We start from the raw sequence: 70,850 nt of genomic DNA on the forward strand, positions 1-70,850 counted from the left end.
GACGACTCAGCTCGCCCTCCCGCCAAGCAAGCACGTCCTCCTGTTGGGTCACCGAGTCCTCCCGGGCACCAAGATCCGCCGCTGTAATCTCATTGTCCACCTCCCGAAGGGAGATGTCCTCCTCCCAGCGGCGGATGTCTTGTCTGATCTTCCGGAGGTCATCTTCCCAGTGTTGGAGGTCAGCGCGCGTCTGCTCGGCCACACCCTCCCGGCGGGTCAGCTCGGCCCGCAGCTCCTCCGCTGCCTTCTCGCGGACTGCGACCGCCGCCTCCCTCTCCTGTGCCTGCCCCATCCTGGCAAGGGCCTCGGCAGCCTGCTGCCTCGACGCCTCAGCCAAGCGGGCGGCGTCTTCTCGCTCCCGCGCGGCTTCCGCCCGCGCGGCCTTCAAAATTTCTTGTTCCCGCGCGACCTCCGCGCGGGTATCTTCCACGAGCTTCTGCTCCCGCGCGGCCGCCGCGCGGGCCTCCTCCTGGGCGCTCGCGAGCTGCGCCCTCTCCGAAGCCAGGCGGGCGCGCTCAGCTTCGAGCTGCTCCTCCTTTGCGCCCGCTGCTGCGCCCAGCTGCCCGACCGCCACTTGGACGCCTTCGATCGCGGCCAGGAGGGGGTCGGCGGGCTGGCCGAGCGCCGGTGGGGCGTCGACCACCCCGCAGATTGCCTCCGGGGGGTCCGAGGTATCCATGGGATACCACACCACCATCCGCCCCGGGCTCTGCCTGCCCGGGGTAGGTTCCGCAAGTGCCGAAGACTCAGACGGCGGCCACATTCCCGCGTCGGCCGCCGCGTCGGCCGGCCCCGGCAAGGCCGCTGCCTCTACCGTCATCCGCCCCGGGCTCTGCATGCCCAGGGTAGGTTCCGCCGGCGCCGAGGACTCGGACGACTGCTCTGTCCTCCTCTCGGTCGTCGCCTCCGCCGCCCTCCCGGTGGCCGCCACGACTGTTGGCGCCCCCGCCGTCCCTACATCCGCCTGCGTCGACGATGCCGGCGGGCTCGGCTCTGGCCTCGGCGCCCGCGCCCCTTCAGTCGCGGTGGCGCCTGCGGTCGGCCTGCGGGAGATAGGTGAATATCAAAATCAAAGCTCAGTTCGGGCAAAAAGCGCCCAAGAAAGAGCAAAGAAGGAAACTTACCCGGTCGTCGTCCCCCAGTACTGCCATTTGGCCGCCGGGAGCCTGAAGTCCGGGTCCGGCGGCGCCGGCCCGGAGTCTTCCCGTCGCCTCTTCCACTGGGGGCTCGGCGGGGCCGCCGCGGGGCTCTCAGGCGCCGGCCCAGGCCCCATCCGCACGAGCCACGGCTCCAGGACCGGGAATGCCGCCGCTGCCGACGGCGACGGCGGAGAATCCGACACCGAGATGATGACTCAGGGACGCTTTCCCCGATCCCCTGGCGCCACCACCACCGCAGTGTCGGAGGCGTCCTCCTCTCTGGCGCGGCGGCTGCTGCCCGCAGCGGCCCCGTCGCCAGCCCGCGCCGAGCTGTTCGTAGCCTCCTCGCCGAGCATCTCGTCCAAACCAGGGAGCTCGGAGGCCTCGGGGCTCCGGCTCCTCGGCCGGTCCACGGGCCCCTGGGCGTCGAACTCCGGCAGCTGCGCCATGATCGCCACCCGGTCGGGATTGGCGCAGAGCGCCATCTCCGGCCACGGGAGTTCCGCCCGGCCCATGTCTTCTACTCCGGTGATCACCCGCGTCATGCCCCTCAGCTCCGCCGGGCCCAGGTCCCAGCTTGCGCCGATTTGGGTCCGGGTGATGTCCTCCAGCCCGGTGTAGAACCAACACGGCCGGGCCCGCTCCCTCAGAGGCGCCAGACGACGGCGCAGGAAGTCCACCACCACCATGATGAAAGTCAGCCCGGAGTCGCGCAGGAGCCGGATGCGCTCCAACACCGGCTCCAACCTCGCGTCTTCTGGCGGTGGCACCTCCCACGTCGACCTCCGAGGTTCCGCCGCCGCTTCTGGTAGTTCAAGGCGCTCGTGGGGGTCGACGTCGATGAAGAACCAGTCTCGTCGCCACTCCTCCCACTTACTGCGCAGTACCTGGAGGATGTAGTGCTCCCCCAGGCCGTCCCGTAGCCGAAGATTGCAGCACCCCGCGACATCCGCCGTGGAGTGCCCTCTCTTCTTCCCCACCGGCCGAAGGACGAAGAAGTGTCGAAGCAGCGTCGCCGAAGGCGCCACCCCCACGAACATCTCGCAGAGGTGCGCGAAGACCGCCAACACCACGACGGAGTTGGGGCTCAGGTGCACCAGTTGGATGCCGTAGGTCTCGAGCACTTGAAGGAAGAAAGTGGAGAACGGCGGCACCAACCCCGCCGCCACGAAAGAGGTGAAGAGAACGATCCGCCCGGGAACAGTCGTCGCCGGCGTCAGGCTCGCCGGCGTCACCACCACAGCTCCCTCTTGCCCCTCGGGCACCAGCAACTTCCTGATCTTGGCCGCCGCCTCTTCGTTCCTCAGACGAGACTCCGGCAGAATGCTGTCCGAAGCCTTGTCCCGACGGCCTCCTCCGACCCTCGGCATCTCGGCAAGAGTGGAGGTGTTTTGGTGACGGAGAAAGGGAAGGAAAAGTGCTTCGGTCGCCTGAAAATTTCCTAAGGGCTTCGGAGCACGAAGAAGGCAAGAGCAGGAGTGCAAGAAGGCGTAAAGAGGGGGACGGACCGATCCCCTCCCCCTTTTATATCTCAAAGTTCAAATATTGCCACCCAATGGTTCGCTCGGCGAAGCGCCGCCTCGATCGACGCAACCGCCAGGCTAATCTCCCGCCGATCGTGCGGCGTCAGCGGCTGCCAGGCGTATTTTCCTTGATCTGCGCGACGACTGCGCGTACCGCCCGTACGGTCGTCATACCCTTCGGGAGTTGTGAGGACACGCGTCTACTCGTTTCCCCGCTGGGTCGTACCCGAGGCCCGGGTCTAGAAAGGCCACCTCTCGAAAGCCCGCCATGTGGCGTCCGCGCCAGCCTCGGCCTCGGCCGCGACGAAGGGCCCATCTGCAGTCTCCGTGCCATCGCCTGCCAATGGGCCCGGGGGCTACTGTCGGTGTATCGGGAACCAGGGGTCCCTGAGTCCCGAGACCAGGCCGGCCGTCCGCCACGTGTCACCATCCCGTGAGGTCCCCCCTGCAGGATGAGGAAAATCTAAGTTCCGGGAGAAGGTGCTCGGGGCCACAGCCTCTGGTTCCCGAGCACCCCAGTTCCCCGATGACCCGCAGAGTCCAAGTACCGGGAAGAAAGTGCTCGGAAGGGTTCCCACTCGCCCCCGAGTACCATGGTCCCCCGATGGGCCGAACAGCCAAGTGCTCGGGAGAGAGTGCTCGGGGCTGCACGTGGTAGCCTCCGAGGACTCGGTTCCCCGAAGGATCTGCTCAAGTGCTCGGGAGAGAGTGCTCGGGGCTGCACGTGGCAGCCCCCGAGGACTCGGTTCCCCGAAGGGTCTACAGGAGTGCTCGGGAGAGAGTACTCGGGGCTGCACGTGGCAGCCCCCAAGGACTCGGTTCCCCGAAGGTCCTACAGGAGTGCCCAGGAGAGAGTGATCGGGGCTGCACGTGGCAGCCCCCGAGCACTCGGTTCCCCGAAGGTTCGCGCAAGATCGCCCGACGCCCCGACGACCCAGAGGGACCCGTCGGCGGGGTGTCGGCCAGTCAAAGGTCCAATGCCGCATTTAATGGGCACGCGCGGCCTGACATCCTGACATTCTCAACTGCTCACGCCATGGTGTCAGTCTCTGCCATGCTTTGGCAGGGGGGCGTGGGTCCATTAATTGCACGGGTCCCGTCCCGTATCATCCGGGGTACCTCGGGATAACGTTGTCAGGATCAAAGCGTTCCGCCTGCCACCCTGCCCTGACAGAAGAACAAGACAGGGTGGGCGCGCCGGGTGCCTCTGTGGCCGCCCGGTGGGCCCTCTCAACGGCGTCGGAGGACGTCCACAGTGGGAGGTGGTCGGATGCGCGTCGTATTTTTCCACCGCCCCTGTCACTTTGCCCGGACGGAATGATGACGCCTTTCTCCGTGGCGTCTTGGCACTCGCGCCCTCTCTTTCCCATTTGGGGTAAGTCGAGGTCGGCATGTGTATAAAAGGAAAGGATGGATAACACAGGAAGGGAGAACAAAAAACGGAGACTTAGACAGAGCTAACTTGAAACTGAGACCCACAAAACCCCCGACACCCCCGAGGTAGACAGAGAAAAAGACACCCAGCTAGAGCTAGCTCGATCCAAGATCAAGTAACCTGAGACGAAGAACATCACAAGCAAGCTCGAGTAGAGCTAGAGCACGGGAGCCTCAAGCTCTCTGTTAGACAATACACCCTTGTAACCAGACACATCCTTGAAGAATTCCCTTCAAGGAATGATATTGTATCCACACAGGAGTAGGGTATTACGCCCCCGTGCGGCCCGAACCTGTCTAAACCCCGGTGCATTTATCTCTTTTTTGCACTAGGTCGATCATCCCCCACCACCGGCCGTTGCATTTATTTCAGTTTCCATTTGTTTCCCCGACGAGCTCGTTCAGGATCATCCCCCCCGACCGAATCTTTAAAAAGGGGTCTCTCGGGAACTCTGCGACAGGAGTTCATCCTCCGACAGCCTCCTATGTTGCTTATGCAATGAAAGAATAAAGAGATAATTGGGGAGATATAGGATGAAGCATACGCGGAGGAGGAGGTGATGAGGAAGAGTATGATGAAGATATCGATCCGGATGATGCATATTCATCGGATTATCCGACTGAATCTTCTCTAATTGAACAGATGAGCGAAATGATATTTAGGATGATGAAACTCCTGAGTATGACAACTCGGATGATGAGGATGATGTTCCAGTTTTTGCGGATTGAAACAATCTAAACTTTAACAACCTTGTAGTAAATGAGGGGAATCAAGTGGCCTGAGAGTATATGCAGAATGAGGTGCCCCAATGTGCTATATATTCTACCAGTCGGGCTATGAAGGATGCTGTGACTCAATGAGCGGCCTCGCTTCAATGGCAGTTTTATGTTGTCAAGTCAAGCAAGGTTGAATATGATGTGAAGTGCGCGAATGAGGGTTGCGCGTGGCGGTGCAGGACTTTAGGAGGAAATAGATTGACTATTGGGAGATGTCGATTGTGGTCGAACACACTTGCATGATGGACGGACTTAAGCGCGGCTACAAGAATATCACCTCGATTTTTGTCGCCAATGTGATTTACGCCCAGATTGTGGATAACCTGAACTACGAACCAGGGTCTATAATTAGGTAAATTGAGTAGGAGTATAAGTAAACTATCAGCTACAACAAGGCATTAAGAGTGAAGAGGAAATCAATTGAGATGAGGTTCGGGACCTATGAAGTGTCGTAAGAGAATCTATCACATTTGTTAGAGACTATTGCTCGAAGGAACCCGGAAACGTATTACGATATTGATAATTATCCATTGTTATCTAAACCCGGAAAGTACGTCCTGAAGTAATATTTCTTGACAATAGGGGCTTGTATTAAAGCTTCAAGCATTGTCGGTCTATCCTGTGCATCGACGACACTTTTCTTACCGGTAAGTTTATGGGACAGATCCTGATTACTATTAGGGTTGACGAGAAGAATCAAGTTATACTGTTGACCTTTGTATTTATGGAGAGTAGGAACAGTAAGAATATAACATTTCGCGTATAAAAAATATTATTTAAAAAGAATAGAACCTATGACTGTCAAACCACGCCATCTATCCCTTCTCATCGCACAAGGGTTTTAGAAAAATATTGTTTAAACAGATAGAACCTTGCGTTTTTTTATATGAAAAATTTATAAATACTTAAATATATTAAATACTAATGAAATATATTTTCTAACGAATCTAATAATACAAAAATTTTAAATATCTATAAAGTTTTAATAAAAAACATAAAATTAAAATTGCTATAATAAAAAACTAATGACAAGTATAACTAACCATGGTACATGTTCACGTGTCACTTCCGAAAGCAAAGAGAGTAATAAAAGTACGGGCAAATATCTAACAGCATAGGCCCATATTACGTACAGGCCCATAGCCCATCTATCCCTTGTCATCGCACGAGCGTTTTAGGGTTTAGCGGCCCGCCCCCAATATAAAGTCACCTCTTCCTTGCTGCTCACAATTCTAGGGTTTCCACTCTGCCGCGCCGCCTCTCCCTACCTCGTCGCGGTAAGTCGCCTCCTCTCTCCTCCCTCTACTCCACCACTCCATCGCGGTTGTTCCTTCCATCTCATCTTGTCCTCTTCCCCGTCTCTGCGCAGGAAGGCTGCTCGCACCACCGGCGCGATGAGGTATGGATGCGCTTCCCTTCTGTTTCAGAAGTATGCGTGTTGCTTTCTGTGCGAGAACAATCGAATGTGTCGACAGCGCGATGCAACATTGTTACTGATCTGGCTCGCAGCGTTTAGGAGTTACCTCTTCTCCACGTGCAATGAGCCTTTTTTATATCCTGTTGTTTGCCTGACTTAACTGATGCGGTCGATGTTTGATCAGGTAGAGCGTTTGGTTTTATCATTCATTAGGCCAGAATGTAGCATCTGAATCTGATTTGTTCTGGATTTCCGTAGATCCTAAATGGTAGATTTGCCATCCCTATTTATTGTTATTAGCTGCTAGTTGCGTTACCTTGCTGCAAGATTTTCACAATGGGAAGCGAACCAGTTTCCGTTTCTGTTGTTCTGCTGTGGAATTTGGTGTGTCAAATTAGATCTGCCGGGTCTTTTGATGGCTTACTGACGTTCTCTATTTGATAATCTTGGTGCCTGAAGTTGATTTTGGGAAAAGAGCATTCGAGCAATATTCTTTACTGATAGATATATACTGCTTCCATTAAGTGTAACTGAAGGCAAATTTTTAATATGTGGACCTCCTCATTTGAAGTGTTTGATTCAGCATACTCTGATGAGCCCTTGATGCTTTAGATTAAATGTTTAATTGCTGCGGATTTGATTTTTTAGCCTAGTTTCTGTGTGTAATAGCTAGTTTTTGCCCTTCCTTTGTTATAGCTAGACAATGAAACAGTCGTGTACGATTGTGTTCCCTGGATTGTCTGTGAAGTGTACTGCCAAAGATTTTGTTGTCTCAAGCAAATCTTTGCAACAGTTTTCATGCACCTTATTCTGTGTAACAAGCTTCAAAAACTTATTCCATCATGCAATTAACTGTTTATTCTTGCCTTATTTCAGTAAGTTGCAGAGTGAAGCTCTGAGGGAGGCAATTGTATCAATTACCAATGACGCTCGTGAGAAGCAGCGCAAGTTTGTTGAAACTATCGAGCTGCAGATTGGACTGAAGAACTATGACCCTCAAAAGGACAAGCGTTTCAGTGGTTCTGTTAAGCTCCCTCACATCCCTCGTCCTAAGATGAAGGTGTGCATGCTTGGTGATGCTCAGCATGTTGAAGAGGTATGATATTCTTGCAGAATTTTGCTTGTGCTCTGATCATACACTGTTTGTTTTTTGCATCAATATTAATTTTAGGGGGGTTTGTAATGAGGGCTGTTGTATTTAATTCTAAGTATTTGGTGACTATATCTACATCTTGTGGCTTGTGTTATGATGCCTGTGCCGTTTTACCTTGTTCTGTCAAAACCCCTGAATACATAGGCTACCTTTTTCTGCCAAAAATCTACATATATACACCATTAGTTTAACCCTACACGATGTGTGATGAATTGTACTCTTAATTCTTAAATACCAGTATATTCTATAAAATTCCATTGGTATTGCCTTTTTTATGCTTTGTTCAGAGGAAGCATGTTTAGATTGTATTCTACTTTGCTATTTGTCCTGGATATAAAATCATGGTTGCTGATATTCTTGATTTGCTCTCTTGTTACTATGTTGTATGCAGGCGGAGAGAATAGGTCTAGACAATATGGATGTGGAAGCCCTCAAGAAGATGAACAAAAACAAGAAGCTAGTCAAGAAGCTGGCAAAGAAATATCATGCTTTCCTTGCATCTGAGGCCATCATTAAGCAAATTCCTCGACTTCTGGGACCTGGTCTTAACAAGGCAGGCAAGGACCTCTTCCTTTTCCCTCTATTGAATTGATATAAGCATTTGTGCTGGTAGTTCATAACCATTTATCTTTATTATCAGCACTAACAAACTGTTGGATAAAATGTTGTATGATTTTGAGACGAACCGCATGATCTATATCTGTATATTTACTGGTATCTTTGTGGAGATGGTAGAGAAAATGTTCCTAAAATCCTATTTTGCTTTTGTGCTTTTGTAAATTAACAATGTAATTCACTTTTGGTAACTTAACTCTGCTGGCATTTGTTTTGCGGATTAGAAAGGCATTTGGGGGTGCCTATTGTTTTCGTGGACCATAGAAGGTTATTTTTTCAAAGAATGTTGGGTTAAGGGTTTTTAGTCTTATAGGTTTTGCTGGTCTGGTATAAATCATGAGGAAAAACATTGGATTTTTAAGTGGATGTTTTACTAGTCTGGAATAGACGATTGTGATCATAACTGTATTTTGTAGATGTTCTAAACTTAGCCCAATTGATTTTTGGCATTTTCCTGGAAGCCCCAAGCAGTTCTGATGAGTGATGATTTCTTTTAGGTTTTTTGTTCTTGGCTTGAGAATAATCTTATCCCTAGTGGCCACCATTTTAACATAAGAACATGTTTTCTTGGACATGAAGCTTTTGACGACATCAACGTGCATGTTTGCTTTCTTCTGCCCTAATACTATCTGTTACTATTCTTACATATTGTAATTTACTGCAGGAAAGTTCCCTACATTGGTGAGTCATCAGGAATCCCTTGAGTCCAAGGTTAATGAGACTAAGGCTACGGTGAAGTTCCAGCTGAAAAAGGTGCTTTGCATGGGTGTTGCCGTTGGCAACTGTGGTATGGAGGATAAGCAAATCTTCCAGAATGTGCAAATGAGCGTGAACTTCCTTGTGTCACTCTTGAAGAAGAATTGGCAGAACGTATGCAATTCAATGTTTCTTACACCATATAAATTTCAATCTTGTGACATGCACTATTGATTACTAAGAGTGCTCACTGCGGCCTTGTATGTGTGTTTGCAGGTGAGATGCTTGTATCTGAAGAGCACTATGGGAAAGGTGTACCGGGTGTTCTAATTCTTTCTATCAGGCTTGTAGAATTTCCAGGAGAGTTGTCTACTTGAGCACTATTGAGGATTGAGGAGTTAAATCACTACTGCCTTGTACGGGATAGTTTCGTTCTCTATGATCAAACTTGTTGCATTTTCGTGTTTCAACACCAATTTGTCGCTGTCTTCATGCACTGGGATTGACCAGTGATGCTCGTAAGACTCTTGCCGAATCTTTTGTTTTCCTTTTTTTTCCTCAGCCATATCAAGTCGTATTAAAATTTTGGATGCATTGGATTGTTTCCACGTTCAATGGAATTGGTGGATCTTGTCATTGTTGTTCGACCGTTGTTGGAGACCATGTAATGAAAGCACGTCAATAGGCTGTCGCCCTATTGTAGTTGTGGTACGGTGGTAATTTTCATTTCGTCCCCATGGGAGCGGAAGAATCTCGGTGAATCCGTGTAAGAAACCTTGCAACAACCTATAGTGGAGCAAACACAAAGGGCTGGAGCATACAGGAAGGAAGCAAATTTTGTCGCGTGTGCAGTTGTAGTTCAGTTGATTACGTTGGAGCATTCTTCTCTGCCGTAGTAGGCTAGCCCCCTCTCCTTTTCTTGGCCAGGCTGGTCCAGCCCAAGGCTCAGCTCCCCTACCTCCTTTCCTTGCCTCTTTACATCACAAGCCCAGTCGGTCTATGCCCCCCTTATCTCCTCCTACCTCTGGTCGAGCTGCACACACGAGCAGGGCTGCCTCCATCTTCTTCCCAGGCCGTCACCCCCTTCTTCTCAGGCGCCGCCACCTCCTCTCTCCCTCCTCTTTCTCCAAGGGAATCCCTCATCTCTATGAATCCGCAATCTTTGGGATGACTATCTCTTCCGTATTTTGAGTTTTGAGTCTGATTGGATTTGGCTTGGATTCTCTTAGATTTTCAGTTGAGGCCAGACCTATATATATTTGGGAGGACCTCGGTCAAAAGAGGAGGCTGTGAAGAGCACGCGGAAGCTCTGCTCTAGCACCAGCTCGCCGTCGCTTTTAGATCATCGTCGCCCTTGCTTCGGCTGTGCGCTGTTGTCTTGGTTGCACTGCCTGTGGCCGAACAATCCTGCACCTCCGCTCCCGGGGACGCGTCGCGAATTTATCGTCGTCATCGCCATGTCTCAAACCCAAGGTGTGCCCCGTCCGTGACTCTCCCTGCTGCTCTGTGATGCCCGGCCGTCGCGCCATAGGGATCATCTCTGTGTCAGTTATTGCGCTGTTGTGTCTTACCTTGGCCCAACTGCTGTCTTGCTTACACCTGTCCCTAGCCATCGAGCTGTGGTGCTCCTGCCATGTTCGAAATCTTATCGTGGTTTAGTGATGATAAAACTGAGGCCCCGGTACGCGTTAGCGATACGCTGTCCACTCTTGCGATCGCCTGTGGGAGAAGAGCGAAGCTGTTGTTGTGCTTATCATCCTACTGTTGTTTTCCGCGATGGCCAATGATGGTAAAACTGAGGACCGGTGCGTTCTCTTTGTCTATGTGGTGCCGTTGCGCTTTGCTTGTAGCCCAGGCCTGTCCCTGTTAGCTGGTCGTCGTCATGCTTGTGTCCCGGCTGTCATATCTCTAGTTGCTGTTGTGCTTTGACGAAGCCCGGTTGCCAGAGTGCTTGTCTGCCTTTGGTCACGGTACCTGCTTGGACTCGACGGACGACCACTCGGCTACAAAATTGGCCAGCGTCTGGGATTTGATAGAAGTTCGGGGGTGAATTGGAGGTCAAATCCCTCGAGCTCTATTGCCCATTTTGTCGTTCTTCCTGTCGCATCTCTATTATGGAGAATTTCTCTAATTGGGAACAAGAAAATCACCTTAATTTTGTGAGTCTGAAAGTAGTGTCTGAGCCTGCGGGAGGCTATTAGGATGACGTAGAGTAGTTTCTGAGCCTGCGGGTACCGAGCCTTTGCGTCTTGCAGGAACTCGCTGACATAATATACTAGGCGCTGGAGGCTGTCCCGCTCGACGACCAGGACCGTGTTTGAGACCTATGGTGTTGAGGCAACATAGAGCAAGAGCTCCTCGTCGGGCTGAGGCGCGGTTAGTATGGAAGGGGAGGAGGGGTACCTTTTGAGTTCTTGGAATGTTGTTTCTGCCTCTGGCGTCCACTGGAAGAGGTTGTTTTTCTTCAGGAGCTTGAAGAGCGGCAATCCCCTTTTTCCTAGCCTTGAGATGAACCTGTTCAGAGCATCAATGCATCCTGTTAGCTTCTGAACCTCTTTTAACCTGGTCGGGGATCGCATCTGGTCAATTTCCCTGATCTTGTCAGGGTTTGCCTCTATCCCCCGCTGGGATACGAGGAATCCAAGCAACTTCCCTAACGGAACTCTGAACATACACTTCTCGTGGTTCAGCTTTATGCGGTACTTTCAGAGATTGTCAAATGTTTCTTGGAGATCTGCGATCAGGTCTGTCTTGTTTTTGCTTTTGATGACCACAATATCTATGTATGCCTCGATGTTTCTTCCGAGCTGTGGTCAGAGAACAAGTTGAATACACCGCTGGTAAGTAGCATTGGTGCTTTTTAAGCTGAAAGGCATTTTTACATAGCAAAAGACCCCAAATAGCGTAACAAAAGCTGTTTTTTCCTCATCTTCCCTATACATACTAATTTGATGGTACCCCAATCATTATCTAAGAAACATAATATATCACTGCCAGCAGTTGAGTCAACCAGTTGATCGATTCGGGGAAGTGGGAAAAGATCGTTTGGGCGTGCCTTGTTAAGGTCGGTGAAGTTGACGCACATTCTCCACCCACCATTGTGCTTCGGGACCATGACTGGGTTAGCCAGCCATCCTAGGTACTGCACCTCCCGTATGAAGTCTGCTTCGAGGAGCTTGTCGATCTCCTGACGAAGTGCTTCCTTTCGGTCGGCTGCGAATTGACGCGCTTTCTGCTTTACCGGTTGTGCGTCTAGTCGCATAGACAGCTTGTGCTCGATCACACCCCTGGGGACTTCAGGCATATCAGACGGACTCCATGAAAAGACGTCCGCGTTCGCCCAGAGAAAAATGATGAGCGCGAGTTTCTATTTGACGTCCAAGGTAGCCCCTATCTAGACCGACCTAGTTAGGTTGGTGTCGTCCAGACTCACTACTTTGAGCCGATCATCAGGGCTGGCTATGATATGGACTTTTTCCAGTCGCATGCTAGGTTCCGTGGTCAAGGGATGCGACCTGGGAGTCAGTTCGACCTTATCAAGGCTCCTATTGATGCAGTGCAGGGCTGTCTTGGCACTGCCAGCAATGGTGATGGCCCCTGTTGGCCTAGGGATTTTGATCGCCTGGTATGTGTAGTGGGTAATTGCCATAAACTGGGCCATCGCTGGTCGGCCTAGGATCGCGTTATACGTGATCCCGAAGTCAACTACATCGAAAAGGACTCTTTCGGTCCTGAAGTTGTCCGACGAGCTGAAGGTGACGGGCAACTCAATTTGCCCTAGTGGCTTGGCTGAAGAACCCGGAGTGATCCCGAAGAAAGGTGGGGACGTCCTCAACGAGCTTCTCAAAATCTGTAGGGCGTCTAGTGCGTCAGGGAAGAGGAGGTTGATCGAGCTTCCGCCGTCGACGAGCACGCGGCCTAAGCGCATGTTCTGCATCGTGGGTTCGACCACGATGGGGTAGTGACCGGGGCGTCGGACACACGCGGGGTGCTCGACTTGGCTGAGAGTGAGCGGGGTCTCCGACCACTTCAGGCGCGGTTTTGGGTCTGATGTGGTTGCCCACACCTCCTGGACCACCGACTTGTATTCCCTATTAGATGAATATGCCGCGGTGCCTCCGAAGATGTGATGGACCATATGATCGGCCTGCTGGTCCCCCAGTGCTGACTGGTAAGGGGCGGCCCCGTCCTTATCGTCATCACTGTGCTTGTACTTGCGCTCTGCGAGCTCATGGTCGATGATGCCTCGCACGACCTTGCATTCGGTCAAGTCATGGGTGTCCGTACGGTGGATAAGGTAGTAGCGCGAGCCTTTTTCCCGCCTTTCTTTCCGAAGCGCCGGTGTGTTAGGCCGGTTTGCTCGACCGCCAAGACTTCAGAAGGTCCGGCCTTTCGCTTGCACTTCTTATCCTTCCGGGTGACCCCTTTGGCAAGGGTGGGCCGTTCGAACACATGTCGCGGTCTAGTGTCGATATGTCGCTCCCGGGCCTCGACGGCTTGCGCGCACTTATCTGCAAGCTTGAAGAGCTCAGTTGTGCTTTGGATTACCCAGGTGCCCAGCTTCTCGACCATTTTCTGGTCTGTGACCTCCCGTTTAAACGCTATGATCACGGATTCTTCTGTGATCCTTGGAATGGTATTTTGGCATTCAGTGAAACGCCAAATGAAGTCTCGCAACGACTGTCCTTGTCACTGTCGGATCTGATATAGGTCGTCCTTGACCCCTGATCGGGCGTAGGTCCCCTGGAAGTTAACGACGAACTGGCCGCATAGATCCTCCCAGTAGTGAATCGAACCGTTAGGGAGATTCATCAGCTAAGACTGAGCGGAACTGATCAGGATAGTAGGGAAATAGTTGGCCATGACCTTCCCATGGCCTCCCGCAGCTTGCACCATGGTGGTGTAGATCTGCAAGAATTCTTTCGGGTTGGTGGAGCTATCATACTTCTCGGCTAGGACCGGTCGAAACTTGTTCGGCTAGCGTATTTCAGGTAACCTGATGGACAGGGCATTACACCCTGTCCCGTAACGGGGAGCCACTCGTTGTTGGGTGGCAACGCGCGCCTGGGGAGAGAAACGACGGTCTAGGGGTCCCAGCGAAGGGGTGTGTCACATCCCAATTCCTAATCATGTCATAACGCATAATTAAGCTTCATAAGTATCATAAGCATCATGTTTATTTGTTAAGCATTTGGATTGCTTGATTGAATCAATTGATGGTTTGTTTGTTTATATGTATTTGAAAAAATACTTGATGGTAGATTTTTCGCTAGTTAAAACCTCCGCTTATGCATGTAAATGAATCCTTTTAGAAAGGTTTCATCTCGTTTTGAAATCGGATAACAAATTTCCTAGTTTTTTGAAACACTAGAGTTCTAATCTTTGGGCTATTAGATTGGGGAGAGAAAGATTTGATTTTCAGCTCAACTTTTGTTCTCTCTTATGCGTGGAACCCATTTTGGCCAGCCCCATACCCTCTCCCTCACTTGGGCAGTAACACCAGCCCTCCACCTCTGCTCCTTCACTCTCCTCTCCTCTCCCCCACGCCCAAACAACAGCAGGAGTTGATGCTCCCTCCCTCCCCCACCCAAACTCTCTCACTCTCCTCCCAAATCCCACCCCAAGCCCTTGGATTTGAGGTATGCATGTATTATCACTGAAATCCCCTCCTCTCTAGCTCTCCATCCCTCTAATTCTTGCCCACATGCATGAAGGTTTGCTAATCAAAATTCGTCACCCCATCTTATCTGAAATTTCAGCAGCCCTTTGGTCTTCCTCTCTCCAAGCTTTCCTTTGATTCTTCTCCAAATGGATGGCCACAAACCTTGGCTAAACACCTTGGGTAAGTCTCGTGGGTTTTCTTGCTGGAAATGCATGTTTTGGAATGGTGGATTTCGAATTTGGAGGTGGAGTAGAAGAATGGTAACACAACCATGTATTCTTGAGACATTAAAGTTAGAAGAAATGTTTAGATAGAGTTAAGCTAACGATTCGAGTTTGTAGAGAGAGTAAATTAGGTTTAGAACCAATGCTTTAATGCCTTTACATGTTTAGGTGGCTTGGATTTCGACATGTATGTCGAATCGTCCGAAGAATCGTCAAAAAACTCGCGTTTTGCTGTTAGAACCCGGACTATCCTGGTAAACCCGGAGGTTCCGGGTGATTTTAACCAAAAATACTAGAGGACCCCCTCTCGGAGGGTCATCCGAGACTCCGGATTTTACTGTTCATCAGACATTTTCTTTTTGTTCTGATAGCCTGTATATTTCGTTGTTAATTCATACGAGCTCCGAAAACCATGAAACTAGTTGTGTTAGCTTCGTATGAGTATGAACTACATGTTAAAAATGTTGGAAATCAAAAAATATTTTCTGATATTTAATTAATTATTTAAATACTTTTCATCTTAATTAAATCACAGTTAACTAATGCTATGTCCTAAAATTATGAAACCACTTGGATAATTCATATAATGATCAGTGCTATTTAGAAAAAAATATAATTTGGTACGAAAGTACTGTTTAAATTGTTGAAGCTTATTTAGTCTTGATAGTTAGGTTAATTAAGATCCTTTTTGGACAGAACTTAAATAAATATTTTTTACCCTGAGCTTATGTATTTAAATTTGAGTGTTTATTGCTGCATTATTTTCATACGCAATACCACATCCTCATCAAAATTTTCTAGTATTTTCTTTGCATCTCTTTCATGCTCATCATTGCATGCGATCTTCATTAGTGAATGAAGGATCAGAGGGTAACACAGGCGTGATCAAGGGCGATCCAGAGTTGTTTCCCTTGCTTGTGAAGCTGATCAACAAGGCAAGCATCTAAACATTTTCATCACATTACTTTAGATCATATATTGTGTCAATTGATAATTTATGTTTTATGTATATTTGCATGTCAGTGAGTCTTATGTCGGGTTTTGGGTTAGATCGTATTTGTTACATTACCCTCCCTTGACATTGTTTATCACTTGATCCTTTGTAACCTGGGTTGTCATGTCACATAATGATCTAAATTAAAAGAATGTGTTATGCTTAGCATTGCTTAAGTCCTTGGTAGAAGTCGAGCGGTGGTTCGACCATCATTCGCGAGCTTAGGGCTTACCTTATATCACAAAGATAATGACGATAGAGGATGGTGTAAGTTAGTGAGGATGAGCTGAGATTCGGGCGGGCAATAGGGATGGCTCGAGAAGGGAGTCTTGGATGCTATATGTCCGCTTGAATCGACTAAGCACCGTCCGTTGTTGCAGTTGGCTTTAGCACTTGTCCGTACTTACCATATATCCGTATATGGACGAATGAGCCGAATACCTTATGTAGATGTGATCTTTTGGCGTGTTAGTCTCGGGTTTTGTCGGCATAATAGTCTTGTAAGGTGTAGATAGTTTGCTCTGAGAGTAGTTCTAGATAACCCCCGCTTGCCAAGGCGCATGTTCAAACGATTAGGGCTTATTTGGAAATGGTTGATATGAGTAACCTCTTGTGTGGACCTGTGTGGTCACGCAAGTCATATGGTCCTCAAGTCGTGTGGGTAATGGAGTATTCACTGCAGGGTGTAAAATAATTCGAATTGCCGCTCTCTCGGTTATGAGCACGCTTCTGTCCATTTGCATCAATCGTAGAATTCTGGTTATGGTTGTGATGGTATGTTGGCAAATGTATGGTGATGTTGTTGAAGTTTTGATACGGTTCAAGTTATAATTATGGTATGGTAATGATCTCGGGATAGAAAGTTGTTTATAGTTAGATGTAGATACTTACACTTGAGTTAAAATTACTCTTGCATATGAAATTCACTTAACCATGTGGCTGAGTCCTTACGGGTACCTTCGTACTCACGTGCTTGGTTTGCTTTTCAGGTGAGAAAGGTTTAGTATTTGGCTATTTTATGCCCACCGATATTAGCAACGAGCATGAGTAGTGACGTCTACTCAGTTGATGTTATTTTGGAGTAGCGCCTTAGGGCAAATAGCGCTACTCATCTTTTGTTGTCATGCTTTTTATTCTGCTGCGTAGCTACTCTAACAATATTCGGTTTATACTTTTGTTGTAAAGTTAATCTACTTAAAGACTTGTAACTTAATTTAATTACTTACTCTTTATTATGTCTTGTGATGATGTGCTTGTTGTAAAGGTGTGTATTCCGATCCTGGAGGAAACACATGCCGGGACTACCAGGGTGATGTTCTAGTTAATTGTTGTAGTCATGGTTATGTAAATAACCTATTGATAATTAATTAGAATATTATCTGGACGGTTCCTCAAAGGGTGGAGCCGTCCGATGCCTCCCTGTAGGGGAATGGCATGCGGCAGGGCTGCTTGCCCTTTTCCTGCTCGCGCTGAGCCCTGTCCTGCTGCTCTCTTGCGGTCACCTGGCCCTGGATCTCGCCCCAGAGGTCATGTTGGCGCAAACAGTTACGCAGGTCGGAGGGTTGATTGTCCTGACGTGGCAGTGTTCAGAGAGTACTCCCCGTGGTTGGGGGAGCACGTGACCTATTCTGCTGTGGGCCCTGTTGTGACCCCTGGCGACCGAGACTGTCACCGGTCCTTGCGATAGGCGCGGTGCATGTTGATGTGGTCTGGCGCCGAACGGTCTCAACCAAGAGGGCAAGATCATGCATCCATGGTGCCATAGGCGAGCCCTCCGGTACAGATACTAGTGGGTGGCTGAGGAGGATCCGCATGGTCTGCAGGTTCTGCGCTGGCGTCATAGTCTCATAATCAAGATGCTGGGCGCGGAGCGATGATAAGTCGCGAGGTGGGGAGCCCCCGACATTTAGGCGGTACGATGGCCTAGGCGATGACACCATCGTGGACTGTGCTCTATGTAGGGGCTCCTCAGAACGATGCTGGGGGTGTGAGGGTTGTCTTGAAGCACCCGTCTGTCCAGCACCAGGCTTGTTTCCCTCTGGGCGTAAAGCCAGGGGTTCGCCATCGGTGTTTAAGGCATTTGGGCCTTCTGTTCCTCCCATTGTATGATTCGCCATGTAGACCTCGCGTTGGGTCTCACAGCTCTCGGAGTCTGGCTCGGTGTCCCATGCCTGGAGCACTCCAGGTTTATCCGGGTGATACCCCATGACGAACACCTCGCGGCGGTCGGGGTCCTCGGAACGGGACTTAGCGGTTGCCGTTGATTCGACCATGGGTGGCCTGGTCAAGGTTTTTTTTTTCAAACTTGCTGAAACGATGACGCGCCTCCCTACCTGGCGTGTCAAATGTCGAGGGTAAATCCCTGACAGTGACTCCGGGGTATGCTGGACAATGGACGCGTGGACGACGTTTCAGGAAACGGGTGCATGTGTTCGGTGGACTAGGGGACACAAGGAGTTATACATGTTTCGGTCTCTTGGAAGATAATAGCCCTATGTCCTGTGTGTTATAAAGGATCTCAGTTGATTACAGATGATGTTTTTTGCTAGTTCCCGCCCCCTTCCTTAGGACCGAGGCCCTCGTTCCTTTATATAGTAGGGAGGAGGAGCACTTACATGTAGGTCCAAACAGAAAGGCCTCTGCTCATCCCAATATCTAATTCAAACCATCATTACGGAGTATCAGGCATGCCCACTTTCTCTGAGAGCACCATGCGTTTAATTGTCGTGCGTTTAATGCCACGGGACGGGACAATGTCCTTTTGTGCCGACTCCATCCACTTGCTTGGTCAGGCTGTTGATGACGTCCTATCCGTCGCGCGCCACTGTGCCGGTCTGCAAAGTTTTATCTCGCAGCTTTTAATGCTACAGGACGGGAAAGTGCCTTTCTGCGCCGACCCCATCCACTTGCATGGTCTGGCTACTCACAACGTCCTATTCATCATGCACCGCCGTGTCGGCTTGCAAAGTTCTATCCTGCAACATTTAATGCTAAGGGATCGGACAGTGCACTTCAGCGCAGACCCCATCCACTTGCCTGGTTGGGCTGCTGACAACGTTCCATCTACCGCATTTAATGCTATGGCATGGGACAATGCCCAACTGCGTCGTCCATTACTTCATTCTCTGGTGCTAGCGCCTGGGGAAAGAAAACATTTAAGTGGATATTAGCAACTGCACTCTGGAGGGGTTGTGTCAAATCTGGCCCTGCGACCAGTGGGCCTAGTCGCGGGTGTAAGCGATGGTATAGTGAGATTGGTCAGGCGGGCGTTAGGCTGGTCGCTCTGGTCGCACGATCAACCAAACTTCGGGGAGTATGCTGCTCTAGTTGTTAGGTCCCTTGCGGAGCCCGTTAGCCAGGGTACCACTTTACTTAATACACCGACAGTAGCCCCCCAGCCTCTCTATGACCGTGGTTCGACCTAGTTGTGTCACTTGGGTCACGGGTAGACGTAGTCCGCCCAAGGAGTGGTCGTTTGATGTCGTCAGTTCTTAAATCTTGACTCTGAATTTCGTGTCATGTGGGGAGGCTTAAGTATCGTGAGAGAGAGAAAAAACAAGTGGGACGAGAGGAGAGACATTAATTACTGCTGGACATGAAGTACTCTTGGCTCCATCAACGCGCCCCCTCGGGTTTCGAGCGTTTTGAATGCCGCGTCGGTGTGGGTGCCACTGTAGGTTTTTAAAGACGAGTGTTTGATGGTCTTCCAATCCACCCCCTTGCCTCACCTCCTCCCTTCAGGTCTTCCAGTGCCTAGAGCCCATCCGTTTTTATCCCAGATCGACTTCACCCAGCAACCCCTGTCCAAATCGTCGCGTTTTGCTGCTCCTCTCCGGTTGCCACCCGAGGCGCCACCGTCTTCATCTAAGGACCCATGCAGTGGAAGCGCCTGGGTGAAGGCCGGGCAGAGGCGATGGTAGCAGCGCAGGTCGTGAGGACGAGAGACGCGACGGGTGCGACATTGACTCTCAAGTCTTGAGGTCGAGACATCGGACACGGCACTGAATCGCGACCACTACGGCGTCACGGTGAGAGAAGAGAGAGGCGATGCACCCGCCGCACACCCGGGTAAAAGAAAAATGGATTTACTATGCTTCAATCGACTGAAATCAGGATCTTGTTTCACTTAACGTGTCGTCCGTCCGATCATGTGTTTGTCTTTTGATCTGTACTCAGTTAGAGATATTGATATGGCACACACAAGAAAATTATATATATTCCTACTATAGAAAAATATTACTCACTTGTGAATCAGTTTTTTTTATCAACCGTTAGATCTTCATCCATGGTTGCTGTTGTTGAGTGAAACATATTCTTGTTTTCACTCGATTGAAAATTAGTAACTCATGGAAAAAAAATCAAGGGACGGGGCATGGGCTAGGGAGTAGATTGGGCCGAGAAGTTTCATCGTTTAAGCTCAGCCTTTCGAGTTTTTTTTTATATATTTTCTAATGTTAATATTTAAATAAATGGATCCTCGATGAAAAGAATTGTAAAAATAGATACCTACCGGCTTCTCATATGACGGTTAGACCCTTACCACCCTCAAGGTAAGCAGTCCGACACGCCTTGCGGGGGCTGATAGCCTCTGGTCGGGCGGTTACAGTCCGTGTGAAGTGTTTCATCGAAACCACTATTCATAATGATATTTTCCATCCCATCTTCTTTGTATAAAATTATGGTCTTCTGTTGCTCCAAAAATCCTAATTTTTTTTTACCTATTTCATAATTCATGTGCAATCCATTTTATTTGGATTCACCCAGAAATCTTTTGTATAATTGAAACTAAAATTCTCCAAAAAAGACTATTTTTATAAATTCTAACAATTTTTAGGGCCTCAAATAAATTCTCAAAAATCTTGAAAAATTCAATAATATTCATCTTATAAGATGCACTTATTTCTAAAATTATTTTCAGCCTTAGGATATATGGTGAAAAAGTGAGTTTGTTTGTGATGCTCTATTCACATAAAATGATAAAAATGCATATAAGTGAATTAGTCCATCATATAATATGAATATTAGTGAAATTAGTCCATCATAAAATATGAATATTAGTAATTTTTTTCCATTTTATGAAATTCATTTGAGTCCCTAACAATTGTTAAAAGTTATAAAATAATCTTTTTTTGGAGAATTTTAGTTTAAATTCTACACATGTTTTTTAGTTGAGTCCAATTAAAATAGGTTGCACATGAATTATGAAACACTTACAAAAAGTTTAGGATTTTTGGAGCAACAGAAGACCACAATTTTGCATAGAGAAGATGAATATTATCATGAACAGTGATTTCAACGAGACACTGTTCTGATCAGAGGGCTGGTAGAGTCTATTCTCACATTTATTTCTATCAGGGGGTCTATTTATTAAAATATTAATATTAAAAAATAAAAAAAATAAAAAAAACTCGAGCCAAACGCGTGTCCGAGACGTGCCTGGACCGTCTTTCTAGCGGGGGAATTTGAGTTTTTTTATATATTTTTTTGAGTTAAAGTTTAAATAAATAGATTCCCGGCGTAGGTATTTGCAAATCTAGCCGCCTGCAGCTAGAGGGTGGCAAAGGGCGGTTAGGGGCATTTTTTGCTCTAAAAATATTTTTTTCCATTTTGTCCTCTAAAAATGTATTTTTTGTGTAATTAAAGAAATAAAAAGGAAGGGGTGTAAGGAAATTAAGAATTTAAATTTGGAGTAGGTTATGTAATAGCGGGAGAAAAAAATCAGTAATTAGTAGTCGCAGCATTTTACGTGGGTATGGGGTGCGAACGAGGACAAACATAGTATTAAACATAGGGTGAAAATATTACAATACACTGTAACCATGACGACACGATGAGGAAACAAAGGTGGCATGTACGGTTCGCACTAAGACCTACTTATTAGTGCGCCGATCCTAATCATAACATGCCTTAGGGAGGGAAAGTATGTCGGGTTACATTAGGTAGTCTCTACTGCGTGCATCTAGGATACTTTCCCTTTCGGAGGGCATCGAGACCTGCCGCCTTAGCACGGCGGGCTCTCTCCTGCTTCCTTTCCCTTTCAGCCTCTTGAGCCTGAGCCACGGTACGGTCGTGCTCCGCCTTCCTCATGCGCTCTTCTTCCTCCCGCTTGAGGCGAAGTTCCTCTTGTTGTTGCTCGTACTCCCGACGTGCGTATGCTTCCCTTATCCACCTCATGTTCATGTCGACCCACAGCTTCTGTGAGTCATTTTGCTCATTGTCGAGCCACTGAATAAAATCACAGAGCGGTGGAGGGGAAATCGGAAGAGATGAGGCGGATATCTGTTACCGTACCGGTCAATAACCAGTTGTTGCATGGCGAGACTTGTCATACTCGTAGTTGGCACACATGAAGAAGCGCAGCCCATAGGTGTATGAGATGTCCTGCGACTCGCGGAGCTTACAAAGGTCACCACAGAAGCACATTGGTGGTTCGAGACCTTCAGGTATGGTAGTCCCTCAATGTTTCTTTGGTGGGCTCAATGGAGCTGAGGAAGACATTGCACTTGAGAGATATGAGAAATGAGCGATGCTTCACCGTAAGGAGGTTCGACTATTTATAGTTGGGGGAGGCAGGAGCATTGGATTCGCTCGTGAAAAAAGGAGTGAGGGCATGGGCGTTGCTGGTGGGAGGAGCATCGGATTCCATATTGAAGAATGAGAAAGTTGTGTCATTGCTCATGGTCAGAAATTCTACGTTTATTGGTACCCGTGTTGCCATTTACTGATTGGAAAAAGCTGGGTAGTGTTATCACATCTTGTTTAAAGCCTGCGGCAGGAGGCATGCGTTGTCAAGTCATGGTTAAAGTTTAGTGGTGTGGTCACTTCTTCATTGAACATGTCTGAATATGAAATATATTTACGAAATGCTAAGTCGACCATACAAAGTAAACGTGTCTTAATACATAAGAGTACATCACGAAGCGAATATGCATATGTTAGTTACATAAAATGTAAAATGCTACTCATGCCTCTCTCGTCGCCATCGCCCGTGCGCCCCATCGTGGTCCCGATGCAGCTGGTTAACCCTCACGTGACCCCTGGAGTAGGTGAGAGGGTCGGGTGGACCAACGTGTCTGGTAGGCCTAGTAGGGACCACCGGTGTCGAAGGCTTGTCCTGCGTGGGCTGTGTCCGAAGGGGAGCACTGGAAACCTAGGACCGCTGAAGGACGTCGTAGTCAGGTGTGTCCCCGAAGAAGTCACGAACGATGTCGTATGCGGTGTCGGGGCCAGCGTCATCCTCCTGACTAGGGTAGGAGGACTGTGAAGGCTCGGCAAGCGTCCATGTGTACTGGCTGGAGGGGCCTATGAACAAATAATCACGTTAGATACGAACAATATGGTATTGAAAGTAGTAGTTAAAAATGTATAATTGTACCTGCATGGTACGACGGTGCAGCAGAAGAAGGCCACGCTGACGTGCTGTAGTACATTGCGGGCGGGGTAGGGCGTGGGGCCGCCGAAGACGGACCGGTCTCGTCACCGAAGTAACCTGAGCACAATATTAACTTATTTTGCTGAAAGTATTAGAAACTAGGAAGAAGGATGCCCGGAGTACCTGAGGGTGGACGCACAGGGCTCGATCTACGAGGCTACGTCGAGACTTGTGCAGGCGGACCTAATGAATGTTTAGTAATAATAAGTAAAGGATATTGTTCAACATTATTCAAAAGTATAATTCATACCATGTTGGTCTGACCCTCCATGACGTGGTAGAAGGGGTCGTGTGGGTGCCGACACTGAAGAACATTGGTGCACGTCTGACGGCCGAGATGACTTGGTGTGTACACCACTCGACCTGGGAGGCGGCCCTGCTACATCTGTGGTAGATCGGTAGGAGGTGAGCTTCAAGGCGCGCGTCTTTTTGTCGAAAACCCGTTTAATGAAGCTTGCAACATCCGACACACTTAGGTGGTGCCCTTGCCGGACGCGGTCCATGGCAGCAGCTACATCCCTATTTACGTCATAAATGATATCTGTCTGCGGATACGAACAGAAGTGAACACTTAAAGTATACGGTTATGTTCATTCAATATGGAGTACGAACTTCAAAAAGTTACTTACTGCTAAAGCAGCGTCCTCGTCCCAATGCACCGGCTATGTCTCCGTTGTCGACGCGATGTGGGGCCGGACATCCTCAGGGGTGTAGGTGACACGGGTCCGCGTACGTGGTACATACAACCGTAGGTACTCCCTGAAGTTCCGCTCACTGTGGGGACAAGCCTCCTCCACGACGTCCTGTAGCGCTTGGGGTTCTCCGTCGATCGGGCCTCAACTAATCGGCAAAGCGGTAGGAGTCCGACCGCTGCCAACCTATAAGTGTTGCAGTATATCAATAATATGGAACAATAGCAGTGATATGGCAATTTCGTATCAAATTTTCTATGTACCTGTGCTTCTATCGCTCTTCTATCGTCAGCAGCTCTCCAGGGCCTCGTGGGCGAAACACTCCTAGCTCCGTCTGGTGCTCGGCGGATAAGAAGCTGCGATGCTTCTTGTCCATGGCAGGGTCCAAAAGCTCGAGGTCGGAGAGTGAGTCATCTCTGCATTTGAAAGACATGTATATTAATACATTGATAAATAAATACAACAACAATATACTTTGAATGCAAATTAACTATATTCGAAATTAATGAATATTAAAATGGTACAAAACTAGCACAACACACATAAAGCTCACCTAGACAACAGGTGCATCACCGCCTGCATTTTTGGGACAATATTTATAAGTGTGACCTACTTTATTGCACTGACTGCATCGCTTAATCCTAGGGCCAGCCTCGAATTCATCCATATCGTTGCGAATTCGACGAGTTTGTCTTCGGCCCGGTGCATTCTTCATCTTTCCCAAATTAGGCACATATATTCTTGCAGGCCCTGGGTTACTTGTAAAAGTGTCAACAATGCCGTAACCATATAGTTCCTGGTTCCAGGTGTTGAGTATTTGATCTTTCATAAAATACTGTGACACATATTGCCTGGGAAGCGTATGGTGCTCCGCACACGCGGCTATGACGTGTGTACAAGGTTTGTGGAGTAATTGTGGCTTCTGAAAACTACATATGCATGTCCCACTCCTTAGCACACACTCTTGAACATGCCGCTCACGTCTACCCCCCTCTGACGCTTATCCCGACACAGGACACTGAACCTGTGCTCTGCAGTGCCCTCTTGATTTGCGCGATGCATGTGGGCCTTCTTATTTGCCTTCTCCATATACTCACATAGCATCCGCCCGTAAAGCATACGATTGTCCTCCATTACAACCTTAGCAGCTGCATACCGATCAATAAAGTACTTACAGGTCCCATGCAAAATGCCTTCTACAATTCCAACTAGTGGTAGGGACCTCATTCCTTGCATGACCCAGTTATAAACCTCAGCAAGGTTTGTAGTCATTACTCCATACCCTGCACCACCACTGTCGTACAACAGAGCCCATTTTTTATTCGGCTCATTGTGTATCCACTGTGAGAAGCTCCTAAAAGATGAGCCCGATCTCCTTGCAATTGCGGAGTATCGGTTGGGAGAGGACTGAGAGCTATTGGTTCATCATCGTTAGGTGCAGCCTCCGCAGTTTGTTTTAATGTCAGTTCATCAAGTCTTGCCCATAATGCATTGAACTTACGTTGCTGGTTCTGACTGCACAATTTCTTGAAGAGCTTCATTAACTTTTTGTTTTTTAAACTGTTTGTAGAAGTTTGCACCTATATAGTGCATGCACCACCTGCTTTTGAGATCGGGCCACTGTACTGGTACACCCCGTCGCACGCTACCATGTTGCATATCCAGTAAAGCCTGCAACAATCCTGCATGACTATCATGAATGAGACACACATCTGGTCGGTCAAGAACAATTGCATGTTTAACCCGCTTTAGGAACCAATATCAGCTGTCCCCGTTCTCACTCTCCACGAACGCAAACCCTAGTGACAGGACTTGGTTGTTACCGTCGACCCCTATTGCAGACAAAATCTGCCATTTGTACTTCCTAATCAAGAATGTTCCATCTAGGCATATGATAGGTCGGCAATATCTAAATGCTTTGATAGTTGCAGCGAATGCAAAGAAAGCACGTTGCAACACTCTTTTTCCGCTGTACTCCACATCAGTAGAGGGGTAATGCTTGATATCATAGTAGTTGCCTGGATTTATTGCACAAATTGTGGCTAATTGACGAGATAGATTGTGATATGAATCTTCATATGTACCGAACCTCATCTCAATAGCCTTTTGTTTCGCCCTCCATGCCTTCGCATAGTTTATTGTGTATTGGAACCTTTGCTCAATAGCACGGATTATTGATCGTGGCTCATACCTTAGGTTGTCCACAATCTCTCCGTACATAACATTTGCAATGAAAGCAAAAGACAGATTCCGGTGGTTGAACTCTATTTCCTTAATATGACAATTATGTTCCTTAACTATTGAGCATTGCCAGTAGTCTGCCCATTTCTCTCTGAATGCGTGCACCCGCCAAGGGCACTGAGGCACCAAGCACTTCACATCGTACTCTCTTTTACTTGATTTAACAACCTTGAATTGCCTACGAAGAGACAACAGCCAGAATTTCACTGCATCAATAACTGTCTCTTTTGTAGGGTACATAGCACCCTGTGACACCTCATTCTTATGGTACTGCCACGGTGTCTGGTCAGACTCGCTAACCACCAACTTCGAAAATTCATGATCCCGCCACTCTGCAGGAACTGGAGCATTACCCTCCTCATCAGAAGAATCCCCATCGGCAAGGCCTTCCTCCAACTCTTCATCCTCAAAATCCATATCTTCAATGATGTTAGGGATGTGCTCCCCTTCATCAGCTACACCCATCGGTTGCAGCTCTGGAACATCATCAACCTCCTCCCTGGACCCTACATTAGCCGCCTCTGACTCATCTTCCACTGCCTCACTTGGTCCTGCTACTGCTTCTGCAGAGTTCACCTCATTTTGATCTTTCAGGTACGCCTCAGCTAACAAAACAAGCGGCAGGCCACGTTCACAGCATATATCTACATACTGCTTCCAAGTTGATGTGGCTTCGATGGGAAAAAGCTCACCGAAGTATCCATGACTAGCACGGCTCAGGACAGCTTTCAACTTCAGCTTATATTGCTGCGGATCCAGTTGAAAAAACCGCAGGAGCCATTTGCACACACCCACAATAGTCCTCTCATTGGCTTTACTAAGCCCCTTCATGACATGACGAAATTCAGACAGATCTACATTGTTGTGACCGTATCTAATTTCACCATCACCATAATATATTTGAAAAATTAATTTATCTACCATCCCTGGAAACACCCGCAAACATAACCCATATTAAGACAACAAACTATATTTCTGATTATCGGATAAAATAATTTTTAAATGCTACCCTAGGTTCGCAAATTATCATCTACTGTTGCCTCCTACGTCTGCAGGTACAAATAATATACTAAAAATAATATACTAAAAATAATATTTTTATATTGAACTGCTATCGTACCATTTTCTAACTAAATTTGATAATTTTCTAAACCCTAGATCATAAATGTCTAAAATCTATGTCATATACTACTACTGCACAAATTAACAACAATAAAAAGGAAAAAAAAGACTTACCCAAAATTTTCCTTCAAATCCACGGCCCAAATGCAGCAGGGCTTCGCCGACCTCTCTTCCTCCCCTCTCCTCTCCTCTCTTCTCCTCTCTCTTCTCAATTTTTCCTTTTTTCGGATTTTTATGATTTTTTGGCCAATTTTTGGCCTTTTTATAGCAGAGGGCGCCAGGAAGGCGGTGCGGCGCGGCGGGTAGGGAGGACCCCTTACCGCCCTGAGAGGACAGTAAATGACCTCTACTCGCCTCCTTAGGGGGCGGTAAGGCTCCAAGCCGGGCGGGAAGGCCCTACCCGCCCTCTGAGGGGGCAGTTAGGACCCGTAACCGCCCTCTCAGAGGGCTGCAGTCGCCTACTTTTGAAAATATATTCACCGGAAATTTATTTATTTAAATTTTAACTAAAAAAATATAAAAAAAAATTCGGGGAATTTGCAAGTTGGTTGGGCCGGGATCCCCGCTATATGCATAGCCCATCCAAACAGTATTAAAAAGTCCGATAAAAAAGCTTTAAAATATACAGTATTGAGTTCCCGAGAATGTGTAAATGTATACAGTACTGAAAGAGAAAATATGCTTGCATATGAATATATTGATATATACAGCATTGAAAGGAATTCGCCAGTTGGTTGGGCCGGGATCCCCGCTATGCTTGCGGATGAACTGAGGGGAAAATAAGGCAGTGCTGTTTTAAAATTTAAATTGAAATTGTTTTGAAAAAATGAAATCGTATTGCATGTATCTCAAAGCATATTCAATGGTATTGGTTTCGGTGCATATGTCAATGTAGGTCCTAATTTACTTCGTTCATAATGAAACAGGGAAATATCAGATAATCTTGAAGCATATTCAATGGTGTAAAAATATGGGGGCTCGGTTGGCGAGGACGGCGCACGTAAGGTGCGGGCGCCCGAGCCGGCCCGTGTTCGAGCGCGTGCGCTCGCGCGGGCATGCATTTGTATCTGCCTTCCATGAAGACCGTGGATATAAGTCTCACTTTTTTTTAAAAAAAATAAAAAATAAAAAAAATAAAAAATAAAAAATATGGCTGCATATGTTCCTAGGGCATTCTTTTTTGTTCTAACTTACTTTATAGATATCATTAGATTCCTTGTAAATTTGTCACAAAATGACTTCTCTATAAAAAGTAAAAAACCGACATATTATGAGCATTGTTGTTCACAAAATGACTTCTCTATAAAAAGTAAAAAACCAACATATTATGAGCATTGTTGTTGCATGCTATGATCGCGATTAGTTTGATGTTTGTGCCTCAAGCTATTTAGGGTAAGCCAACATGAAGCCGCACATCCAAATGATTGCCCCAGAATAACTCCGCTCACATTGTTCTGCTAAGGACTAGTAGTGCCATGGTATTTTGGATATTGTGATTCCATTGGTTTGCAACTCTAGCAGTCAAGCAAAAGAAGAATAAATCACATGTTAAGTAGAATGTACTAAGAAATAAGTTGCATGAAACAACAAAATGAAATGTTATATTGTTCTAATTAGATTATTGTATGTCAACAGAATAATATATCATATGAACATTCTATTATAACAATATGTTATGCCCCTCCCAATCTATACTATTCAATATGCATCCAGATGTGCGTAATGCTATTTGGAATTTAAATTTTATGCAAAAAATTGGAGTTGCGTGCATTTTTTACTTAAATCCTTTTGCTATTGAATCACAAGTAAAATTGATAGTGTGTGACAATTCCAAACTAGTTTGGCATGATGAGGCTTTGGGATCCACAAGGGCAGGAGCGCTAGAGCTTCAAGAATCTGAGTACACACTTCAACATACACATACACATGACAATAATAATCCAACATAAATGTACAATGACAAAAAAAAAAATGATAATTCCAAGCTTCAGCTCTCGCGGCCTAATGGTCCCTGGCAAGTGTGGCGGTCGACGCATGGAACTTGGAGCCACCGATGTAGGAAGATCGGTGTCGCAAGCTCGCTTGGACTCTCTTCTACCCTTACGAATCCCCTGCTGCAGAGGATCTCGGTTGTCCTTGTGAAGTCACACACACCATTACACCCGCATACTCTAAGAATAACTTCAGCAGACTAGCTAGATTTAATTGACTATAATTTTTATTTAGCTATCCACTTCAAAAGATTTCTCCTTCATTTTTTTCACACTCCAACAGATTAGCCAAATCTCACTCTCAATATCTTATATACTATATTTTATTCGCAACGGCTATTTTATTCAATGACTATATTTCAACGACTATTTTGTTCAACATCTATATTCTAACGGCTTTTTTTTTCAAAAGCTATATTCCAACTGCTTTTTTAGTTGGATGGAGAGTCACAAATTGGAGAATTTTTATTTAAAATTTGTAAGCGATTTTTAGTTAGAACTGGTTAAAATGAGTTTGTTATTATTTATTGAGTAAATCTCTTATTTGCCACTATAAGTTACTTGTTTTCCAGTACCACATGAACAGTACTGGAATTTCGCAAAAATTAAAATAGTTGTTTTCTGTTGTTTAAAAATCCTATTTTTTATGTTTTCATAATTCATGTGCTTAATTTCTAAAATTATTTTTATCCCTAAGTTATACGATGAAAAATTTAGTTCCTTTGCACAGTACCAGATGAACAGTTTTATATATTTTTTGTATTATAAAGAAACTAAATTTTTCATCATATTACTTAAGCCAATTTTTTTAAAAAAATTAGGTAAATGAATTATAAAAATATATAATTTTTTTAGGATTTTTAGAGCAACAGAAGACCATATTTTTTATTCTGGAAAATTTCAATATTGTTCATCCTGTAGTGTGCACGGGACTCCTCTCCTCCCACCGACATGCACAAAAAGCGGATAGTGATGGACTTCAGCTTGCTACATTTGCTGACGCTAAAGAGGATGATAGAGAGTACACAGTGATAACAAGTCGTTTGGATGATCTACTAGAGCCATGTTTTCTCGATCGATGCCCAAAGATGGCGATGGCGAGCCGTATGGCGATTTTGCTGGAGTTGCTCTAAGGGCTATTAATGCATGTTTTGTCACTGCTGCACGCGTGCTCCCTGGGGCATACGTCCTCGCATCGGCTAGATGGGCTGCTAGTTGGGTTGGCAAATAAGGCGAAAAGATGGGTGCAAATGCAGTGGTGCATATCGTTGGACGGCTATTTTCAGCGAGTTTGGTTTTCACTGCTACAGTACCCCCGCAATACATTGTAACATTCGAATTTGCTCTACAGCAATCCGGTGCTACAGTGTTGAGGCTATAATAATACAAAATTTTAGATATCTATAAAGTTTTAATAAAAACATAAAATCAAAATTGCTAATAAAAAACTGATGACAAGTATAACTAACCATGGCACATGTTCACGTGTCACTTCCGAAAGCAAAGAGAGTAATAAAAGTACGGGCAAATATCTAACAACATAGGCCCATATTACGTACAGGCCCATAGCCCATCTATCCCTTCTCATCGCACGAGCATTTTAGGGTTTAGCGGCCCGCCCCCAATATAAAGTCACCTCTTCCTTGCCGCTCACAATTCTAGGGTTTCCACTCTGCCGCGCCGCCTCTCCCTACCTCGTCGCGGTAAGTCGCCTCCTCTCTCCTCCCTCTACTCCACCACTCCATCGCGGTTGTTCCTTCCATCTCATCTTGTCCTCTTCCCCGTCTCTGCGCAGGAAGGCTGCTCGCACCACCGGCGCGATGAGGTATGGATGCGCTTCCCTTCTGTTTCAGAAGTATGCGTGTTGCTTTCTGTGCGAGAACAGTCGAATGTGTCGACAGCGCGATGCAACATTGTTACTGATCTGGCTCGCAGCGTTTAGGAGATAACTCTTCTTGATTAGCCACGTGCAATGAGCCTTTTTTATATCCTGTTGTTTGCCTGACTTAACTGATGCGGTCGATGTTTGATCAGGTAGAGCGTTTGGTTTTATCATTCATTAGGCCAGAATGTAGCATCTGAATCTGATTTGTTCTGGATTTCCGTAGATCCTAAATGGTAGATTTGCCATCCCTATTTACTGTTATTAGCTGCTAGTTGCGTTACCTTGCTGCAAGATTTTCACAATGGGAAGCGAACCAGTTTCCGTTTCTGTTGTTCTGCTGTGGAATTTGGTGTGTCAAATTAGATCTGCCGGGTCTTTTGATGGCTTACTGACGTTCTCTATTTGATAATCTTGGTGCCTGAAGTTGATTTTGGGAAAAGAGCATTCGAGCAATATTCTTTACTGATAAATATATACTGCTTCCATTAAGTGTAACTGAAGGCAATTGTTTAATATGTGGACCTCCTCATTTGAAGTGTTTGATTCAGCATACTCTGATGAGCCCTTGATGCTTTAGATTAAATGTTTAATTGCTGCGGATTTGATTTTTTAGCCTAGTTTCTGTGTGTAATAGCTAGTTTTTGCCCTTCCTTTGGTATAGCTAGACAATGAAACAGTCGTGTACGATTGTGTTCCCTGGATTGTCTGTGAAGTGTACTGCCAAAGATTTTGTTGTCTCAAGCAAATCTTTGCAACAGTTTTCATACACCTTATTCTGTGTAACAAGCTTCAAAAACTTATTCCATCATGCAATTAACTGTTTATTCTTGCCTTATTTCAGTAAGTTGCAGAGTGAAGCTCTGAGGGAGGCAATTGCATCAATTACCAATGACGCTCGTGAGAAGCAGCGCAAGTTTGTTGAGACTATCGAGCTGCAGATTGGACTGAAGAACTATGACCCGCAAAAGGACAAGCGTTTCAGTGGTTCTGTTAAGCTCCCTCACATCCCTCGTCCTAAGATGAAGGTGTGCATGCTTGGTGATGCTCAGCATGTTGAAGAGGTATGATATTCTTGCAGAATTTTGCTTGTGCTCTGATCATACACTGTTTGTTTTTTGCATCAATATTAATTTTAGGGGGGTTTGTAATGAGGGCTGTTGTATTTAATTCTAAGTATTTGGTGACTATATCTACATCTTGTGGCTTGTGTTATGATGCCCGTGCCGTTTTACCTTGTTCTGTCAAAACCCCTGAACACATAGGCTACCTTTTTGTGCCAAAAATCTACATATATACACCATTAGTTTCACCCTACACGATGTGTGATGAATTGTACTCTTAATTCTTAAATACCAGTATATTCTATAAAATTTTATTGTTACTGCCTTTTTAATGCTTTGTTCAGAGGAAGCATGTTTAGATTGTTTTCTACTTTGCTATTTGTCCTGGATATAAAATCATGGTTGCTGATATTCTTGATTTGCTCTCTTGTTACTATGTTGTATGCAGGCGGAGAGAATAGGTCTAGACAATATGGATGTGGAAGCCCTCAAGAAGATGAACAAAAACAAGAAGCTAGTCAAGAAGCTGGCAAAGAAATACCATGCTTTCCTTGCATCTGAGGCCATCATTAAGCAAATTCCTCGACTTCTGGGACCTGGTCTTAACAAGGCAGGCAAGGACCTCTTCCTTTTCCCTCTATTGAATTGATATAAGCATTTGTGCTGGTAGTTCATAACCATTTATCCTTATTATCAGCACTAACAAACTGTTGGATAAAATGTTGTATGATTTTGAGAGGAACCGCATGATCTATATCTGTATATTTACTGGTATCTTTGTGGAGATGGTAGAGAAAATGTTCCTAAAATCCTATTTTGCTTTTGTGCTTTTGTAAATTAACAATGTAATTCACTTTTGGTAACTTAACTCTGCTGGCATTTGTTTTGCGGATTAGAAAGGCATTTGGGGGTGCCTATTGTTTTCGTGGACCATAGAAGGTTATTTTTTCAAAGAATGTTGGGTTAAGAGTTTTTAGTCTTATAGGTTTTGCTGGTCTGGTATAAATCATGAGGAAAAACATTGGATTTTTAAGTGGATGTTTTACTAGTCTGGAATAGACGATTGTGATCATAACTGTATTTTGTAGATGTTCTAAACTTAGCCCAATTGATCTTTGGCATTTTCCTGGAAGCCCCAAGCAGTTCTGATGAGTGATGATTTCTTTTAGGTTTTTTGTTCTTGGCTTGAGAATAATCTTATCCCTAGTGGCCACCATTTTAACATAAGAACATGTTTTCTTGGATATGAAGCTTTTGACGACATCAACGTGCATGTTTGCTTTCTTCTGCCCTAGTACTATCTGTTACTATTCTTACATATTGTAATTTACTGCAGGAAAGTTCCCTACATTGGTGAGTCATCAGGAATCCCTTGAGTCCAAGGTTAATGAGACTAAGGCTACGGTGAAGTTCCAGCTGAAAAAGGTGCTTTGCATGGGTGTTGCCGTTGGCAACTGTGGTATGGAGGATAAGCAAATCTTCCAGAATGTGCAAATGAGCGTGAACTTCCTTGTGTCACTCTTGAAGAAGAATTGGCAGAACGTATGCAATTCAATGTTTCTTACACCATATAAATTTCAATCTTGTGACATGCACTATTGATTACTAAGAGTGCTCACTGCGGCCTTGTATGTGTGTTTGCAGGTGAGATGCTTGTATCTGAAGAGCACTATGGGAAAGGTGTACCGGGTGTTCTAATTCTTTCTATCAGGCTTGTAGAATTTCCAGGAGAGTTGTCTACTTGAGCACTATTGAGGATTGAGGAGTTAAATCACTACTGCCTTGTACGGGATAGTTTCGTTCTCTATGATCAAACTTGTTGCATTTTCGTGTTTCAACACCAATTTGTCGCTGTCTTCATGCACTGGCATTGACCAGTGATGCTCGTAGGACTCTTGCCGAATCTTTTGTTTTCCTTTTTTTTCCTCAGCCATATCAAGTCGTATTAAAATTTTGGATGCATTGGATTGTTTCCACGTTCAATGGAATTGGTGGATCTTGTCATTGTTGTTTGACCGTTGTTGGAGACCATGTAATGAAAGCACGTCAATAGGCTGTCGCCCTATTGTAGGTGTGGTGCGGTGGTAATTTTCATTTCGTCCCCATGGGAGCGGAAGAATCTCGGTGAATCCGTGTAAGAAACCTTGCAACAACCTATAGTGGAGCAAACACAAAGGGTTGGAACTTGGAAGATACAGGGAGGAAACAAATTTTGTCTCGTGCGCAGTTGTAGTTCAGTTGATTACGTTGGAGCATTTCAGTGTAGAATGATATTTTGTCACCCTCTCTTTTCTTCACAACAGGTCAACTTGTTGTCATCTTGTTTTCTTCTCTGTCACAGTAGGCCGGCCCCTCTCTTTTTCTCGGCCCAGCCCAATGCTTGGCTCCCCCACCTCCTTTCCTTACCTCTCCACACCACAAGCCTAGCCGATCCGTGCCCCCTTATCTCCTACCCTTGGTCAAGCTGCACACAGGTGCGGGGCCACCTCCATCTTCTTCTCAGGCCAGCACCCCCTTCTCCTTCTTCCCCGACGCTGCCACCTCCTCTCTCCCTCCTCTATCTCCAAGGGAATTCCTCATCTCTATGAATCCGCAATCGTTGGGATGACTATCTCTTCCGTATTTTGAGTTGAGTTCGATTGGAGCGTCCTGCCGCCGCAATCTTCACGAAATCCAAACGGATTTGACTTGGATTCTCTTGGATTTTCAGTTGAGGCCAGGCCTATATATATGTGGGCGGACCTCGGCCAAAAGAGGAGGCGGGGAAGAGCACGCGGAAGCTCTGCTCTAGCACCAGTTGCCGCCGCTTTTAGATCATCGTCGCCCTTGCGTCGTTGTCTTGGCTGCGCTGCCTGTGGCCGAACCACCCTGTGCCGAGGAGGAAAGGCTGAACCCCTGCCACTGCTGCACCTCCGCTCCCGGGGATGCGTCGTGGATTTGTCGCCGTCATTGCCATGTCTCCAACAAGGTGAGCCCCAGCCGTGACTCTCCCTACTGCTATGTGATGCCCGGCCGTCGCGCCATGGGGTTCATCTCTGTGCCAGTTATTGCGCTGTTGTGCCTTACCTTGGCCCAGCTGCTGTCTTGCTCACGCCTGTTCCTAGCCATCGAGATTTGGTGCTCCTGCCATGCTCGAATCTTATCGTGGGCTAGTGATGATAAAACTGAGGCCCCGGTACGCGTTGCCGATACGTGTCAACTCTTATCATCCTACTATTGTTTTCCGCGATGGCCAATGATGATGAAACTGAGGCCCGGTGTGTTTTCTCTGTCTATGTGGTGCCGCTGCGCTTTGCCTGTGGCCCAGCCATGTCCCTGTTAGCTGGTCGTTGTCATGCTTGCGTACTGGCTATCATATCTCTAGATGCTGTTGTGCTTTGCCGAAGCCCTGTTGCCGGAGCGTTCTCGCGCTGTTCATGCTCATGCGCGTGTTCTGATTAGCCTGACCGGCGTGCATATGTGGAATTGGTGCTATCAGCGATACTGTACTTTGAGGGGTGAAAGGGAATACCATCTATCCCTTGCTTCGTGCTTGTGATAGCTGAGTTGTGGCCTTAAGATCTATCTACGATGGCTCCTGCTATGCTGTGATAACACATTTGATCTGTTATCAGCCTTGCCCATTGTTAGTAGTTGTGCTACTTGGGAGAAGGTATGTTGCCTCCCTTGTTATTTTTATGCTGACAAGTGTGCTACTTGGCCTGCTCTTTTACCAAGTTGATGAAAAGATAATGTTGTTGTGGGCTCTTTTTGGTTGCCCCGGTATCAAGTTATACAATTGCAGAGAGTTTGATGCCTTTGTGGCACGGTCTATTGGTGATTACCCTCTCGTCTTTGTGGCTATAGCCTATGTGGCTGTCCGAGCATGCTGATCGTAGAAAATAAATGTGATATTACGGCAAGAGCCTTTTGGCCCAACCGTGATTACTTGCCTTTGTGGTTACTGTTTGTGTGGCTTTCGCTTTCGTGGCATGTTGCTTTCAGTCGGCCGATGAGAACAAATCCGAGGCCCGAAGAGTGAGTTAGTGAGTCGAGCACGACGTTAGAGCTCCTGATTGTGGCCATGCTACCACTTCTGGTAGAAGCTACGCGTCATGCTGCGCTCTTAGCTCTCATCTTCATAGAAACATACACAATTCTAAGGTCTATGTGGCCGATGATGACCCGAGATACATAAACAATCCAAAAAGCTTATGCTAGACTGTTATTCCTTACTTTACTGCATTTTATTGCTAACGCTTACTTTATTTGTTCTTTGTTGCATGTGATTATAACCTTGCAGACTCAGAGACGACCTCGATATGACGAACGTCAGCGTAGCTTAATCGGAGATAGCCTGAGGACAGACGTAATTAACCAGAGAGTTTCACGAAACCCCAGGAACCAAGGCGAAACAATCGCCTAAAAGATCATACATCAGATAGCATATGCGTTGTGGAGTAATATTTTGTAATTGAAAGATGTACTTTATGAATTCGACATGAATTAATAAAATTTACAATTTCATTATATTATCTTTTGTATACACTATATACTGATACGCTCGCAAACACATACATACAAAGCTACAATACAAACACAATTGGAAGGCATGTTTCGAATCCGTATGTTTCGAATCCGCGAAACATTCAGATTCGAAATCAGCTTCAATGATCATTGTTCATTGATCGTCAATGCAAGTAAACTAAGCGTGGAAGCATGTCGACGTAACGAAATGTTTATCCATCTCGGCTTTACTTAACCGCAACTACCCACGGTAAATTCACATTGAAGTGCGGATGACCCACGGCACGAAACCTGCCGAAAATTCTCTCCACGACGTTCATATTGCTCTTGCTAACAGTGTCATACCGCTATAAAAAGGAAACCCGACTAAGCACACTTCGCCAACCATCACTATTCAACGCTCAAATAACATTTCTACTACCGCTAGTAGCTAGCTGGGCACGCACAAGCCATGGCAAGCCGAGTTCTCACTCCCTTCCAGCTCATTGCCACCCTATCTGTGGCGCTGCTCGCCACATGCCACGCCGGCGGCATCGCCGTCTACTGGGGCCAGAACGACGGCGAGGCGTCCCTGGCCGAGACGTGCGGGTCCGGCAACTACAAGTTCGTCATCCTCGCCTTCGTCTACAAGTTCGGCAAGGGCCAGACGCCGCAGCTGGACCTTGCCAGCCACTGCGACCCCTCGTCTGGCGGTTGCTCGGGGTTGAGTAAGGACATCCAGTCATGCCAGCGTCGCGGCATCAAGGTGCTACTCTCCATCGGCGGCGGCGACGGCAGCTACGGCCTGTCGTCCGCGGGGGACGCGCGGCAGGTGGCCGCGTACCTGTGGAACAACTACCTCGGCGGCACGTCGTCGTCCCGCCCCCTCGGCGACGCCGTCCTTGACGGCATCGACTTCGACATCGAGCTCGGCGGCGGCAAGTACTGGGACAGCCTCGCCAGGTAAACTTTTGCGGCTTACTCGTCGTTGCAGCTGCACAGTCGTGTGAAAGTACCACCAGCTCACAGCTCACCTGGTCGGACACCATGCGCGCATGCAGGGATCTCAAGAACATGGACAAGAACAAGGGTGGCAAGGCGGTGCTGCTGAGCGCGGCGCCGCAGTGCCCGTTCCCGGATGAGTGGGACGGCGGCGCGATCAACACTGGTCTCTTCGACTTCGTGTGGGTGCAGTTCTACAACAACCCGCCGTGCCAGTTCAGCGCGGGCCGCGGCGCGTTCCTGGACGCATGGAAAAAGTGGGAGTCGGTGCCGGCGGGGAAGATCTTCCTGGGGCTTCCCGCCTCCAAGGACGCGGCCGGCACCGGTTTCGTGCCCGCCGGTGACCTCACCTCGCGCGTTCTGCCGCTCATCAGGGGCTCGTCCAAGTACGGCGGCGTCATGCTCTGGTCCAAGTACTACGACGACCGCACGGGCTACAGTTCGGTCATCAAGAACCACGTGTGACACTGCGGAAGGTCGATCGGCAAGCATCTGTTGCATGCGATTGTGCATACGTATGCATGGTGTTGGCAGATCGTTCATCTTTGTGCGTGCTCGTGTTCGTGTCTCGACGTGTTGCAGAGTTGTGAGAGATTGTATTCTGTAGTACAGTGACTTATTGTACCATGTTCGTGTTGACCTGTTGGGACGTGTTCCACATTCATTTGTTTGTCACATGTAAAAATATATAACACTGGTGAATAAAAAGGATAGACCATTTGTTTGTTGCGCTATAGTTTGTCTAGTAAGGAAATCCGTATTCACGTCCTCCTAAACTGTCCACTTCAATTCCTCTACTTATTTACTGATGCTATGCAAACATGCATTTAACCGTGGACACAAACTAGTTCACCCAACATCTTAAACCCTTGGATAAGCTGGCCAAACAACGCATACTTCGACACCAGTCCTTAATCCACTCATGATTCAAAACAGTCAATTAGGAGTGGGCTATTTCCGATCGTTGAATTGCACCTGCGAAATGGGACACACCTGCAGAGCCTGGTATCTTACCCGAAATTTCCTTTTACCGATCAAGAACCGCGTATCTTTACATTAAGCAAAAGAAGTTCAAATTTTAACAAGTGCCGGGAGGAAGAATTGTGACTGCTAGGGGCTCATTGCTGAGACAGAAACAGAACAAGCTAAGGCCAACTCCGGTAGAGGAGTTATCCCATGCTACAGTACCCCACAGTTAGTGCTACAGTATCCCGCAAGTACTATAGCACTGGTCTACTCCATCCTGAGCTACAGTATTACGGAGAAAGAGCATGGAGCTGTATTTTGGGGGTACTGTAGCAGTTACACAACACTGTAGAAGTACTGTTTATAGTAGCTGATAGTGGATCGGGGAACACTGTAGCAACAATGTAACATTACTGTTTACAGAGGCTGACAGCGGGACCGAAGAGAAAAAGAGTAGTAGAAGGTAGGAAAGAGCGTAGCTACTGAAGATGAAAAAATAAGGAATACTGTATAGTGATAGGGGATGCTGTAATAGTATTTTTAAAATAAAAATTTAAAGTAATTATTAGAGATAATCTAACAACTTTCTTTGACGATCATGCTCCAAGGAGTAAATTCTAGAATGAATCACAGTGCGGTCAGGATAGTCATGGGAGCTCACCTAGGGTACGAATCACAAGAATCACAACAACAAGATACTCGCGTTAACTTCGAACGTACGTCTAATTTAGCAAACGTAGTAATTGACTCGTGAGTAGTCTATTGACAGAAAGTACATTTCAGACGATTAAAGAAACTAATTCAAGATCGTTACAGCGGACTCCCATAGTCGACTGACCTGCATTCCAACTTCCAAGACTGACAAGGCGCCAGTATAAAAACTGAAGCACCAGCTCAAGGTTAGCTTGCAAAGAGGGGCACCGAGAGTGAGCACTACACGAAGAGAGCGCGGCGGCAATGGCCGGAGATCGAGGAAGCTCTCTGTCGGCGTCCCAGACGGCTGTGACGACGAAGAAGACGACGACGTTAACTGCCGACGGCCAACGATGGAGCTAGAAGGTCAGCGCCACGCTCGCCGCCTTAGTGATGGCCGGCGCCGCTCCTCGTCGGCGTTTTCGGCGGGGGCATTGGCGTGCCAGCGGTCTGGGTTAAGACGGCCAGGGCCGGCTTGGGACAAGGTGAGACCTATAGCTTCTACTCACTTTAATTTTTCTCTGAGTAATTTGGCCCTGCATTAGGACAGCAGAGGTTTTGTTATCGAAAGATAAGTTGATTCTCTGAGTAATTCTCTATTTACTATTTTATAAAATGAACTTTTTTTTATTTGTTACTGTTTTTAATTTTTATTTCTTGCAAATATCATCTATATTATCTATAAAAAAGACACATTTGTCTTTGCAAAGGAGGATGGCAGCCTTGAGCGGTGCCACCGATAGTTAATCTAAGTTTAGTACTTTTTAGAGATGGAATCATAGAATATGATGTATCGGAGAGTTGTAGAAAAATTTTTTAACGTTGAATTTGGACGAATAAATCATGATATATGATTTTTTAAGTCATGTTGTTTGCCGGCCATTAGGGAGCTGCATGGTTACATTTGTGACTATGATTAGTCATAGAAAAGGCTATAATTAATTTTAATAGTAAATACTAAAGTTGTAAAAAATTTATGTAAATAATTTTAGTATGCGTATTTGTTGTGTTTCCTATTGTATAAAAATAGATATAAAAATAACAAGTGGTCAAACTACAGTGGATGTTTCCTCCATAAGTACAAATGTGTATTTTTTTTATAAAATAGGTAACAGTGAGAGAAAGAAAATAAAAATTAAAAACAATAGTAAATAAAGAAATTTATTTTGTGAAGTGACAAATAGAAACTGATCTTTTTTCCAATGTCAAATAAGAAACTCAATAAGAATTTCTCTCGAATGTACGAGTAGATGGTACTAGTACTATTAGGCTTTGGCTACCTACAAACACACTAGGCTGGTGTAGGAACGGTGATATTTTAAAATGAGTGAATTAGAATATTTAGAATTTAAATTAAATTAGTTTTAAAAATTTTACCAGATAAATCTATATCAATTTTTATCTAAATATAATCTAAGTTTATCTAGTGTGTCTACTCTACCGTTTAATTAGATTGCAACGTACTTCAATAAGGTAAATTGCAAGTATATAAATGCGAAAATATAAATAGAGTAGATAGACAAACTCGGCATAAGGATTTTTTATCCCATGATATCGATGGTATGAATACAACCCCTAATACACGTTGGAGCTCCACAAAGGATATGCTCCGGTCGTCAAGTATTTTCCGATCACGACTCTTAAGCTACCAGGTCACTAAGACGAGATCTTAAGCATGATAAGCCACCAACCACTAAGACAAGGTCCCACCATTAGTCTCTCTTCTGATCACTTATCGTCGTGATCACTTCAGAGCTTAAGCCACCAAGCCAAGAGTCTTTGTGTCCCCGTACACATATCTTGTCGCCATTCCACACCAAATCGAAGGGTCAACAAGCTTGGGCCACTAAAGCCCAAGAAGCCAACGAACCACCAAGACTACGAGGTGCCGATGTATCACTCGGTTCAAGCAAGGATCACTTCTTGATTTCTTCTTCAAGCTACAACACATAGCTACAACTCACTCTAGGCCTGTAAGCACTAGACACTCTCTAATATTGTGCTTAATTGCCTCGGATAATCACTTTAAGTACTTTAGTGACTTGGATGTCTTCTCAAATGTATATGAGCTTCCTCGAGACTCCAACAGCATGCCACACCCTTAAGTGATTGAGTGGAGGAGTATTTATAGCCTCAAACCCCCCAACTTACTGTTTTCCCAACGGTTCAGAAAAACTGTTAACACTGGATGATCCGGTGAGAATAATAGTACTAACATCGGATCGTCTAGTGAGTATAACCTCGTAAACTAGCCGTTGAAACTCCACTCAATACCTCTGTGAACACCATACACTCTGGTGTGCCTTCAAATCCATCACCGGACCTTTCAGTGAGTTATCTTGAGTCATCTGAACCTTTACAGCCTCTGTGTAAAATGCTCCGGTGCATTCATTTGGTGTTCATTACATTCACATCGGACCATCCAATGAGTTAAAACTTCTCTTTTTTCCCTAGAAATACTTTGGTGCAACTATCTCTATGATCACTAGACTATCCAGTGGGTTGATTTTCATTCCTCAACACTTGTAGTCGCCTCTGCAAGAAATGCTCCGGTGATATACTATGGTGTGCACAAACTAAATACCGGACCTTTCGATGAGTTGATCTTTAGTCTTCTGCATTTGTGTTCTTCTCTGCAAAAAAAATACGCCGGTGTTACCCTATACAGATGATCGGACTATCCGGTGAGGTCATCAGTCTTTTCCCCTTTTGTCAGAAATACTCGAGTAAGTTTAACATATAGAGTACTGGATCTTCTGGTAAAGTCAACAACCTTTATTTTGCCTCTGGACATAATACTCTGCTAAATACACTCTTTTGCACCGGACCTTCCGATAAAACAAATCTTCCTACGACTTTTCCCATTCAATTAAACTTTATCCCGGCTACAGTAATTTCTTGATATTTTATATTCATAATACCTACTAACATATATTTTTAATAAATATATTAATTCTAATAACTATGTTATTATTAGTTATCAAAACCACAACCATAACTTACTACAACCATTTTCACTGCCGCTTGCCATCCTAATCCTCCACGTTTAATTCTGTGACGATCTTCAGGTTCACACGATTTCTCCTTCCTGCACAAGAGAACGGCGCACGACGAGCTTCGCGGTGGCCTTTTGGTGGACGGATTCGACCATGGGGCGTGCCACAGCCGGTACCAATAAGCCATGTACCGTCGGCATCCTTCCGAGTACCTCGTCTCCAAGCTGTGACGGCACGAAACCCTGCAAAGACGGTGCGGCCCGGACACCGCCGCCTACAGCGACGCCCTGGAGCAACTCAAGTCCGGCAAGAACGCCGCGTCCCCGGAGTGCAAGTACTGGTCTCCCTTTTTAGCGTGTCTCATACGAGGATCAACCTGGAGGCTATAAAAGAAGCATCCAATTAGTAATAAGTAAGAAGTGTTCCTGTGTGGTACTTGTGGTTCTGAGGCCTATAGCCATACATTTTTTCCCAGCTCCTTGTATCCGTAAGCTTTCTTGAAAAAAAAAAGGACATTTCCACCTTGGTTCTATTTATTCACCTTCAAATTGTGGTTTATAGACATAGCACTACAGTTACTGTATTAACAGTTACTGTACGTCTGCATATGTTCAGAACAGAACTTCAAAGTGTGGGTTTGCCTATGCAAACTGGCAATCTGCTGTCTGCTGAAAATGATAACCCGAACTTGCGCAGGATACATAACGTCCCTATTGAAAGTAGAATTAGAAAGTGAGATAAAAAATTCGAGAGAATGATTCTTGTATTCATGGATGAATAGTGTTTATATATTTATACTGGTAAAAGAGATGGCAAGACACCCATTGGGGAGGTCGGTTTTCTCCAACGGATGTCCCTTCATAATGTATCTGCTAATTATATTGTTATCCTCTAATTACAAAGATTAACTGCTAATGATAGTTACTAGTCTAATTGATCATATGTATGTCTTCTGTAGAAAGATATTGGTTCGTAACACTTCCCTTGATCAATTATTCTAGTTGTAATTTTTTTGTTTGAAAATTACTCTAAAACCATATTGGAAAATATGAGGAGAAAATAATATATTAACATACCATTAAAACTCCTTTAAAACCTAATGTGAACATGTAAGTAGAAAGTGATATGTTGTATATTGATTATTTCCTTATTGTAAACTCATACAAGAAACCTAGGTAGGAGAAACTCATTGGTGGGATTAGAGAAAAATAATTATAATCTATGGATCATATTAAAATATAATAAAATCTTTTAGGAAAATAGAATGAATAGATAGATATTGTCTCATTACAAACTTTATATGAGAAATCGTATAGGAAAAACTCATAAAGGAAAAAAATGCAATATAATATTAACATGTTATTATTCAGGGATTAACTCCATCTGAACCATGCGAATCTCAAAGTTGTAGTATACCAATTCCATGAATACATTTTTGGAATGCGAAAATTAGTAAAGACTTAGTGAATAAATCGACGAGATTATCACATAATTTAGTTTGCAAGATTTCTATCTCCCTATTATTTTCAATTCATGAGGATAGAGCAATTTAGGGCAATATGTTTGGTTATATTGCTTTTTATGTAATCTGTTTGCATTTTAGTAATGCATGTAGAATTATGTTTGTAGATAATGGTTGGTGGTTCAATGGAAGAAATACCATATGATTGTTATATGGTATTCACGTGATGTTTCATATAATGCAATTATTTCAGAATGATTTGTGAATGTAGCCACAAGAATCTATTTTGATGACTCAAATGAGAAGACTATATCACCATAAAATTAGTTTGTGATCTGGTGTTATAGTGATCAGTTATATAGCCAGCGTTTAAATATCCCACTATAGTCATATCTTAATTTTTGTGATAGAATAAACCTAGATTTTTTTTTGTCATAAAAATATCTGTGGATATTTTTTTGACTCGCATTTAATGACGTTGTTGGAGCTGCACTATTTTGAGCTAGTAAGTTATCTACAAATGCAATATTAGACCCATTACGATTTGTAAGATACATGAGCGCTTTGATGTTACTAAGATATAAAGCTTTAGGTTTAGTATCTTTTCATCGTTAACCCAAAGTATAGGGATTGAATCTTGGCTGGATGTCACTGAGATATGAAACTTTAGGTTCCATCGACGTTCTACATGTTGACGTGGGTATCTTGGCTGGATCTTCACTGGATCATCGGGAATGCCGATAGATTCTTCGGTTCGCATCCTGGACGCGGCCAAACATAGAGTAGCACGGATGGCACATTGTGACAAAAAGATCAAGGTATTTGGCTGGACAGATCACCGGGAATGCGGATACCAACCGGCGATGACATGATTGTCCGCGACGACGAACGGCGCCTGACAGGTCGGGGAGGCAGCTAGGGTTTGGTGGATGTGGGAAAAGGGTAGGGGAGGGTGTGCTGGTGAGCCAAAGTGGGATCCAAGACGGCCATGGCCTAGGCCCAAGTTGTGATCCAATTACGCGACGCTAATTCACAGGCCTGTGTTCCGAGGATAATAACTCCACCTTCCGGATATTAAACTGGACGTTTCTGTACTCTATCTTGCAGTACTCTAAAAGATCTACAACATTAGTATTCATTGGAATTTCTAGAAACACAATCTTAATATCCAAAAACGCATCATAAGAAAAACTATTTGAACTCAGACGAATCTGTGCAGCACTGATTTCGGGGGTCATAACTCCTAGCTCAATTATCCAAATGAGGACTTCCATAGGTGCAAATCGAAGCTCTCGACAAGACCTACCACTTTGGTATTGTAAATATTTACATTTGAGATCTTCTTTAACTCTGAATCTGAGTCAGAAGACAAGGCTAGTGACGAGGAGTAACCGGTAGCCGGCTTCAATTGCCATTATGGCCATTAGAGAAATTTAGAATAGCAGTTTTTGATATTAAATTAGGGGAAATAAATATTTGATTGATGTGGGGGATTGAATGAAAAAATGATAGGGGAGAGAATGGAGGGCAAGTGCCATTGAGATGGGCAGCTGGGCGACCGTGGCTGTCAGGCGAATGGACGACGTCGTTTGGAGGTGGATGTAAATGATCAGGTACATGTACATGCAAGTGAGCTATTTTGGAGTGGCTTTAGTACACATTTGGGCCGCCGTCCTACTAGCAATCCAACGTGATGCAAAGTTGACGGCATATTGCTGGTCTGGAGCTACAAATTAGAGAGAAAAACATTGAGAAAAGATAGTGCACGTTGGGTTGGATTAAAATGACGTAAGATGAGATTATCTACGGAGGATTTTTGAATGATATGGAAAAAATGAAATAAGGATTTATCCAACCTTGAAATTCCTTAACCTATTCTATATTTTATAAATACATTTTTTTCGTCACAGAAAACATTTTTTAAACTCAAAATCTTTTTTGGAAAAGCTTTCAAATTCCAAAAAAATATTATTTTATTATTTTAAAATGCTTACAACCCAAAATTAGAATTTTGGGGTGTGACATACTAAATAGCAGCAGGTTCTATGATTCATTATTAAATAGGTCTAGTTTCATTTTATGCCCAAATAGCGAGTTATGTTCCTTTTACGCCATCGTCTTCGTTAGGTAGGCTGTATACCTCTATTAGACGCTGTAAAAAAGTTATTTTGCCAATATTTTAGTAGGTGAGTAAATTTTCTCATGTCACTACGAATTACTTACCAAATTTCTATTGCTAATATGTAGCAAACAAAAGCTACAGGAAATTATCTTTTAACACTTACTTTAAATAACTGACCAAATTTCTGACGCTTAGTATGCAACAAACAAAAGCTATTCAATTTGTTTTTTGACTTTTAACTGAGTGTTGATTGATAATTTTTTGTAGCTTTTATTTACCACATACTAGCAACATAAATTTGGTTAGTAATTTATAGTGGTATGAGAAAAATTACTCACATACTAAAATAAGAGCAAAATGGTCTTTTTATAGCGTCTAACGGAGGTCGATAACCTGTCTAACGGATGTGATGACATAAAAGGAAGAAAACTATTCGATGGCGAATCGTAGAATAGTAAATAGTTTATTTTCTCGATTTTTATTGAGGAGGACATGTAGTCACTAGGGATGCAATTTTTTATTTTTTAGCTTATTGGATCGATCCAAAACTAAAAAACTAAAGATTCACCACAACTAATTAAGTTAAAAAAAATAAACTAAGTGCTGATTCGGATCTACTCTTGGTACCCACTTGTACCCTTAGTAGCGACATACATATTCACAAGTGTGTAATTTTGGAGTTGTACTTAAAAAACTTATCGTGGTTGCTCTTATCATCATTAATTGGGTTGTTTCATCTACGGCATTCTTAACACGGTGTACGCTCATGCAATCCTCACAATATCATATCTAAATCCGGGTTGCAACGCTTAAACTAGGGGTTTAGTATAACAACGTTGTACAAAGAAAATCGGTATTATTGCCCTACTCTCAATCATATTCTAAGAAAATATTTTCAACTAATTATGTATTTTTCTCATTTTTTGAGGGAATAAGTAAACTAATGGAAGTTAAGAGCTTGCAGGGACAATGACCAGTTCACCGGAAAATCTCAAGTCATTGAATGAGGCGGTCAATCAACTTATTCTTCAACACTCACTTTTTTAGTCTTCTCATGCTTCGAAGCATGGTGAGTTGGGATTTGGGAATTGGCTAAGGGGTGATGTCAGCTATCTGAGGCTACTTCTGACGCTCCACCAGGCTCATGTCTTAAACATTATGATGAAAGCTATTAAATGAGAAAAGAGAATGAGCTAACGTCTTATTAAAAAAACAAGGTAGCCGCAACATTCAGGAGACAAGAAACAAGCACATATGCAGGGGGTGATTGTGTTTTCGGTACATATTCTCGTATTAATGTATTGGTCATAGAAAACTCTATAGATATGAACTGTATGCATTATGTATTAAGAGGTTCTTTTACGGTGATCCATAGTATCTGTAGGAAAAAGGTAGTATAAATTTAATCTGATCTTCACGAGATTCAATATTTATGTAATTATGACAGCAGTGTTAATATTTACCCACTATGCTATTGAAAAGTAATGCAATCTTTTTTTATATACTTAATCCCTAAATAATTGTTTAACTAAATAATCAGTATTCAGACCAGTCTAAACATTGAATTTGCACGATATAACTGCCATATTATTTCTTTTTTTCTTCCAAAAAACCTTTATATTACACATACTCCTCTCATATACTACTCATATTACCTCTAAATAATAGATAATATTCTAACCAATCTAAACAATTCGATCAAAAACTAAATAGCTCAAATTTCTCCGAGACCAACTTAAAATAGCTAGACCTCATGTATTGGAAGCGGCCTGAGTTGCCATGAAGGATTTTTAATGATGTGGAGGGGTGTTAACGATGAGAGAAGAAAGTCGTCTCTTGAGCAAGAGACTATCTGTAGCACGTGAAACAAGACAAAATATTTCTTATGCTGTATTTATTACGGGATAATACTAACAGACAACGGGTTATAGAAAGTTGTCTTTTGAGCTATCTCTAGATGATATGTGTTGTATTATATTCTCTCCGGTTACAAATAAATACCATTTTGTACATCCATACAATCATCAAGACAGGACTTTGAATAGTAATTTTGTTATAATATATTTATAAAGTATAACAAAAGTATATTATTATAAAAATACTTTTTGAGACAAATCTATTTATATTATTTTCAAATAGCTAAACTAGACATATAAAAAATATTTTGTAATCAAAGTTTAAGATGTTTAACTTTACATAACTTAAAATGATACTTATTTATAAAAAAAGAGTAGACAACAACCGTCTCAACTGTTGTACACACCCTAACGATGACTTTTCTAAATGCCCTAACGAAGACTTTTTTAAATAGTGAAATCATATGGAGGCCGCCTGTAAGCGGGGCAACCTATAGGAGCCTGATATCTTAGCCGAGAATTTCTAATCCCTAATTTAACAGTGTCCTTGTGTAATAATGGGGCACACAGTATTCCCAACTTCTGTGTTTGTGAACTCATTATGCACCCGCTTATTCACCTTAGTTTAATATGCATAGCACCGCCGTCTACTGTATTAAGACTACTGAACATTGCACATGTTCAGAACTTCAGATTGTGGTGGTGCCTCTGCACTTCTGCAGTCGCAGTCTGCTTTCTTCTGAAAAATGATAGCCACGAACTTACGCAGGCAACGAAATATCCGAAACTACTAATCAGCTCGAATCACCATTTCCCACTCTATTTCGCGGTTGTTGCTGCGCTTGACATAAAAAGAATGTATTTTCCATCAAGTGGATAGGAGTGACAGAAATAAAAGGAGGCAAGGAGCAGGTCCAGTTCGTTCGGCGGGCTGTCCATTCCTCTGTCCAGGAGCACTACAATCTTGAACCAGTCTCCTTACGTACGTGCAGTCCCATCCCTTTAAGTTGTTAATCGTCGGATTAGCGGCATGTTTGGGGGGTTTTCTGGCTTACCCGCCGAGTAGTATGAAGATGAGTGAGTGGCATGACGTCGTTTTATTCATCAAACAGTTCTGGGCTTGTCCACTTCACTATCTGAATTTACTAAACTGCAGGACGGCAGGAAGACGAGCAGACAGCTGCCATAATATTCTCGCTTCCAACAATTTTACTAACTGATAGCTAAGACCGGTTTGCGTATAATCTCGCCCATGACACAGGGAGGATCACACTGAACCTCCATCCTTTGCTGGATAACTAAAGGGAAAGTTGCAGACCTTGTGGGCCTGATGGCCTGCGACAATAGATAACGAACAGCTGACTCACCTCTGGGACTAGCACAAGGGCCAACTTGGTTGCAATTTGAAGAGCGTGTGAGAAGATGCCAATGTAAGTCTGCAGCGGCACGATTGCATCACAGAAACGCACTAGCTCTCGCGCACTGAGCGTTTCTGAATTCTGACTTTCTGACCAGAGGCAGGCGTGGAAATTCTAAGAGACGAAGCCGAAATGGTCGTCGCACTTGGCCGCGAGATGAGTGGAAGCAGCTGTTGTCAAACCGACGACCTGCTCGCATAGGTCAACGTCAACCACTGCCGACACACTATAGTCGCCTCGTGTTAAGATGCAAGAGTATTATATTGACAGTGCCCTGCTTTCGATAAGTCTCGAATTCCGACCACTCATTGCGCTATCCCGACCTTGCTCGGTCAACCAGTGATGGCGTGCAAACCTAACGAATGATGAATCGTAGTGAGAACAAAACTGCGCCGTTGCTAGTTGCGCACCACATTGCTCAGCGGATCCAGCTATATAAAGGCCAGTAACGTTGAAGCACAACTCATAGTTCAGAGCACTGCATACCAAGAACTCGAGAACAAAGATGGCAAGAAGCAATTCGTTTCCGGCAAAGCTGTTGGTCACGGTGGTTGCGTTGTCCGGATTAGCAGCCGGAGCGCTCGCCGGCGACATCGCGATCTACTGGGGTCAGAACGGCAACGAGGGCACGCTGGCGCAGACGTGCGCGACCGGCAACTACAAGTTCGTCAACGTGGCCTTCCTCCCCACGTTCGGCAAGGGCCAGAAGCCGGTGCTGAACCTGGCCGGCCACTGCAACCCGGCGACCAACGGCTGCACCGCCGTGGGCGCGGACATCAAGTCGTGCCAGCGCCTGGGCATCAAGGTCTTGCTCTCCATCGGCAGCGGCGTTGGCAGCTACGGCCTCTCGTCCCCGGCCGACGCGAGGACGGTCGCCGCGTACCTCTGGAACAACTACCTCGGCGGCAAGTCCCCTTCGCGGCCCCTCGGCGACGCGGTCCTCGACGGCATCGACTTCGACATCGAGAGCGGCGGGAGCATGTACTGGGACGTCCTGGCCAGGTTCCTCAAGGACTACTCGTGGCGGCCGGGGAGCAAGCCGGTGTACCTTGCCGCGGCGCCGCAGTGCCCGTTCCCGGACGCGTCGCTGGGCACCGCGCTCAGAACGCGCCTGTTCGACTACGTGTGGGTGCAGTTCTACAACAACCCGCCGTGCCAGTACAGCTCGAGCGCCGGCGTGGGCAGCCTGGCGCGCGCGTGGGCGCAGTGGACATCGATACCGGCGCGGCGGGTGTTCCTCGGCCTCCCCGCGGCGCCCCAGGCCGCCGGCAGCGGGTTCGTGCCAACCAGCGACCTGGTGTCGCAAGTGCTGCCGGTGGTCAGGAACTCGACCAAGTACGGGGGCATCATGCTGTGGTCGAGGTTCTACGACGGACTCACGGGGTACAGCGACGCGGTTAAGTCCAAAGTGTGAGCTAAGCTCGTGTCATGTCAGGCGTGTGATTCAGATGCGTCCATGTGCGTGCGTCGTGTAAGATCGAGTACTCTACAGAGAAACGTAGACACAGAGTGATCGGTCTGCAACGAGAATGTGTCCAGAGATCTCTCTGTTGTGCTTTGGCTGTATCTCCGGAATGAAGCCATACTTCGATCAGTCATCTGATACAGTGAACTGTGAACGCCATTGTTGCGGCGACAAAATGCTGCGTGCTAATCCGGAACTCTCTCCCAACGTTTCTGCTTTCACGGCGAGAGTGATTTAGTACTGAACAAGGTTGAGGCGTTTATGCTTTAGCATTTGCGTGCTCGCCGGCTACTGTTTGCCGTCTCAACCCTGAACAGAGTACTAGTACAGCAGGTCATTTCTTAAGGTATCTGAGTACTGTACAAATCTTGTAACCTTTACTACAACTACAAATATACACGCGGCGTTCTCTGCTTTGTAACCTGTCTCTACTGCACTTGGACTCATTTTTTTACCCTTCAAGACGTGTCTCTACGCACTACACTATTAGATCTGCGCTGAGATTCTTTATGTTAAAAAATATGTAGTTTTACCACAGAATGGACGCCAATCTCGATTTTTTTGAGAGATTTATTCTTAGAATTTTTTTGGCACTATAAATATAGGGGTGAACCTACTATTGTAAAAAATAGATGAATAAAGAGAAAATTTTTCTCCTATATCATGTCTCCTATTTGTGTGATTGTTTATCGCTAGAATCTCTGGACTATATCCGATAGCAGAGGTTTCTCAATATGTTATCAGCACGAAGCTTTGATGGAGACCAAACTAGAAATTTGGATCGTCTTGTTCGTAAGGATTGAAAGATATGATTGATTCGATACGTTTTCTAGCTACTATTGTTTTTGCTTTGAATCTGTATATCTACATGAATAGCATAAACAGTAGCAGTAGCATGAATATCACATCGCAAGAATAGCATAGCATCGTAGCATGAACAATAGCATGGAATAGATCTATATGGTGCAATAGTACTAGTGGGCCCAATAGCTGCCACCATGTCGCCGGCCAAAATCTAGTGATCGTCCCCCTGCACAGAATGCGGTGGCTCGATGGCCACCACCACAAACCGAGAAATAAAAAGAAGGGCACTGCCCGAAGTGGCGCCACCGCATGTCGCACCACGCCACTGTAGCGCTGCCTCATCACCCACAAAAGGGGGTGGCTTACACTTTGGATCGTGCACCAATAACAAAAAACTAGTGATGACTCAAGTTATGACCCATCACTAATGACAGTAATTAAAAATATTTGGCTCAGTTTTAGTAGTAGAATAGTTGTGACCTATCACTTATATACTCTATAGTTTTATAAAGCATAACTTGACACAACACTAGCCTACTACTGTACTAATGCCAGAAAAATATAAGGGCCACAAACTCCAAGTATTATCGAGTCAGAAGATCCATATTTCAAATTGAAAGTGTATTAAAAAAAAAGCAAGCCAAAAGTGTTTGATCTTCAATTTGAGTGTGTCCAGTTTCAAATTAAAACATATTTGATGGACAGCTTTGAAAGTGCTTTGAATTCCTCTAGAAGAAATAAATATGAGTTAAAAGTGTTAATTCTCCATTGAATTTGTTTTTCATATCTTGCTTGAAGTGAAATATCTTAAATTATTTTTATTTTTATTTTATTTTTCTTTTATTTTTTCTCACTTCAGCAGCACTAGAGTATGAACTATTGTACATTTATGCTCAAATTTAATGTAACGAGTGGCGGTTATGGACACAAACACGTGTTCTAAAAATAGTGCAGAAACTTCTGAGGGTGAGAACTTAATCTTCTAGGCTATTTTTGGCCTAAAAAAATTTACCAAACCCGATGAAATGGGGGAGAAACAGATGTAACTTTTCATGTAGATATTCGTAGAGTAAAAAAAAACGTCGATTTCGGAATCCGTATGCAAAAGTTATGCTCATTTTATGAAAAATACTTTGAATCGACCGGTTTCTGTGTCTATTATACAATGAATATTAGCAACGGGTTATAACTGTGACATATCACTTATGACTTTTGGCAAAAAGGTTAAAAGAATATTTATCCGGCTCCCTTCAGAACGCACGCAAGGGTGAGGTGGTAAGGCTGCTACGCGCGTGAGGGTAGGTCGTGAATTCGATTTTTATGGAACGCAAAGTATGAAAATAGTGTGAAAAATTGCAAGGGACACATAATGAGTGGTGATGGCATTGAGTTGGGTTGGCTCAACTTTTTCGTATCTAAAAAGCGTGAAAACCGTTCATCAGTTATAAGTGATGGATCATAATTGTGACCACTAATTTATGATTTGTAATAAGTGATGGGTTAGAGTTACGATCTATCACTTATAAGCTTTATTAGTGATAAGTTTTGACTCATCACCAATAATCTAATTGGTGACGTGTTCTTACCCGTCACTTGTGACTAGTCATCAGTGACACGCTCGAGGTGATAGGCACGGGACTTGTCACCCATAGAGGTTATCACCCGTCACTTATAGCATTTTTTCACGCAATGGAGGTTGAAACTTGTCAGGCCATTATCGAGGAGGTTTAAACCTATTTGGTTGGATGCATATGCCTCAATTAGGCTCACGGGATACAGCATCCCGGTGTTTGGTTGCCAGTACCACTTTTGGAGCCTAGCTTACGGGATGCAGAATCACTGTTTAAGACTGGCTCCTGATTAACATATTTTAATTGCGTTTCTCTAAGCCGAACTCACTGGATGCAGATCTAGCTTAGCTAATAATGGTATTAGTGTGTAATTAATGAATATTAATTTATATTAGTATATTTTAAATTAGGTTAAAATTTAATATAATAAATTAAGTATTATACAGCGTATTTATTTTAATCTCATACAACATATAAACATCATGTTAAAACTTTTTTTTTTATTTTAACATGACGCGGAGAGCGAGGTCGAGGTCTCCGAGGCAGTCGGGCTGGAGCTGCCGTTCTCGTGCCATGCCGGATCGTACTCAACGTGCGTGGGCAAGCCGTCGTCCGGCGAGTTGGACCAGTCAGAGGGTTCGTTCCTGGACGACGAGCAGATGGCCGAGGGGTACGTGCTCACCTGCGTCTCCTACCCCAAGGTGGACTGCGTCATCTACACGCGCAACTAGATAGATTGGTGGTGGTGCTGTGGATCCTGTGGTAGGGCGTGCTATTACATGGTTTTGGTATTCGAATCCAAATAACGCTGCGTCGGCTCAAACCGTGGCTATTCCAACATGACACGTTGAGAGAGGTTACAAAGTGTCTATGATCTGTGATATTTGTTGTTAAACGTTTTAGTTTTATCCCTCTCTGTACGGTGTCTGTCACACGTAGTTAGTTTAAGATTGATTCCACAAAATGAAGTTCAGAAGTCAGGACTGCTTGTGTGCGCTTGATTCTGAACAATGGGGCCATTGCTTTCAAAAACTGTTTGGCAGGCTGGGCTGTCTTAGCCTGGAAAGTGGCAAAATCATTGAGCAGTCTAGGCCTGGCCCAACATTACTACTACCTACACTCCTAAACAGCAGTTTCGTTGTTGTAACTTTGCCAGAGCTGGGCTTTGCTGAAAGACTATGTATGATATTAAAAAAAACATATATCTATTATTATATTATTAATTGCCAACAAAAGAAGTCTTTTCCTTCGCTCTCAATGTCTAGAAATCACAATGTAAATTAGAGAAAAAAAAGAAAACAAGTATTCATATCCATGTTTATAAATTACCCACTATTACAAAAAAATAACTCAAAATATCTCTATATCTGCTCCTTTATTACCAAAAGAAGCCTCCATTTACATTACTAATTGGCCAACAAAAGAAGCCTCCATCTTCGCTTTTAAGATCTAGAAATTAGTACGTTAATCAAAGAAAAAATAAAATAAAGTGTTCGCATATTTATAAATTACCCGGCATTGTCATTACGAAAACATTAATCCAAAATACTCATATGTCTGCTTCTCTATTACCACCTCTATCATTATTGCAAATAAATCCAAGTATAGGGAAAAAAGATAATATAATACAATTAATGCATAAGTTCGTTGCACCCGATTAAAGTTGCAATTCAAATAATACCATATACAAGAGAACGACCAATCTATTTAGCCCGATACAAGACAATCACCGATCTATTTAGATCATGAAAAAAATACAACCATCCACTCACATAAAAAATGTAACATTCTTTCTCCCTCGTTAATTGTGGAACTACAACCTCTGGCAACGATAAGAAACATCGATATAGCTATTGATTTGCAGAGTAGGACACTGAAGAGAAATGGTACAAGAGTTTACGGGCTACGCTGCACTAGATTTGAACCGTGTAGCTCAAGTTTACAACGTTATGAAGGTGACAGGTGAATACGTAGTCTGCAGACCACATAGATGATAGAGCATGATCTTTCAACCCAAACAAAGTTGTTTGATTGAAATAGCAAAAAAAACGAGAATAAGTGTCTACGGAGCAAAATCTACATGAATAGAGCAAAGAAAGGATGATGGTACTCAAACAGATAAAAACATTGTTATGGCAGATCTAAGTTCGAATTATATCTATCTAGTAGCAAGCATATTAGTGACAGAATTAAGAGCGATGGTAAGATAGAAGTACAAATTTATCATAAAATTAGGATGATATGATAGTACATGTACAATTAACTCTGGCATACCTGGGGTAGCTGCCCCTGTAAGCAATGGCAGATTGATATGGAATTCCTTCTGCTGCATTAATGCTACTAGTCTGAAACTGAATCTTTTTTAGAACTAGTAGGTTGGCCCGCGTAATTGTGTAATTAGTATTATATAAGATACTGTTGTTTTAGTTGAAGATTATAAAATGAAACTTGTAGACGGTGGATTATGAAAAGTTTGATTGTTATAATCTGAATTGTAAAAGCTGGTAACTATTTTGCAACCTGAATTCTGGTGTGGGTGAATTGCTATTTTTTGATGTTAATAGTATGTAATACCCTCAGCTGTTTTAGATGACATGTTTATTATTTTATGACACGTTTATTTTAAAATAGGAAAATGCACAAATAAAATTTAAAAGATACATAACTCATGCATAATTGAATATTTATCCGTAAATACGAAAATACATACATTAAATTTAAGAGATACATAATTCATACAAATAGCCTCTCACAATCGTCCTACTCTTTCATAACAAACAAAGCATTATCAAAGTTATCATGAAAGACATTCATATCTCCCTCTTCATCATAGAATTCACCATCTTGTCATAGATACACTGAAAGCATGCCAAGAGAAATACGACTTCAAACTCTTAATTATTTTGACCTATTTGGGAATATTGGGCAGAACATTTAAAATTTTCAATTGCTATATGTTCTGCATTTCTTTGACAAAATTTGGAATGATCGCCCATTTTTTTAATCTATCAATCAATTTGATGTTGCTTAGCGTTTGAAGACGCACACGCAGGCACATAGATACACACTGCAGCGACCAGCACGCCACGCTAGCGTGCAAACAACGGCGGTCAACATATCTTAACGCCCACGACACGAAGCCGACCGGAGCAAAATAAGAGCACCATAACACCTCCACGGCGACACATGGTGACAAGGCCAGAGCAATCCACTTCAATTGCCACAACACAAAGGTCGGCTAGAGCACAACGCTTCAACGACACTGATGGTTGGAGGCAACACCCAGCTCGACAGAGACGCACGGCAGCAAGGACATGCACAATCAGGGATAAAATAGAATTCAACGTGCACGCGCAGTGATAACAGCAAGCACAGCTAGATATGGCCTTACCGAAGATGGCACATATGGGTGGGGCGGTGCGTGGACAGATGCTCCAGCTGCCATGTCGACCTGCTTACTGTGTTGGCCTGGGCCAGAGCGGGCCGTCGCGATGGGATGGAGAGTAGCATCGGGATGGGACGCACTGCCTGGAAGAGAAGCAGCACTCGAAACGGCCTTGTGCCAGGGAACGAGCCCTCTACACCGACGATCCATTCCAGCTCGGCCGCCAGAGCTCGCAATACGTTCCAAAATGCGATGATGGTGTCGACCTCGAGCGCCTCCATATTGAGGTCCAGCTGATCCATCCACACCGGATCAACATACTTTTGAAGGTGCCGGCTCAATTTTTGGCGACAACGGCTAGGGTTCTGCAGGAGCAGGCAGGGGGGGGGGGGCATCGGTGGTGGGGTGAAAAGAGAATGGCAGTGGAGAGTAAATTTAACGAAAGTGAAACAATACGGTAAGAAATGAATTGTTAGATTGTAGCAACCTAGATACCAAATAGCTATTGTCTAATTCTATCTCCTATCTATTTGTTTCAGCTTCAAATTATAACTCAAATTTAGTTTACCATACAAAACAGAAACAAACATAACCTTAGCAAGAGACTAGGTACCTACTGATGGCCCCGTTGTTGTTGCAACGAAGCTAAGCCCTTTATGTTTTGATCTCAAGATTGAAAAAACAGCTAATTTAGGTGCTCTTAGGGCGGGAAATTATCGAGCCCACCATAGTTCAATTTATTTACCGCAACACATTTCACTTACCATCGTTGGCTCATGGACTGGGAATTTGAGGGTGCATCCAGGCCAGGGCGACGTGACCGTGCGACGGCCAGCGTACCAACAAGGCACCACGTGACTCGGCAAGCATTTTTTTACCTCCTAAACTCGTTCAAATATTATTCCTAATGTCAACACAAATTAGCCAAACTTCATCCCTTGACTCCTAATCGGTGCTCCATATGAATCTTTTTTTTTTTGTTTTATTTCTTATTTGTTCAATCATGATAGCTTGAGCCTATGTTTAATGTTTATTTATGTTCGATGTTTAATTACGCCACATCCAATATTTTAACAGTGAAAGTTTGCTCCGGTCACTCGAATTCCTGGCTACGCCACCGATTGTTTGGTTGGTTAAATTACCTGGTAAGCTAGTAAGAACATAAGATAGCGCCTAAATAGCTCTATACATGACTATGACATCCACTTGTTTGACCCAAATCAGTAGTTAGGCTTTTCCCCGGGCCGACCCGGTGATCAGATCGTTCTGCTCCCTGATAAGATCCCGATTGCTTTCAAAGTTCAAACACCGGCGGAGGCACCCCGACTTCTCGCATCAACAAGTCAACAAAGCGAACGCCATTTGAAAACCGCGCGAACCAGATAGCGAAAGCTGCGCCTAAATTCGCATGTGCATGCCGCCGCCGGGCATCGCGATGATCTTTCCGCGCGGCGGCGTAGCAGACAGCAGCGCAGGTTCAGGCAACCTGATTTTACCGGTCGAGAAAGCCAGCAGCGCCGCCGGCGGGGGCCTCGTACCGATCCACGACTGCGGGCCACATCGTTTCCCGTTACAGTTTTCTTGACCGGCTGACGTGGAAACATAAAGTTTGGTCAGCTTTTGGTCGTGAACGCCGTGCGGCCGGGGCCCGCTCCGGCGTGGCAACGAAAGGCCCCCTCCTCAGGGACACGTGTGGGTGTGGCCGACGACCGACGGCGGCGCTTGCCGCCGTTCTCCGTTCGACTCGACGGCTTGACGCCGCCGGTGGTTCATCGGACGCTTGATTTGCCTTTCAGAGAAACCCCCATGCTAATCTCCTTTTGTGAAGTGCTTAATCTTCTGTTCGTTTTATGGTGTACTATTAGTTGCTGCCAAGAAAGGTACTGTTGATTCACACAGCAAGGATTAATCAGTGACAAGTTGGTGCTAGGCGCTAGAATTGGGCTTTGGACTTTCCAACACAAAGGAAAAGTGGTACGGCTTTCCTTGGGCTGTCAGACGTGACATTGACATTGTTGGGTGAGTTTGTGTAAACCATCAGCAGCAGCACTCACTACCCGGGCCGGTCCTGAGATATCGGGAGCCCGGAGCAAAACTTAAAACGAGGCCCTTTTAATAATAATAATTATTATTATTAAAATAATTATATATATATATAATATTACCAATACACTCAAGATGCATTCAAAAAATATTCATAACAATTATAGCCAACTCATCTGAATTTCTTGAAGTGCTCGAATTACTCTAAAAAATTTGTCAAGGGCTCCTCTCTGTGATCCTATAAACTCATCTGTTTATTTCCTCTTCTTTCTTTTCTCACTGCCTGAAGGATATTTTCTAGACGACATGATAGTGTTTTTGTGCTGAAAATTAGAGAAAAACACAATTATGAGTGTCACTGAGTTAGATCAAAACGTCTGTATACTAAAGTCTAAACCCCAATCAATTATGAATAGTTTAATACCTGGTTGCTATAGTGGTCTGTTCATGATTCCTGCACGAGAGATGAGATTGGCTGATCGAACTCCCTCCTTGCTGACTTGTTGTGCTATGTAACATGGACAGACAAACATGAGTCAGAGATACATGCGAATATTCGATCATGGGGATTTGGGAATTGAAAAAGGGTGATCGGTGATTGCAAATTTGCAATTCACAATTCAGAGTTTCAGACTAACTCACAGGCACGTACAGGTGATGGACTATTGGAGTATTGGTGTCCCGGCGGCCGGCGTGTTGCCGTGGTAGCGTTGTACGTCTGTGGTCGCCAGCGGCCGGTGCGGCAGCGCAGTCTTCGAGTCTCCCAGTCCCCGTTCCACGGGGCCCCAAACGAGTACGAGACGAGAGTCGAGATGCGATGCAGATGCAATGCAAAACGAGAATAGATAAGCGTGAGCCGCGAGGAGTCGCAGGCAGTATTGATGGGAACTTGCCAAAACGAGGAGTCGCAGTCTCGCGCGGACTCTCGCGATGCGCGCAGCGCTGACTAACGAGTCGATTTTACCTGCCTGACGTGAGTATACAATGAAAATACGTCTCATGTACCTATCTTGTACATACATGGGGAGGGGCCCCTAGGAATCGGGGGCCTGGGCGGCTGCCCTGCTCGCCCCCCAGGGCCGGCACTGCTCACTACATCATCAGAAGGAACATCCGTGCACAGTAAGGAAAGCTTCGATAAGGCGTGACCACTTTTGCATTCTGAGATCGATGACATAGATGTGAACAGACTGGAAAATTAAGAAGTGAAATGATACCTTGGCATTCAGATGTAGTTTATCATAGGATAACGATTATGTGTGGATGCTTATGCATGATGTGCTGTGATGTAACGTAGCAAGCCACAACACGCAGCTGCGAAAAACTATGTTATCTTCGGGCTATAGTTTCATATCTGTATATGTACAGACGGAGCCTGGCTATGAGAACCTGATACAGTACGAGCATATTGCTTTGGGTCGATCCTCCACTCATTGAACATACCAGTACTTACAGAGTAATAGGTTCTCTACGTCGGCAATGTTTGGTGATCTTCAAGAGGGAGGCGAGATCGAACACTCGCTCTGTGTGGTCCATACTACCTGACCGTACCTGCTAAATTCGGTAGGTCTGGTGGTGGCGTCGGTTGGTTAACACAGTACACAGTGACTCAACATTCCTGGCTTTGCAAAATATTCAGAACTACTACTACTACCATGCAATGATCTATCATCCCTACGCGACAACAGCTACTGAGCTTACCTAAAAAAAAGCTACTAAGCTACGCAAAATTGTTCTCCTACGAGTATTCGTGCAATCATATATTCATATATTATCCGCGGCATGGGACATTGGCCCGTCGGACTCCGTGTGATCTGTGCCTCTTCGTTTACTTAATTCAAAGAGACGTATCCAAGAGAACTTGGAGACATGATTGCTGGATACGACGCATCGCGTTCTTCATGCATCCTATAAAGACGCGTTTCCGGTTAAAATATGCGAAATGGCCGTTCACATCGCCCGGTTCAGACTGCCCCAGAGAAGCGGTAGCGTAGTTTTACCTTCATCCAGTGTACAATCAGAGAGGGTTAGGCGAAGTAGGATTCCTATTCCCGTATGCCGGCGCCAAGGGAACGAGGAGATCAGCAGCTCAACTCAATTCATGCGCTTCCTCCTCGTTTCAGATCAGACAAAGGTTCACGTTGACTGTTGCATGCGCGGATGTGCAAACCCCCTGAACAAAAGAACAGTATTCCACCGTACACGAAAATATCTTCTCTCACTGAAGTCTGACATGAAACATATTTTCAAGGGAGATGGCCGATCTGGGACGCCGCACACGTTCGCGGAAAACTGTGGCTAGTGGAAGCACGGAACGGCGAGTTGCAGCCGCTGCGAAGCACAAATTCCCGACAATTAGGTGCTCCAAATCTCAAGTTTGCAGCAGTTACGTCTCTGCAAGGAAGGAAGCAGGGTAGAAGTAAGCGCGGGAAGCGTAAAGGGAACTGTGACAGAGCCGACGCGCACGTGCCGGTGAAGCGGTGGCTCGCCACAGCCGCCGACCTGGGGAGAGAGGTATTTTTTTCTTTCTTCAGCCTCCTAATAAGCATGCGTCTGGAAACGAGATTGATGTCTCATGTGACCAAAAAGGAAGGGGGAGTCAGGGAAGGGGGTTGATTGGGAGGGGGACTTCCTTCGTCGCCTTTGAAGTGTTTTTGGGGAGGGAGGAAGGTCCGACGGAGGAGGTAGACGTGAGAGCAGCGAGGCGGCAATGGACCATCGAATGAGCCGGTGCTAGGTAGGAGAAACAAATAGATTAGTGCGGCGGTAGATTGTAGGTGTGGATCTGGCGACAAGAGGGGCGGGGTGGGGGAAGCATAATATCCGTTTGGTCAGGATCTTAGTATATCCGTCGAATGTTGAAAAAATAGCACAACCTTCAGAACTCCATTCGATGGTCACGATTCATCATCTGAACATAATAAAAAATATACGACTGTAAAATAGCAACAACTTTTTGAGTTGTGAACGCTGTTACTTATGATGATATATGTGAGATGGAGCTTTTTTTAATAATATTATTTTATTAAAAAATTGTAAAAGTAATAGTCAAAATCTGATATTTACATAAACAGGTACTTGTCGGCACGCCACGTGCCGACATCTTACATGATAGTAGGCCCAGAGGCATGTTGGCATTTCGCACGCCGATAGGTCATGTCTCGCAGACGATATTTTAAAAAAATCATAAATTTTTTTATATGATCTCGGATGGAGATGATATTTATATAAAAATTGTAACTATCAACGAGATCTATAACTTTGTAGTTAAATATTTTTTCATTTAAATCCATTTAAATGCTTAAAAGATGGCTTAAAGTGCCGGATCTAATTTTTGAGATCTGAAATTTATGACCACTTTTTGAGCATCTAAACAAATTAAAATGAAAAGATATTCAAATACAAAGTTAGAGATCTCGTCGAGAGACACAATGTTCGTATAAAGATCATCTTCATTCAAAATTATATAAAACAGTTATAAAAAAATTTAATATCATATGCGGCCCATAAGGTCCCATAGGTATTTATTTATACAAATATCAAATTTTAGCTATTATTTTTACAATAATAAAATAATGTTATTTTAAAAAAGATCCGCGAGATGGCGCCGTCACGGGGAGTATAAAAACCGAGGGGGCGGTAAGGCCACCGGTCAGGCTGCCCTGTACTGGAGTACTTTAATGCGAGCATAACAACCGTTCCTGTATCGGCGAAGAACAGAGGTAGGAGGAGAGGACAGAGAGGAGAAGGGAGGCCAGACGCAAATGGGGCACCGCGCGCGCGTCTCCTCGCTTCTGCTCTGCCTCGCGCTGGCGCTCGTCTCAGGTAATTCGGTGGCCGCTTGCTTGCTCCTGCCGCCATTGCTGTTGGCTTGTCTCATGTACATCTGTCCTCCCGAATTCTTACAGCTCTTTAGAGTTCTGGGCACGATGCTATGTTCTTGTTCATGATTGTAATATAGGTTTCTTTTTCCGTTTTGTTTCAAGAATTTTAAAGAACGATTATAATTCCTGGCGAGAACAGCACTGGAAGAAGCTACGAACCAGAGCATGGAGCTCTGAGATCCAGCAAACCTTATTAGCATTTTCTTTGCAACTAACTACGAGGCCATTTTCTCGCGATTAATTGAGCCCAGTTGCTTATTCTTGCTGAAACCACACACTTCTGAATTGACCCCTGTTCTATGATTATCCCATCTGCTTGCATACATTATTGATTAGGTACTCTTTTTTTGGAGCGATTTTTTCTGCGGCTTAATCACGTAAGCGACTTGGTACCTAAAGCATTTCATGGTTGTCTGGAAAAGGAAATTCAATTCCGTTTCAAAATCTTATCGTTGAGAAAAATCAGACCGTCAGGGCAGAAAGGAACATTATTTTGATAGCAATTAGTGCGTGATTGCTGACTGCTAAGCTCGCCGTGTATTTCGCAGTGGACGTGGTGTCGGCGCAGCAAAAGTTCGGCATCAACTATGGGCAGATCGCCAACAACTTGCCGGACCCGACGCAGGTGGCGGGGCTCCTCCAGTCGCTGAACGTGAACAAGGTGAAGCTCTACGACGCGGACCCCAAGGTGCTGACATCCTTCGCCAACACCGGCGTCGAGTTCATCATCTCCGTCGGCAACGAGAACTTGCAGACCATGGCAAACAACCCCGGCGCCGCCCGCCAGTGGGTGACGCAGCATGTGCAACCCTTCATCCCGGCCACGCGCATCACCTGCATCATCGTCGGCAACGAGGTGTTCTCCAGCAACGACATCGGCATGATGGCCAGCCTCCTGCCCGCCATGCAGGCCGTCCACGGCGCGCTCGGCGACCTGGGCCTCGGCAACCTGGTCACCGTGTCGTCGGCGCACTCGGTGAACTTCCTTGCCACCAGCTACCCGCCGTCGTCGGGTGCGTTCCAGGAGGACCTCGCGGAGTACATCCAGCCGCTGCTCGACTTCCACGGGCAGACGGGGTCGCCGTTGCTGATCAACGCATACCCTTTCTTTGCGTACGAGGCGAGCCCCGGGAGCGTGTCGCTGCCGTACGTGCTGTTTGAGCCCAACCCTGGCGTGCGCGACCCCAACACCAACCTCACCTACGACAACATGCTCTACGCCCAGATCGACGCCGTCTACGCGGCCATGAAGGCCATGGGGCACACGGATGTCGGCGTGAGGATCTCGGAGACCGGGTGGCCGTCCAAGGGGGACGAGGACGAGACCGGAGCCACCGTGCAGAACGCAGCGGCGTACAACGGGAACCTGATGCAGAGGATCGCCATGAACCAGGGGACGCCACTCAAGCCCGAAGTGCCCATCGACGTGTACGTGTTCGCGCTGTTCAACGAGGACATGAAGCCCGGGCCGACGTCGGAGCGGAACTACGGGCTGTTCTACCCTAACGGCTCGCGGGTGTACGCGCTCAACGCCGGCTCCGGCGGTGGGTCGGGCCCGGGCGGGTCGTTCAACCCGTACTATTCGTCCATGTTCTCCTCCTCGTCCCAATTGGCGGTAAGAACAACTTGTTTGACTGAACGAGTGCTGCTGCTGCTGCTGTTGCAAGTAATTGTACTACTCTTACAGTCATACTGTTAATTAGCACGAGTATTCTCTTGCTATTTAGTGATACCTTGTAATCTTGTACACGAAAACATGCATATCAACCATGGTAGGCCTAGATTCCAAAATTTGGCATGACAGTGAGATTTTTCAAAAAGCTCGTCTCTTTTCTCTTATTCCCCTAGCAATGATATGAAACTGTGACTTTTTCCTCCCTGTGCACAAACCTATCGAGATATGGAAACATATAAAGGTGAGGTCGATAGATGGCAGGGCATAACGGAAAGCGTCATTTCCGGGTGTTGGACCGAAAGAACGAAGCATAACATTTAGCCGCGGTTTGCATGGTTTTCAAAGATTAACAATGCTGTTCTTTCGGCGGCAGGCTGAAAGGTGTTAGAATACATGGGCTTCCCCATTATATTTGAGTAATTTTCAATAATTTTTAAAGAGCTAATTAAATAGATGTGTGAAGGTATTTTTTAGTCTTAACTTACTAATGAAGGTGAAAAATGATTAACTTATAATGAATTGTCTCCTCCACCATCTTAGCATATATGTATGAGAGTACTAGGATAACTCGCGAGTGCTTACCTCCTCACCCGGTTGTGACGAGGCGCACGACACATGTATGAATGATCTGCCAAAACGAGTCTGATCATGACGTGTATCAACCACACAATCCTCTATATATATATCTGTCAGCTACCGCTACAAAGAATATACATAATTAGGATTTTGTCTCTCTCTGCTACACCGTCATATATAGTCCGCTCCATCCTATTGCAACAACGTGCATCGACAAGCAGGAGAGAAGGACGCATCGTTTTGGGATGCTGCACCGGGAGAGGACGGATAAGAATTTTAGGAAGAGCTCGTTGCGACTGCTTACAATCTGCTTTCTTTACATCATTACAGTTTGCTTCCTCTACGTTATCTTCATTGTTATCTGTTGCATCCCTATCACGAGAATTTCTACATCTCACACTGTTATCAGATACGTTCGCTATGATCTATCATATTTAGCATGCCTATTTTTCTATTGCTTTTTTCTTAAAATATATTGGAGAGATATATGTTTATAATAGACTATTGCAATATGAGGATTATAATAGATCGGTTACTGTTTATATTATATTTAGAAATTAAATTAAATTTGAAAGTACGTATCCATCCAACAAAATGGGCATGTCAAAACCGAGCAACAACTCCTTTCTGAACTTATTTTCCTGGTCGCTTGCAGATAACGTTTCCGACGGGAGTGGTTGTTCTATTCGCCGCATTATTCCTCTGAGCTTCCTCCACACCAACCGCCCAGAGAGAGGCGCGCAAATCATTGGGGCTTTCCTTCTGACTGACGCAATCCGGTCTGAGTTGTCATCACCTCTCATCAGAGCCGGCGGGTGCATTACCCTGACTGACAGCGAGGTAACCGAAGAACTCATCTCAATTCTCTTTTCCATTAGCCCATTTGCTGACGCAGTTTATCTCCAAAATAATTAGAAAAAATACCAAGATATAGCAATGAGAGCTCAGGCTCAGCTCGTGCGGCTAGGTAACAGGTCGCGCCTAGCTGTCTCGCAGCTCAATTGCGGCTGCTCCACTTTCAAGACAAGGTTGTTTAACATTAGATTGAGGAAGACCATATTGTTACTTGATCACACTACCTGACGCAAATCCTGATATCCTCTTCTTTGATATCTCACGAACAGCATCATCCTATTTGATGTCACACGAACAGCATCATCCTATTGGCTAGGCCATCTCAGCTCTGATCTATCCCCTTTTCTTCTTTAATACTTTAGTTTTTCGTAGTTGCTTCTATGAGATATGTCCGTTTTTATTTGCATCATGTTAAATGTTGGCACTTAGATGTACTGATCCCTTTCCCTTCTCTATGCTTCTTTCTGAACCTTTAGTTTCTTTTTTTCTGGTTGGAAGACTATTATTCCATTATTCTGGTAATAGAAAAAAAAGATCGCGTCCAAGCTGCGACGGCACTTTGGCGCTTAGCTTCTGGTGAGCCATGTGAAAGGATGTCTAGCTGCCGTATCCGTCATGGTCGCCGACGGATGGCGCCCCGTTTGTTCAGGTTCGTTCAACAGTGCAGTGCAGTGCAGCTGTTGCATATGGTCCCTTCCGGTGAGGTCGCTGTCCGAACGAACCAACAAACCATCCAGAGCCGTCGAAATTTTTTCGCGTCATCCGCAAATGATCCATGATCCATCACGCATGCGGACGTTTCAGATAGTGTTACGCCTTGTCCCTGTCCGCACACAGCACGTTTGGTCAGCATGCAGTCTGCTGTTGATCGCTGGTCGTGACTTTTTTTTAATTCTAGCCTTTTTAAAATTAATATTTTAATAATAGTCCGCTAAAATCTAATTTTTTAGGAACTATCCCCTTTTGTCACGCCAAAGTGTCTGACGTAATTCCCTAACTTAGTCACGTCATATTCATTGGCGTGACCAAAATATCCATACCGGCGAAAACTCCGACACCGTTACACGTGAGTTCGACGTGGTAGACTAAGTCACGCCAAATTGGTTGGCATGACTCAGTGAACAGTTTTTTCGCGGATGAACAGTGCTTTCAGCGATTTCAATTGTTTCCTTTCGGCTTTCTCTATTTGGGTAGTGGGGTTGCCGTACTCTAAAATTTATGAAACTTTTTCTGTATGTCGTATAATTCATGATGAATCCATTTTAAAAGGATTCACCTCAATACCCCATCTAGGTTTTAAAATAAAAAAACTCCAAAAATAGTTATTTTTAGAAATTTTAGTAATTTTTAAGGCCTCAAATAAATTCCCAAAAATCTGAAAAAATTCACTAATATTCCTATCATGTAGCTTAATAATTTCTAAAATTATTTCCAATCCTAGATTACTTGGTGAAAAAGTGAATTCCTTTACAATGCTCCATTTATATGCATTTTTATCATTTCATACTATTTAGCCTTGTAAACGCCCTCTAAATAATTAGTAATTATGTTTGATTTTCTTCAAAATTTTGCCAGCACTTAATGCAACAAGTAAAGGTCCTATTTGCAAACATGCACATCCAATAGAGTCGTAGAATTTGAATTATTCAATTTTGAATGTTGATATATGTTACAATTTCTTCTATAACAATAATACTTAGGTGACTTGTGGAGCCAAAAAGAATTGCCATTTGCGGTCTAAACCATACCAAATTTATTGTATGGATAGTTCAGAATATGTTTTAGCCGAACCACACACATGATTTTTAGGAAGACTAATAAACTTTAAATAAGTAGACTAAAGAGAAAGAATAAATGAAAAAGAGTAAAGATTGGTATATAAATTACAATAAGTTATTTTATGTAGTTATACTTGCCATCCGAAATGTAGAGGTGTCGTATTGTCTTCTTAATACCTTTGACATAAGTTGTTGTAGCAGGTTCAATAGAGACCTCTTGTCCTATTGTGTCTGTATAATGTTAGATTATATGTTATTTTATTAAAGTTATATGATGGTATTACAATAGATAAAATGTATATTAGAAATGGTAGATGTAATATATAAATGAATATATAGTTACCTGACATGTCTCTAGTGTAATTAATTCTGGTCCTTAATGTATCAAAGGATGCTAGAGTATATGCATACTTGGGGAATGTTGGAGAAGCACCAGGGAATTCAATTACCTCAGTGTGACCCGTAAATTTTATCATGTATATGTGGTCAACTGCTCGATAATTATTCTTAGCTGGGAACACTTGAAAAAACTTCAAGAAATATACATCTCCTTCTCTAAGGTGTGGCTTGAATTGATCTACATGGCATTGTGGCACTTGAGCTTCCATTGCATTTCCCTATACATTTGCATAGAAAATTATTGTAAATGATGTATACTCTTTTATTGTTCTAAAGTACCTAATGTTTGTGGATACCTCTTGATCCAATAGTACAAAATCAAGTCTATGGACCTTTTCTGTTTTGTCATCCAGAATATATTCGGATAATCTTGTCACGACAGATGTGTTGTCATTTCATGCTGTCAGTGAATCAGGAACCAGGGGTCCCCAAATCCCAAGGTCAGGCCAGCAATCTGCCACGTGGCGCCCTCCCGCAGAGGTCAACTCCGTAAGGTAAAAAAGACTAAGTCCCGGGAGAGGGCGCTCGGGGTCACAGTCAGTGGTCCCCGAGTACCCGGGTTCCCCGATGATCTGTGAAGACCAAAGTGACCGGGAAGAGAGTGCTCGGGTAGGTAAATAGCGACTCCCGAGCACCCAAGTCCCCCGATGACCAGGAGAGCCAAGTACCGGGAGAGGTGTGCCCAGGGCCGCGAGCAGTGGCCCCCCGGGCACCCGAGTACCCCGAGCACTCAAGGAAGGTAGTTCCGGAGAGAGTGCTCGGGGCCGCGGGAAGCGGCCCCCGAGCACTCGGTTCCCCGAGGATCCGTACAGTCAAGACCGGGAGAGAGTGCTCGGACCGTGAACAGTGGCCCCCGAGCACTCGGTTCCCCGAGGACCAAGAAAAGGGCATTTTCGGGAGAGAGTGCTCGGGGAGGTGAACAGTGACCCCCGAGCACTCGGTTCCCCAACGACCCAAGAAGCCCCTCAGTCAGTGGCCCTCACAGGGGTCCAGCGATGAGGTGTCAGCCGGTGAAAGGCCCGAGGCCGCATTTAAGAGCGTGTGTGGCCTGTCACCTCCAACTGCTCCCGCCACGCTCGGTGTCAGTTCTTGCCATATTCTGGCAGAAGAGCGTGGGGACATTAAGTGCACGGGTCCCATTCCGTGCCATCCGGCGCACCTCGGGATAGCATCGCGAGGCCCGAGGCGTTCCGTCTACCGCGCTGCTGTGGCAGGCGAACAAGACAGGGCGGGCACGTCAGGCCGCTCTGCGGCTGCCCGGTGGGCCCTCTCCACGGCACCCGTTGCCAGCGCCATCATGATGACTGAAGACCGTACGCGGGGCACGTTTTCAACCCCCGTCACTTCGCGCAGAGGCCATGATGACGCCTTTTCCATTTATGGCACCTTGGAACTCGTGCCCTCCTATTCAGGGCACGCTACTGCCGGCGGGTATTTAAAGCGGCCGACAGCATGGATAAAGACAATCGGGAAAAGCTGGGCAAGCTCTGCAAGGTTGAAGAAGTTAAGGAATTAGAGAAGGTCGAGAAGTCCAAGGGCACCCAGAGCCAACATGCACACACAGATCGAAGAACACCTTCGTACGAGCATAGAAACTGAAGAACAAGGAGCCCTAGGCTCTAGGATAGACATGCATTCTTGTAACTAGCACATTCCTGAGAGACATTCTTAAGACATTTATAGCATCCACACAGGAGTAGGATGTTAGGCCTCCATACGGCCCGAACCTGTCTAAACCCCCAGTGCATTTACTTCGTTCCGCACTAGATCGTTCCACCCCACCAGCCATCGCATTTACATCCATTTATTTCTCCAGCAAACTTATTCAGATCATCCCCCCGGTCGAATCTCTAAAAAGGGGTCCCTCAGGATCCCTGCGACAAGAGTTAACCCTCCGACACATGCTAAAAGCTCTGTCGTGTAATCACCATCGGATGGCTCATTCCAATCCACAGTTAAACTACTCATGGATAATAGTTACCACTGTTTCATTCAATGTAACCTAAATTGTGTATAGATTCTTGATGAACATATTTCATGGCTTAAACCTAAGAACATTAATATTATCTATTGCCTACTTTCAACAAAATTGGAAATTATTTCCTAATTTAAATGTATGTTTCAAAATGCTTAATTCACCATGTAGTCTCGAAGGCTGTGGATAGCCATAGCACTTAGCCATGTTTGAACATGCATAATTTAAAGTTTATTAATCTTCCTAAAAATTATGTGTGTGGTTCGGCTAAAACATATTCTGAACTATCCATACAATAAATTTGGTATGGTTTAAACCGCAAATGGCAATTCTTTTTGGCTCCACAAGTTACCTAAGTATTATTGTTATAGAACAAATTGTAACATATACCAACATTCGAAATTGAATAATTCAAATTCTACGACTCTATTGGATGTGCATGTTTGCAAATAGGACTTTTACATGTTGCATTAAGCGCTGGAAAAATTTTGAGGAAAATTGAACATAATTACTAATTATTTAGAGGGCGTTTACGAGACTAAATAGTATGAAATGATAAAAATACATATAAATGGAGCATTGTAAAGGAACTCACTTTTTCACCAAGTAACCTAGGATTGGAAATAATTTTAGAAATTATTAAACCACATGAGAGGAATATTAGTGAATTTTTTCAGATTTTTGGGAATTTATTTGAGACCTTAAAAATTACTAAAATTTCTAAAAATAACTATTTTTGGAGTTTTTATTTTAAAACCTAGATGGGGTATGAGGTGAATCCTTTTAAAATGGATTCATCATGAATTATAGAACATACAGAAAATGCTTCATGAATTTTAGAGTACGGTAACCCTACTAGTCAAATAGAGAAAGCGGGAAGGAAACAACTGAAATCGCTGAAAACACTGTTCATCTACGAAAAAACTGTTCACTGAGTCACGCCAACTAATTTGCGTGACTCATGCTGCCACGTCGAACTGTCCACTTTGGTCACGCCAATGAATATGGTGTGACTAAGTTGGAGAGTCACGTCAGACACTTTGGCGTGACAAAAGAGGCTAGTTCCTGAAAATTTAGATTTCAGCAGGCTATTATTCAAATATTAATTTTAAAAAGACTAGAATAAAAAAAAAGTCCGCAGTTGGGCAGGCTAATGCACATAGTGCAGGTGGGCGTCCTTTTGAGCAGTGCTGGAACTTGAGCCGTGTTGTGTCATACAGTCTGGTTTTATCGTGTCTATGTACCGTATTATGTCATACGAGTTAACTCTAGAAAAGACTAAGTATAGTCATGGGCACATCGTGCCATATCGACCAATGCGCAGTCCTGTATCATATTATTTAAATAATATTTATATATTTATCTTTTATCCTATTATATTT

General features: G+C 44.8%; 5 protein-coding genes across 8 annotated transcripts; all 5 read left to right on the plus strand.

Moving 5' to 3' along the window:
* The first annotated feature begins 6,060 nt into the window (after nucleotides 1–6,060).
* On the plus strand, nucleotides 6,061–9,398 carry LOC133909219 (large ribosomal subunit protein uL1z). Of its 2 annotated transcripts, none has more exons than XM_062351552.1 (6): nucleotides 6,061–6,150; nucleotides 6,243–6,272; nucleotides 7,167–7,386; nucleotides 7,835–8,000; nucleotides 8,723–8,928; nucleotides 9,031–9,398. In XM_062351552.1, the coding sequence occupies exons 2-6, from the start codon at nucleotides 6,268–6,270 to the stop codon at nucleotides 9,082–9,084; spliced, it is 651 nt and encodes a 216-aa protein (XP_062207536.1). In that variant the 5' UTR covers nucleotides 6,061–6,150; nucleotides 6,243–6,267; the 3' UTR covers nucleotides 9,085–9,398. The 2 variants fall into 2 exon arrangements, with proteins under 2 accessions (XP_062207536.1, XP_062207537.1); XM_062351553.1 differs by having other exon boundaries at nucleotides 6,073–6,150; nucleotides 6,247–6,272.
* Nucleotides 9,399–30,681: 21,283 nt separating this feature from the next.
* LOC133909218 (large ribosomal subunit protein uL1-like) lies at nucleotides 30,682–34,070 on the plus strand. 2 transcript variants are annotated; one of them, XM_062351550.1, is made up of 6 exons: nucleotides 30,682–30,815; nucleotides 30,908–30,937; nucleotides 31,839–32,058; nucleotides 32,507–32,672; nucleotides 33,395–33,600; nucleotides 33,703–34,070. In XM_062351550.1, the coding sequence occupies exons 2-6, from the start codon at nucleotides 30,933–30,935 to the stop codon at nucleotides 33,754–33,756; spliced, it is 651 nt and encodes a 216-aa protein (XP_062207534.1). In that variant the 5' UTR covers nucleotides 30,682–30,815; nucleotides 30,908–30,932; the 3' UTR covers nucleotides 33,757–34,070. The 2 variants fall into 2 exon arrangements, with proteins under 2 accessions (XP_062207534.1, XP_062207535.1); XM_062351551.1 differs by having other exon boundaries at nucleotides 30,726–30,815; nucleotides 30,912–30,937.
* A 2,725-nt stretch (nucleotides 34,071–36,795) lies between these two features.
* Nucleotides 36,796–38,252, plus strand: LOC133909217 (acidic endochitinase SE2-like). Its single transcript, XM_062351549.1, has 2 exons — nucleotides 36,796–37,506; nucleotides 37,605–38,252. Exons 1-2 carry the CDS (start codon nucleotides 37,016–37,018, stop codon nucleotides 38,008–38,010), a joined length of 897 nt encoding a protein of 298 aa, XP_062207533.1. The 5' UTR covers nucleotides 36,796–37,015; the 3' UTR covers nucleotides 38,011–38,252.
* Nucleotides 38,253–49,357: 11,105 nt separating this feature from the next.
* LOC133909221 (hevamine-A-like) lies at nucleotides 49,358–50,712 on the plus strand. The gene has a single exon (XM_062351554.1). The coding sequence runs from the start codon at nucleotides 49,564–49,566 to the stop codon at nucleotides 50,470–50,472; it is 909 nt and encodes a 302-aa protein (XP_062207538.1). The 5' UTR covers nucleotides 49,358–49,563; the 3' UTR covers nucleotides 50,473–50,712.
* An 11,253-nt stretch (nucleotides 50,713–61,965) lies between these two features.
* LOC133909222 (glucan endo-1,3-beta-glucosidase 14-like) lies at nucleotides 61,966–65,301 on the plus strand. 2 transcript variants are annotated; one of them, XM_062351556.1, is made up of 3 exons: nucleotides 61,966–62,151; nucleotides 62,759–63,825; nucleotides 65,117–65,301. In XM_062351556.1, the coding sequence occupies exons 1-3, from the start codon at nucleotides 62,091–62,093 to the stop codon at nucleotides 65,165–65,167; spliced, it is 1,179 nt and encodes a 392-aa protein (XP_062207540.1). In that variant the 5' UTR covers nucleotides 61,966–62,090; the 3' UTR covers nucleotides 65,168–65,301. The 2 variants fall into 2 exon arrangements, with proteins under 2 accessions (XP_062207540.1, XP_062207539.1); XM_062351555.1 differs by lacking the exon at nucleotides 65,117–65,301 and having other exon boundaries at nucleotides 62,759–64,049.
* Nucleotides 65,302–70,850: the final 5,549 nt, after the last annotated feature.

Source organism: Phragmites australis, chromosome 2 (genome assembly GCF_958298935.1).
Source record: "Phragmites australis chromosome 2, lpPhrAust1.1, whole genome shotgun sequence".
Classification (NCBI taxonomy): Eukaryota; Viridiplantae; Streptophyta; class Magnoliopsida; order Poales; family Poaceae; genus Phragmites; species Phragmites australis.

Excerpts from the sequence above, each read along its gene's own strand:
- LOC133909219 (XM_062351552.1), top strand. Across the intron at positions 7,387-7,834 it reads ATGCTCAGCATGTTGAAGAG|GCGGAGAGAATAGGTCTAGA; the intron begins GTATGATATTCT and ends TGTTGTATGCAG. Across the intron at positions 8,001-8,722 it reads ACCTGGTCTTAACAAGGCAG|GAAAGTTCCCTACATTGGTG; the intron begins GCAAGGACCTCT and ends AATTTACTGCAG.
- LOC133909218 (XM_062351550.1), top strand. Across the intron at positions 32,059-32,506 it reads ATGCTCAGCATGTTGAAGAG|GCGGAGAGAATAGGTCTAGA; the intron begins GTATGATATTCT and ends TGTTGTATGCAG. Across the intron at positions 33,601-33,702 it reads TGAAGAAGAATTGGCAGAAC|GTGAGATGCTTGTATCTGAA; the intron begins GTATGCAATTCA and ends GTGTGTTTGCAG.
- LOC133909217 (XM_062351549.1), top strand. The coding sequence starts at position 37,016 with ATGGCAAGCCGAGTTCTCACTCCCTTCCAGCTCATTGCCACCCTATCT. Across the intron at positions 37,507-37,604 it reads TACTGGGACAGCCTCGCCAG|GGATCTCAAGAACATGGACA; the intron begins GTAAACTTTTGC and ends GCGCGCATGCAG.
- LOC133909221 (XM_062351554.1), top strand. The coding sequence starts at position 49,564 with ATGGCAAGAAGCAATTCGTTTCCGGCAAAGCTGTTGGTCACGGTGGTT.
- LOC133909222 (XM_062351555.1), top strand. The coding sequence starts at position 62,091 with ATGGGGCACCGCGCGCGCGTCTCCTCGCTTCTGCTCTGCCTCGCGCTG. Across the intron at positions 62,152-62,758 it reads CGCGCTGGCGCTCGTCTCAG|TGGACGTGGTGTCGGCGCAG; the intron begins GTAATTCGGTGG and ends TGTATTTCGCAG.